This window comes from Ascaphus truei, chromosome 10, assembly GCF_040206685.1.
Source record: "Ascaphus truei isolate aAscTru1 chromosome 10, aAscTru1.hap1, whole genome shotgun sequence".
NCBI classification, from domain to species: Eukaryota; Metazoa; Chordata; class Amphibia; order Anura; family Ascaphidae; genus Ascaphus; species Ascaphus truei.
The window spans coordinates 42431085-42503173 of NC_134492.1; the positions used below are offsets into that span (position 1 = coordinate 42431085).

The 72089-nt window shown below is 41.3% G+C and overlaps 2 protein-coding genes across 2 annotated transcripts; both read left to right on the plus strand.

The window, feature by feature from the left end:
* The first annotated feature begins 16150 nt into the window (after nucleotides 1-16150).
* LOC142503332 (uncharacterized) lies at nucleotides 16151-33041 on the plus strand. Its single transcript, XM_075615484.1, has 6 exons — nucleotides 16151-16299; nucleotides 17270-17315; nucleotides 18016-18113; nucleotides 29978-30078; nucleotides 31475-31552; nucleotides 31918-33041. Exons 1-6 carry the CDS (start codon nucleotides 16151-16153, stop codon nucleotides 32997-32999), a joined length of 1554 nt encoding a protein of 517 aa, XP_075471599.1. The 3' UTR covers nucleotides 33000-33041.
* Nucleotides 33042-47386: 14345 nt separating this feature from the next.
* On the plus strand, nucleotides 47387-54895 carry LOC142503908 (14 kDa phosphohistidine phosphatase-like). The gene is made up of 3 exons (XM_075616825.1): nucleotides 47387-47608; nucleotides 51803-51927; nucleotides 54030-54895. The coding sequence occupies exons 1-3, from the start codon at nucleotides 47464-47466 to the stop codon at nucleotides 54120-54122; spliced, it is 363 nt and encodes a 120-aa protein (XP_075472940.1). The 5' UTR covers nucleotides 47387-47463; the 3' UTR covers nucleotides 54123-54895.
* The last annotated feature ends 17194 nt before the right edge of the window (nucleotides 54896-72089 follow it).

The window sequence follows — 72089 nt, forward strand, 5'->3', positions numbered from 1 at the left end:
ACGGCCGCTGCATCTGTAACAGTGTAACAAAAAAATCCCTTTGTTTATTTATTTATTTGTTTATAAAATATTTTACCAGGAAGTAATACATTGAGAGTTACCTCTCGTTTTCAAGTATGTCCTGGGCATGGTTAATGACAAATGATACTGCTGCGGCCAGCTTAATTCTTACATTTACCCGTGGCTTTTTTCGGCTGGCGCCGAACTTGGCCGCGTGCCAGCCGCATCTTCCCTTCCTCCGGTCCATGACGCGCGACGCCCTGGCTGCTCCGCCTCTGCTTCTCCTGATGCACAACGCAGGGACAGTACCCAACGCGTCACTGGGCCTTACCCCGCCTTCAACCTCCATCTTCGGGCCATCTTAGGGATGCCGGCGGAACCCTGGTACGCACCCTGGCACGCGTGACCGGCGCACCAGTGACGCGCGGCACGCATCAGAAAAAAAAAACAAATCAGCCGCGTCTGCCCGCACATTGCGGTGGCGGCCGCAGGAGAATAAAGGCGGCCGCCACTGTACATGGTTACAAATACAGCTACATCAATGAACAGGGTATACATTATATACAAGACATTGCGTGCACAGCTAGAGAAGATGTATATTATAGGCGTATGTAACAGTTACAGACCAGATTAAAATGTGAGACAGCCTTAGTTTTGAAAGAAAGTAAACTGGTGGTGGATGTGAGAGTCTCCGGTAGATTGTTCCAGTTTTGGGGTGCACGGTAAGAGAAGGAGGAACGTCCGGATACTTTGATTACTTTGGTAAATGTTTCTTTGATAAATCTGGTGCAGTTTTTTCCATTTCCCCATTGTTATATTTACAACATTAAAATAGGCTTTATGCCTTCTTAGGATTCTTTTATATTTGAGAAGATATAAACATAGTATGTAATGATGCTCAAAAGATAAAATAGTGGAAAAAAGAAAGAGGAGAGCCACAAATATATGAATATCTGTTCCTGCCACAAATATATACTGTAGGTGGCTAAGGCTGCGGCCCTGCTGGCGCTGACCGCACTCATGCTTGAGTGGTGACGTCACCAACTCTCCAAGCAGGAGCGCGGGTGTCCTGCGAATTTTGCGGGCACGCGTGGGGGGGTGCATGGTGGGCCTATTTAGCTCGCTTCGAACACTCTTTTTTTGACTTCCCAAGTGCCAAGCTTCCCGAGTGTGCTGCGTGAGCGGGGACGTGAGAATTCACTTTGCACAAAGTGAACTCGGCAAGCGCCGCCCTCTCAGCGCTAGCGGGGACGCAGCCTTAGTTTCTCAAATTATTAATATAAACTGTCATACATATAGGGAAGGAGAAAATTCTATGCGCTCTAAAGTGGCACTATAATAAACAACAAAATAAGTGACATTGGTGATACGGGGCTGTAATAATAAATGATACTGATAAGTTCTTGGGTAGGCTGCAGCTCTCAAATCACGGATTTCTTCTTCCGTTTGTGAGGATTGGATGTTGAGGCGCCCAGTGACTCCCAGGTTCATAAACTAGAGGGAATAAACCACAGCACAGTACAAGTCTGTGATAGAGAGTAGGTCAGAGAGAATGTGACTAATACTATTCACAGTACAGTAGGTGAGTGCATAACAGAAGCACCAATCAGTGTTTCTAATGAAAACACTGGAAGATTGTTCCAAATAGCTTCAGAAAGATGGAACAGACCAACACAGTAGTGTAAACCTATGTTTACTAGATACACACAGGTGGTATATAGCACTCACGAGAGGTCTTTAGAAAATAAGCTCTTGAGTTATTTGTATTTGGCAGCCCCAGATGCCTCACCTCCCGTTCAGTAGAGTGGAATGCGGACGCTGTTGGAGATCCGCTTGTATAATACAGGTTCTTATCCTCACTAGTCCAGCCATTCTGAGGAAACAAAATGGCCGCCGACATTGGATATGGTGTCCTCTGTAATTTACAAATCCTATGCGTTTCACCAGGTGAATGGCTTCCTCCGGGATTTCTGAATTGTGTCCCATGTTCATTCTTTTACACCCCCCTTGGCAGAGTTACTAGCGAATCAGAAGGCTAATTATCATAATCAGCAATATACATGGTGCATTAGATGGGGTTACTAATAACTACTAATACATAGCACAGTAAAATAGATTTATATAGGGAACCCCTTAGTTTGGACAGAATAAGTATAATGTACCTCAATTCCTGTTCTCCGTGGAACCTCATCAAAAGACGCTTACAAGGATATTTAGCAGCGGGAATGTAGCCTCCGAGACTTCAGCTCACGCAATGCGCATCTCTGGTAATCAGACTCTCATCTTCAGAAAACTGAAAACGCACAATGTATTTTATGAGCTCTCCGCCCAGGGAATTAGGAGAAAGAAGTACTAACAACTTATCAGAAAGGCCCACTGCCAGTTTTGTTGTGAAACGCGTTGGGGGACAATTACCTCCTTTTTACATAGTTAAATAAAATGTATATTCTAATTTGTGCAATCTAGATCCTTTTTGCAGCAAATTCTACCAAAGCTATAAGATTCATCCACTTATCCTGAGTATGGTTTAAATAACTGCAGAGATACTGTTCGAGGATTTGAGTCACTTGTTCGGTTTGACCATGAGTCTATGGGTGAAACACTAAGGAAAAACGTACATGGATTCCAACACTGGAAGCAAGTTCTTTCCAAAAGCAAGCCGTGAACTGCAGCCCTCGATAAGTGACAATACTAACCGGTAATCCATGTACATGACACATGTGATGCATAAACAGAGGGGCCAAAATCGGCGAAGAGGGTAGGGCTACAAAGTGTCTAATTTTCGAAAACATATCTATGATCACCCAGATTACTGAATTATTTTGGAAGACCGGTGCTGAAATCCATAAGATGCCTTTGCCATGGCTTAGCTGGCACCAGCAAAGGGCGAAGGGGTCCGTAAGGTGCCTGGCAAGAGGTTTTCATTTGAGCACATATTACACCACATTGAACAAATTCCTCTACCTCCTTTTTCAGTCGATACCACCAAAACCAACACTGAATCTGTTTCAAAGTCTTCTGTACACCCTTTATGGCCGGCTAATGGAGTGTCGTGACACCACTCCAGCAATTCTACACGTGTCTTTTAAAGGCACATAAATCTTGATCCCCTTCTAGATAAAGCCTCCGAGTCTTGCGGTGCATTCGTAATGTTTGGAAAAAAAACCTGTAATCATTTTAACTCAGCGGGTGTAAATTTTAATTGAGTTTAACAGGTGGTTGGATCAATAGCTGCAATCACCTTCAGATGCGTTACGATCGGCAGTAGTTCCGGGCGATACCCGTCGGCAGTGTGTAGTTGGGACAAGGCATTGGCCTTCTCAGGTTTAGTTCTTGAGCGATACAAGATAATATACTTAAAACATGTAAAAGAACAACCTCCATCTGCGTGTCTAGGACTAAGATACGTAGCACTGAGGATTGAGCGCAGGCTCCGCTCAAGAGTTTGATTCAGACTTGCTGCAACTATACCTCATCAGCACCTGCTGTGTGCACACTGCACAGCAAAGAATCAGGGCTCTGGTTTCACTTTCTGCTTCTGACATGCAGCTGTTTTTCTATTGGCTGTTCACCCTTTATAAGCTCAGCCTTTGCCTCTGCAAATTGGCTAAGCATAACAGTTTGTTACTTGTGACATTGTGCTGGTAGCAAGCACTTTGTTGTTCCTTGTCCTGCCTTGCTTTGCTGTGCCTGTCTTTCCTTGCAGTTTCACCTGAACCTGGACCATGGATATTTACCTACTATTCTACAGTCTCCTATCCTCGACCTTGGCTTGGACATATACTACCCTATCTTCTGCTCCCCTTGACCTCGGCTACGTGACCACTACTACCCTCCAGTCTCCTACCTTCGACCACGGCAAGTATACCTACTACCCGACATCTCCTACCCTGACCCGGCTATACGACTACAAACCTGCACACTGGACGTGGCCTCTCGGCTCCAGGTCGGTGTTTACTAATCCCCACCTCGGCCTAGTGGTCCCGTCCTGTTTGTGGTGATCACTTGTTACAGTAGCGGACTTTAAAAATGTCCAGTTTTTATGGACGTTTATCGTTGATAACTTTGATGGGATAGGAAGCACTTCCAGGTAACGTCACCAATGTTGAAATCCCTCGGAGTAGTTTAGGTCCAGACCAGTTAATTTTTGTGAATGATATGCTATGGGAAGAAGAACATTATCTTTGTCTTGACAGAATGGACCCTAGGGCTGTGTTGGAAGCGTCGGTTTCAAGAACAAACGTTTTACAGGTTTCTAGTTGTGCCAACACAGGAGATTCAACCAAAAATAGTTTTTGTTGTTTAAACACTTAATCAATTTAAAGGGTACCCCCTTACAAGTGAGGTTACTTAGTGCTTTTACCAGCTAAGAGTATTTCGGTATAAAACAACAATAGAAATTCACCAAACGTTAGCCAGTACAGAATGGCGTGAATTTTCCATTTGTCCATGGACACACCGTGTTAGGAGTTAACATACAAAAGGAATTCTACCTCCGTAATGTGAAAAGAACATTTGTCTTGTCTGGCATTCTATCTGTGTATGCGCAGTCTTTTCAATACTTCAAGTACATTTTTCACATGCCCCATTTTCTGACGAGAGTAAATTAGAATGTCATCCATGTATACTGCCAGAAAAACGACTAGTATCACTCGAAAAATGTAATTCACAAATAACTGAAGGGTCGCCGGGATGTTACAGAGTCCAAATGGCATTGCACCATATTCAAAGTGTCCATACCTAGTCATAAATGCGGTTTTCCACTCATCCCCGAGCGAATCCTCACCAGATTCTACGTCCCTCTTAATTCTAATTTGGAAAACCAAGATGCATTTTGAACTTGATCAATAAGATCCGGGCTCAGGAGCGAAACGCAGCGAAATGCGTAAAGCTGGTGACCGGTATTGCAACAGAGAGGAGGGGACAGCCACCAGACTAACTACTGTACCATGAGGCCTTACTACCGTGATCCCAGGAACGATGCTGAGTGAGAGATGGCTTTGGGACTGAGCAGAGTAGTGGTGATACAAATCTCAGAGGCCCTGCATTGCTTGTGGAGGGGGCTCCTTCTTCGCTACACTGATTTGAACATTTAAGATGTGAGTGTTCACTGTTTATATTTTGGCGATTCTACATAAGCCTTACTCTATACACTTTTGTGTGTTATCTTGTGTCTCGAAAGGGTCAAGGTTCATTCTACCAGCACGCAAATCGCAAGGGGTTGATATTAAGGAGCCACTCGAAGGGATTCCTGGAATTAACCCATTGTATCTACAGTATCACTGCCTATTATTTCTTGAGCCATGTGAGTTTCGGCATCATAAGAATACAAGACACATTTATCTCTTTTTTCTGGTAATATTGTATTATGTTCTGCTCGTCTCCTTTGCATCTGGTTTGATCCTGCAGTCCCCATTACACGAAGAAATTACATTCAAGAACTAGGAGTATGATTCATTTGGGGTTTGAGCAGTGTATCTTCATTTTTGACATTTATATAACTTTTCACATTTAGTCACTTATTATTATTATTTGTTGTCACCTTGGTTTGTTATTTTAAGAGCGCCTGGTGTTTTTGGTTTTTCTGTGCACCCCCTGCAGCATTGTCCTTGGGTGGTGTGGGTAGATGTATCTTGTCTCCAATAGAGGGTTAGACCAGGGATGAATCCAATTGGAGCTGTAGGGAACTGACAGGGGCTATAAGCGCAGTCTTCTCTTGATGGATAGCCAAAACCTCCACTTTTAACTAACTCAAGGCTTGGGAAAATAGTCCTAGTATTTTCCCAAGATCCATTGGTTCAGGTGTGAAAAAATTGGCTGCTGCAAACTATGACAACATGGACAGCTGGACAGCGCCATCAACCCGGCCCTTATGGTGTGTGTGTATATATCATGCATGTATGGGGGGGATGTGTATACTGTACTGTACATGATGCATGTTTGGGATGTGTGTTTTGTGTATACTGTACAGCCTACATCTGCGTCGCCCCAAAGGCGGACGTCTGAAAGGATTCCCCAAGAGCTGCTTCCCTCTGCACAGAAACAGCATGCAAAGGGTTCACATCTGAGATTGCCTGCAATGTATTTCATCTGCCCCCTGGCTTATAATAATAATACTGTGTGTGATGCATGTATGGGGTGTGTGTATACTGGATATGATGCATGTACGGTATGGGGGGGGGGGTGTATACTGTACATGATGCATGCATGGAGTGTGTGTGTGCATATATATATATATATATATATATATATATATATATATATATATATATATACAGTATATGATGTATGTATTAGGTGTGTGTATATATGGTACATGTACTGTATGGGGTATGTATATATGACACATGTATTGCTATTGAGTGCAATAAAGTGTTACTTCTGTATGTATACGGTGCATATGCTGTTTGTGTGTATGTGCATATATGTATAGCATGTACTGTGTGTGTATGTGGTGTGCATGTGTTTATATTGTGTGTTTAATAATACATGCTGCATCCATCTGGTGTGTGCTTTTGGTCTGTTATCATGTGTGGTATGTGTTTATGAAGTGTGTACATATGCATATGTTGTGTTAATTTATTGTGCATTTTCAGGTGTACGGCGTTTGCCTATTGTATGTGGTGTACATGTGTGTAACTGTAGGGTGCATGTAGTGTGCGTATAGGTATGGTGTGTGGGGCACTTGGTTCCTGGGTCAGTTGGTCGGGCTTGCACCTCTGGCTAAAATTTACCAGTCAGACCCTGCTTAAAGACGTTTATATATACAGTACAGTACAGCTGGAAACAGGAGTAAATGTGATAAAACCCTGTCTAGCTATACAGCTTTAGATACACATTTAGATTTCAAGCTGTGAGGCAGATTCATTGTGTCAGTACAACAGTTTAATAGCATCACAGTAGTCATGCTTTGACCTGCCTCTCCCTCTGCTGGCCAAGAATGGTGCCGTTCTTACAGTACATTACATTTTTCGTACTAAACAGTAAACGCTCATAGAACGCTCATAGTCATCATTAAAATGAAACGTGGTACTTCATCAAAACACAAGTTCTCTCACTAAACTAGTAGGGGGGAGAGAAATAGAAATAATCGAATTGCGTGTAAGAGCACGTTGTATAGCAGGGGGGAAGAATAGAGCCTGGTAGAAATACTTTAGAGAGTGAAAGGAGCGAGGTTAATTGTACTAGGCTTCTGCAGACCCATATTTACGCAAATGCCTACTAGGCACAGGTCTAGGGGAGCAAAACCTGGCTGGCAGCAAATTTAGGGGGGGGGGGGTGCTGTGGTTATAGAGGCCCCACTCTCTTCTCCTGGGCTCATGAAATGGTAATATAATGTAACAATAAATGTTCAATCCAGAAAAACATTTTCTTTTAGCAATTTAGTAGATTGCTTGCCCCATGCATTGGACCCCAAGCATTTGATATAAATATTTTCTTGTAAAGGGTACAGCATTATAAGCACAGCATGAGGACATGGGACAGCTTTTGATGGAATATTCTTTGCTGGCTGCAATATATTTTAATGGACTAACTCATTAGTTGTTTATATATGTATTTCTACATGTGTCTGGACATTTGAATAGCTGCTCTTACAGATCCACCTGCCCTAAAGGCGCATTATTGATCAGTGATCTTGAAGCTTGCAGCTCTTTCGCAGTTAAATGGGTTACAATCACAGGCGCCAAGAGCAACTTTCCTTGGGAGTCAAGAGTGTTATGAGTGTTACACGTTTCCTTCCCAGATTTAAATCTGCTCCACACCTCCTTCTAACACGCAAGAAAACGCTTTGTGGAAAGCGTTCCATAAAACAGCCGTGAACACTTACAAGAAGGAAGGAAATCGAGAGCCCTGATGAGGAGCCCATTTCCTGCTCTCCTAGTAGACCTGATGTCTGCAGCCAACCACATATAAAAAAAAAAGCATGGGCAATGCAAATTCATAACTACCCAGAAGAATAAAATTAGCCTGTTTGTTTTGGCCGAGTTCATTGCTTCTGTCATTAACACGATGGAGTCTTCACTAGGCATATGCCACATCCAAAGACTAAAAATAACTTCTCAATCAGTACGCCCTTAATTTCCCAGCAAACTAAATACAACAATCTTTTTTCTGACCTTGTTTGTTTGATCTTTGTAAAGAAAACTAACAGACTAACATGTTGTTGGCATAACGAATGGGCCCAACTTGCAGATCCCTCTGAACAATCCTTTTGTGGCTGTATACAGAGATTATTTTGTATCCAGCAGCTCTGTATCTGCAAGTGTTGTGTTACATTTAATGAGATGGTAATATAGCTACCATTTGCTTTCTAAGAAAATTGTGATTTTGCTGCCCAGTAAATAATTTCATATTAAATGCTATGTATAGAGAAAGTAAACAAAGTGCGGGACACAATCTCTACAAACCGGCTTTTGCTCTAAAACCATATGCACCATTTAGTGTGACTGCATTTATTTGTTGCTGTAGTTTTTATTGAACATCAGTGTGCCATATTGGATGAGTAATATAAAGCAATAGGGATACAGTAGTTATGAGAGAGTTACAGTACTACAGTCCTATTATAGTGGAATGGATCCATTTCTTACTTTTCATCATTTTCCCCCTGCTAAATTGGAGCTGGCAAAGCTGTATGTAACTAAGAAACTTGCAACAAATGTATGCCTATTTTTTAGCCAATTGTAGAAAATAGAGTGTGTCATAAATGTAAGGATACAGTACATGGAGATATGACGCTATTGAACATGGTTTGTTACATACGTCTATATTCACATTTTGCTTGTTAGTGGATCAACGGCCATCACACTTTAGTGAGTACACCCTACAGAAATGCTACATTTTAGGGGTTGTTTGTTTCACCTTTATTGCACTCACTTATATTTTTAAGACCGAACAAAAGTAAGGTGGAAGTGACACCTTTTAATAGCTAACTAGTGGTTACAAAAGTGCAAGCATTTAGAGCTACTAACTACTAAGGTGCCTTCATCAGAAAGAGTTTATTTATTTTTTTGTAAAAATGTAGGGTAGCAATAAAGAGATTATTAGATTTTATTGCCATTACCTTCATCCATTATTTTGATTCAAAGCTCACGAATGAGTTAGCGATGAGCTGTAAAAACACATTTGAAAATAAGTAACACCTGAATGCAAAAATGAAGAGGAATAACAATTCTGGGGACGAATCTATATATCAACTTATTTAATGTGCTTGATTGTACAAAGGTCCAACATTTCGGTCCTTATCCTAGGACTTTTCTCAAGGTAACAAAGTAAATTTAAAAAAAGTATCATAAATGTCTTATAAACACTCTATAACGGCACTCCATTTGCCACAAACGTCACAACATCATATGTAATTATATTATTGTGTGATCTTATATTACCATACTTAGGAAACATATGATTAGAGACGTGCACATTTTTTTAGCTTAAGCCGAGAATCGGGAGAAATCTGTCTTTGTTTTTCCACAAACAAATTTGGGAAAATGGCAAACAAATATTCACTAAGTATTAAAGGTCAAGGAGCACGGTCACCTAGCTCTTTATATATCGCCCTTCCTGTGAAATTCTGTCAGCAGTTGTGAAATGTAGCTGTAATCTGGTGCAAATGTTGTGTCTATTTTTGGGCATTCTTGAATTTTGACAAACACATGTACATTTAAGAGAGAACCATGGAAAATGTTGCAAAGTAAATTGAAAGCCTTACGCAAATCTCTAATATTGTCATTGAATTTATACTAACAATTATATGTACAACCAAATAAAATAAATCAACTACACAGTGCACTCATCCTATAATCAATAAAGCTCAATCCTAAATTGTTTGTGTTCACTCTGTCATGTAAGTTATTTGTTGTTAACACTGTGTTGATAAATGATGTATATACTTACGTTATAATATAATAATAAAGTTAAATGATGCAAACAAAAATAATATATATATATATCATTACTACTGTTACAAATAATCTATGCCTCGAGTTTCCTGGCTAGCTGCGCTCATCTACAAAAATGGAGAAGAGGACGGGGAGGGTTTAGTTGTACCAGCATTGCTTGGTTACCTCAATAACATCTCTGAAAACTAATTAAAAGCAATGGCGGTAGACAGGGCCGGTTCAAGTTTATTTGGTACCAAACCAAACCCCCTCTGCCAAACAAATGTTCTGAAAAAAATTTGGAATGTCATGTATGTTGGATGGACTTGTCCCGTCCCGAAACAATCCTCTCTCGGCCCCCCTCCCGATTCTTTCCCTTACCCCCTTTTCATCCTCTCTCCTCCTCTTCATCCTCGCTCACCCCACCTCATCCTCACAACCTCTTAATCCTATATCCCCCCCCCGTCATCCTCTCTCAACCGCTCTTCATCCTCTTGCACCACCCCCTAAGTTAAAATTCCTTACATGGCTGTGGAGTTTCTCCCTGGCACTGGAAGTTCTCACTTTCTTTCAGATCGCTGAGGTTATAGCGTTGGAGTGTCCTATGTCCTCATCTGCAGTGCACGCTTCCACCACTCTGCAACTGATCCTGGCCTTCTAGAGTCGAGCTGCCGCCGTCACCAACCTCACCCGCTGCCGCCTCCAAATTGTGCCACCATAGGCCGCCTAGTGGTTGCACCGGCCCTGCCTCTTCACCAGCTTCTTCCCACATGCTCCCCTCCTCACCTGATTCTCCCCCCACATACTCCCCTCTTCACCAGCTTCTCTCCGCACATACTCCCCTCCTCACCAGCTTCTACCCCTACATGCTGCCTTCCTCAGCAACTTCTTCCCCCCACATGTTCCCCTCCTCTCCAGCTTCTCACCCACATATTCTCCCAGCTCTCCAGATTCTCCCCCACGTTCCCCCTTCACCTCTTGCCCCCCAGTATTTTTTTTAATTGGGTCAATATTACATTAGTTTTCAGACTATGGATGATGTCATTATGCTGTACAATCTTTCTCCATGTTCATTAAAATATATATATATATATTTCTACTATAGAAGCATCAGCAATAAATCTAAACACAAGGAATAGGGATACCAAAATATTAATATAGACTAGGCAAAAACAGATGCCGCACTCTCAGTCCTATCGGGCCTGATGGGAAGGCACTAACATGTGGCAGCCACCTCCTTGCTACCCCCTCTTTCTGAATCACAGTGTCAAATGACGCCGCTGACATCACATGGCAACGTGACATTGCGCCGTTAAATGACGTCATGACGTTGCGTTAGCACGGCAACGCGACACCGTCCAACATCACGTTGGTGCGGCGTCATTCGACACTGCGATTCGGATGGAGGAAGGCGGCAGCGGCATGTAAGTACGTAGGGGGCGTCGGATCTTGAAATCCGCTGCTGATGGTTCCTTTTAAACCGCTCTAACTTTTCCATTTGTGCTCCTATTTATGTAACTCTTTGAACCAGAATATTTTTTCAATCCTAGAGAATATTAAAAAAATACCCTCACAATACAATTTAACTATATAAAAAAGGAGATTACATTTAGAGCTCCGAGTACAGGATTGCGAGTATAAAAATAACGGCTGTATCTTATTTTTCCACTATTATTATATATATTATATATATACATTATTTTGATTCAAAGCTCACGAATGAGTTAGCGATGAGCTGTAAACACACATTTGAAAATAAGTAACACCTGAATGCAAAAATGAAGAGGAATAACAATTCTGGGGACGAATCTATATATCAACTTATTTAATGTGCTTGATTGTACAAAGGTCCAACATTTCGGTCCTTATCCTAGGACTTTTCTCAAGGTAACAAAAGTAAATTTAAAAAAAGTATCATAAATGTCTTATAACCACTCTATATCGGCACTCCAGATATAGATATATATATGTATGTATACTATTAGTATATGTAAAAACAAATTGTCAAATGCACTTCCAAAAGGACAAATTGAAACTAAAAAGCAGGGACAATGTAACGATTTTTAGTAGAGTAAGAGATAAAATATAAATGTGGTATTGCACTCAAAAATGTATCAGCTTCCAACTACCATTACCTTGGCTATGAGTATGGGCCCAGCGATCCGGCTATGCTATTATATGTACTGTACAATTGCAATGTATGGAATTACAAACTACTGAATGAACACTGTACTGTGTACATGTTTGGGTAACAATACAAAAATCCAAAAAAGGGTAAGAATTTTTTATATATATAAAGTGTGCATTTATATTTTTTAATAAGTACCTAACATCAGCAAATCTTCAGATCTTATTAAAATATATTAATGTTGCCAACAGCAAATGGGTATGCTAAAACAGAGCAGGTTTGCTGTAACTTAGATGCAGTAGGTTTATTACCATTGGTGTAGCTCTCATAACACGCTAATTATTGATTAAAGGAAAGTATAACGCAAATTACAGAACCAGGTGGTGTGCCACAGTTTAATCTGGTCTATAGACAACATGAAATTTGCACATTAATAATATTTGCTAGGAACCGCTTCATTAGGATGTAATTATTGGCATTAGACCATCTTGTGTGTTGACTTCGAGGTTCTACCATACATATGGCACATAGGGTTGTCACCTGTCTCTAAACGATTTGAACAGGCTGAGCACATCCAATTTGTTACACTGGGATGTGAAATATGGGGTGAGACAGGAGCTGCCTTTTGGAAGTATCAGCCAGTTTATGGCTTTTAACCATTATTATTATCGTTTATTTGTAAAGCGTTAACATATTCTGCTGCGCGGTACAATGGCTTACAGAGTTATTCAAATTATATCAACATAATGACATACCAAAAAATGATAAACAAATGCAAACAGATACGGGTAAGGAGGGCCCTGCTCGTGAGAATTTACAATCCAACCCCATTTAATTAAAAAAAAACAGTCTGTCTGGAACTGGTTTAAATTGCAGGAATAACCCTGGATAAGGTGATAACACTTGTGAGTTCTCCAAGGGCTATTCTCTACCCCACTCTTTATTTATTTATTTATAAAATATTTTACCAGGAAGTATTACATTGAGAGTTACCTCTCGTTTTCAAGTATGTCCTGGGCACAGAGTTAAGACAAATAATATATGTTTACAAATACAGTTACATAATGAGCAGGGTATACATTATATACAAGACATTGCGTGCACAGTTAAAGATAATTTGTATTATGGGCGTATGAAACAGTTACAGACCACATTAAAATGTGTGACAGCCTTAGATTTGAAAGTACTTAGACTGGTGGTGGATGTAAGAGTCTCTGGTAGGTTGTTCCAGTTTTGGGGTGCACGGTAAGAGAAGGAGGAGCGGCTGGATACTTTGTTAAGCCTTGGGACCATGAACAGTCTTTTGGAGTCTGATCTCAGGTGATAGGTGCTGTATGTGGTAGGGGTGAGGAGCTTGTTCAGGTAGCTGGGTAGCTTGCCCATAAAGAATTTGAAGGCAAGACAGGAAAGGTGAACTTTGCACCTAGACTCGAGTGATGACCAATCTAGTTCTTTGAGCATTTCGCAGTGATGTGTGTTAAAGTTGCATTGGAGAACAAAACGACAAATTGAGTTGTAGAGGGTGTTAAGTTTGCTAAGGTGATTTGAGGTGCCGAGCCATATACTATGTCACCATAGTCAATAATTGGCATTAGCATCTGCTGTGCAATACGCTTTCTGACCAGGAGACTTAGGGAGGATTTGTTCCTGTAAAGTATCCCTAGTTTGGCATAGGTCTTGGTTGTCAGGGTATTAATGTGCATCCCGAATGTTAAGTGGGAGTCAAACCATATGCCCAGGTATTTAAAACTAGTAACAGGAGTTAGGGTGGTGTTAGTGTTGGTTGTAATCTGGAGCTCAGTCGCTGGAAGCTTTAAAAATTTAGTCTTGGTCCCAAACACCATTGTTACAGTCTTGTCAGTGTTTAAAAACAGTTTGTTTTGGGAAATCCAGTTTTCGAGTCTCAAAAGTCAGACTGAAGTATGTGTTGAAGGTCAGAGAGGCTATGGCTGTGTGCATATAGGATTGTGTCATCTGCATACATGTGTATTGAGGCTTCCTGACAAGCTGTGGGAAGATCATTGATGAACAGTCTTTAGCAAATACATAGACAGTTATGAAGTCTGCCAGTTGGTGCTGAGATTGACACCCCAGAGAGATAATAGTTACTACTTCCTGTTTGTTTCCATCAAAAGAAAGGTTACGGAAATTATATATCCAGGTTGGGAGTGCTGGAAAACATGCTTTGTTCTGTGAGTTTGTTCCCGTATGCAGCAGAAAATGCAGGCTTTTCCCGTCTACAAATAATACGATGGAAATTATTCTCTCATGAGAATTCTAGACTTTTGTTTGTCGGATCTCCTTTATTAGCTTGGACACCAAGGGGGTATCCAATGTTCTTCAAAGGAATCTGCAGGAGACGGATATGGGATGACTACTTTCTCAGCATAATTAAAAAATAGCTATATATTTGTAATTAAACTACAATGTAATGTACATAAAATACAAAGGAACAAAAATACTTGCCTTAAATACATTGATAATAGATTAGACTCAAGGCAAAGGGAGATACATTGACTTGCCCAGACAACAATGAACTAACACTGGTTCTAGAGCCAGAATGCTTCTTGGTCGCTTTTCCATTTGCTTACTCTGAATTTAACACATTTAATTCCAATGGGCCCTTCTTGCATTTCAAAAGGAGATTAGAGATATTCAGAATACAGAAGCACTGTACAGTTGCACTAACTGAGAAACACTCTATACTATAGTCTTCCAATAGCAGTGCCCCCTGCTAGTCCATAATCAAAGAAGTACTTTAAGTATTGTAGCTCTGTAGAAGGACAAGTGAACTTCCCTGCTTAGAACCAGGTGCCAATTTTGGATCAGAGAGCAACATACAACTTGCTGAAAAGAGATTATTTATTCACAAAATGTGTGCAATATTACTACATTTTCAGAAACTTTATGTCTGATTTGGTGTGTGTATAGGGGTCATTATTAAAGAAGCAAAGGAGGGAGAACGAGTAGGTATTAAACCTTTTATTGGGCCGACAGATAGTAGATGCTACAAGCTTTTGGACCACATGCAGTTCTTCATCAGGTCTGGCAGAAATACAGAAATCTAAGTATATATAGTAATATAGGGAGATGGTATCAGTGGAAATTTGGAGGATGTTAAATATTATGATAGGGTGAAGGCTGGCAGGCTAGACTAAAAACTAAGAGGAGGCTTAAAAGGCTATTCTATTGTTGTCTAATTGGCACTTACAGTAAGAGAAACAGGAGACACATGAGTGAGAACCTGATGGCAAGCATATATATACATATATATTAAAATTATTACTTTATGACGCCATGGAGCGTGCGCTCTCTTCTTTCTCTTTTTAAATTTGTTTCTGGATGTGGTTTCGTCCCCTTGAGAGCTGCCAGAGTCTCCTGTAGCGTAAGATCTATTGGGACTGGGTTATCGAAAATCTATATTTCATCTGAATTAACACTTTGAACCTTGGGACAGTATCTTGGATTTATCATTTTTCTACAATATTTTGGGTTATTATGTGTTTTTGTTCACTAATATTGATATTAATTATATATATTGTTCTGTTATCATTATTAATATACTATTGCACTTCTGCACTACTTCTTTGGGCACATATTTTCTCACTATCTCACATCTACGTTGGTTTATCAAACTTTGATGCTATCAGCACTTTATTCCATATAGAATTATGTCTACTGCTACTACCCCAGCTTCTTTCAAGGTTTCCATTGTAATTCCATCTCCACAGGGCTCCTTCCCAATCTTCGTGGATTTTTTTTGCCTTTGCCACTTCCTTGTGGAGGATGGTACATAATTGGTGGTTTCTCCTCGCTCTTCATCTGCTGGAATGTGCCCTGTGATATGAGCTACTGTATAATTGAAGGTAGAAATCCTCAACTCTCTTTATGATACATGTACATTTCTTTTTGTTGCTCCACCGTCTTGTTAAAGTGCAGTGTTTTGCTTCTTTCGAATCAAAAATTGCTGCTGCATCTTTCTTTAATCTTTTATCTTCAATTGTCTTCTTCACCATATCACTGTTACATTTTCTTACATCTTTAGTAATACTAGAAGGACACAGAGGGGCTGCACTACCCCCAACAGAGTGTAAAATGGCCCCAACCAGAGTAAATAAGGTGGGGCGCACCTATGGGAGCAGGGACAATGAAGCAAACAAGAAAGAAGGCTAACAGGCTAGGCAAGGAAACTCCCACTAAAGACAAGGGCACTCAGGGGCAAAGTGAAAATATCAATGTATATTTATTGGACACAACTATGGACACAAAGAATATGAAAACAATTCAAAGCAGCAGGTAAAGCACACAAAATAATGTGCATAGAGACATAACCTCATATGAATGAATGAGGAAAACGTGGAGATCATTCAATACAAGGGGCAATAACAGTGATCCCCTCATGATAAATCTGAATGTGTACCCGGGAACAAAAGTTGACATTTTGTGGAAAGCAGAGGGTACCTACACTGGGGAAGAGCGAAAAGGCAGCAGACTAACAAAGTTAGTGGCACTTGAGGTGATACAAAAACCTACTATAACAGCAGCAACTATAACCAACTGCACCGTAAATACAGCAGAGTACAGACACATTAACATAAAGGAAGGGAAAACTGACAAGCATTAATGACACAGGTTAGCCTTTCTCAAGGTTAAATAGACATGAGAACATCATTGTCCTGGAACAGGATTGTTTATTTCTGTGTATTTTTTCTGCTCTCAGGCTGCCAGTTCTCCCCAGCTAAGTAGCATCTTTTCCCTGTTCCAAGCAGCCAGTGCTCCTGTGTATATTGCAACGTAGTTGTTACAAATAATACCCTTTACACAAGCCACTAGTCAGTTGCCCTGGCAACTTCCCAAAACTCATAGTTTGAGATTGGTTTAGCCCTCTCCCTCTGCCCTTCTTTGGTATTGTTATGTCCCTTGGCTTGTTCCTGTCTGGAAAGGAAAGTGTGCTAAGACACATCTTCCGCTGCTCCCTCAGAAAGGGATTCCTTTGTACCTTCCCCTCAGAGAAGCACATACCCCGATAACATAGCACCTTCATCTCACAAGGCCAATTCTCCTCGCAAGAGACATTTCCTATCATAATCTACATACAAGTACATTTATATTTCTGTTAACTTCACTCAATAAAGTTGAAGAAAATAGGACTTTGTGTGCTTTAAAAGGGGACGGGTTTAAACTACATGGGCTTACTCTCATATGCCACAAATGAGCCAGGGTCCAAAAAAAGCATGGTGAATTTTTTTTCCCTGTTTGCTGAAAGATGGCAGCGAGCCGAAATCTGCAAAACCAGTCAAACTGTGATTAAGGTATGATAAGGCAAACGTTCTTTCCAAAGCGTTTGCTAAAGTAGAGATGTGCCTCTCTCAGTATTGTGGTGGCTGTCCGTGTGGTAGTCAAATTGCGATGGTCTCCACAGATGAGATGCCTTCTGATGACGTCACCCAATTCACATTTAGACAGAGGGCTTTGTCAGGGGCATGTCTGATGTTCCATCGTGCTTGTGTTAAGTAGTCTCATGCAGTGGTTTCAGGAACAGGTGGAAGGAGAAGAAATAAAGATGTAAAAAAAACATATACAGAGGTTACCCCCCGGATACAGACACTCTCACCCCTCCCCCTTAGATCACACACACCCCCCACCCCAATACCCGGATACAGACACCCCAATTTGCCCCCCTCCTTCTGGTTGCCGCCGCCAAGCCCTGGCTCTCTCCACCTGCTGCCACCACTTTCCATGCCGGGCCTGCCTCTCTCTCCCATCAGTTTGCGCCGGAAGCTGACCCTGACTTCAGGGTACACCCAGCTTCTGGCGTGCACCAACAGGAGAGAGAGGTCCTGTGTTGGAAGAGGCAGACAGCAGCTGGGGAGATCCGGGGCCCAGCGGTGGCTAGGGTTGCCAGGTGTCCGGTTTTGAACCGGACAGACCGGTAATTTGCCCCTCTGTCCGGTAAAAAATGAGAGGTAATACCGGACATATATGTGTCCAGTATTCTCGCTCTCTGAACAGGTAGCACGAGTGCTAACAGAGGCCGGGTGCAGGGTCTCCGCTTCTACCTCTGATTCAGAAGCAGGCACTGAAAGTCTCCTGAACGGCTGCAGCATCTGGTAACCTGGGCAACAGGCAGCATCATCTCCATCTTCTCCCCCCCCCCCCAAGCCAAGGAGAAAACTGACCAATTGGAGGGTTCCAGTCATTAAGGAGTGTGCACAGCTCTCCCCATATTCATGCTGGGAAATGTAGTTTCCTTCCAGCTTTACATGTGGGAGAGGAGAGAAGAGCTCCACTGTGTCCCTGTCTGCCAGGATAACCACCGGTAAGATACCAGGAGAGGGAGGGGAGAGGATGAGGGAGGAGGAGGAAGAAGAAGAGGGGTGATGGTGAGGAGGAAGGAGGGGGGTGGTGGTGAGGAAAGAGGAGGATGGGGATGGTGGTAAGGAAGGAGGGGGGTGGTGAGGAGGAAGGAGGGGGGTGAGGAGGAAGAAGGAGGGGGGTGAGGAGGAATAAGGATGGGGGTGGTGAGGAGGAGGAAGAAGGAGGAGGAGGGGGGTGGTGAGGAAGAAGGAAGGTGGTGGTGGTGGTGGTGGTGAGGAAGGAGGAGTAGGAGGAAGTGATGGTCGTGAGGAAGGAGGAGAGGAGGGGGTGAGGAAGGAGGAGGAGGGTGGTGGTGAGGAAGGAGGTGGGTGGTGGTGGTGTGAGAGGAGGATGAGGGGGGTGAGAGGATGAGGGGGGTTGCAACAATGTTGGAAATAGTATAGCTCGCCCTGTATGACTGCAGGTATCTTATTTATAAATTATCTGGCCGTTATGTCATTTTTTTCTAAATTTCAGGCCACATATGCACCAGAAGAACAAAGAAAAGACAAGGCGCACAACGCACATAGTGAAATACAGTTTAAAATGTCAGTTTTACTAAAAGTGAATAAGTTCTGCGTACATCAATAAATGTAAAAACAAGCGTTTGTTAGGTGGGGTTACCACACACGGGAACAGCAGGACTCATCAGTCTTGTGCGTTGTGCGCCTTGTCTTTTCTTTGTTCTTCTAGTTCTTGGGGTGCTGAGCCACCTCTCAAGAAGGGCTGCAGACACACTGAAAGTGAAGTTACACCTATAAGGTCACCTTTATTGTTTATACACTCATTATATATTTATATATTAATAATTCACCACTATTATCACGTTATTAGCTGCGCATTATCACTGTTTTCTATTTGTCACACGTATGCAGCAGTTTGCACTATTTCATATTCTATTTTGTAAAAAAATGCTGGATGGGCGCTCAATCCCCAAACCCACCCCAGATTTATTTTACGAAATAGAATATGAAATAGTGCTAATTGGTGCATACGTGGAGTGAAATTTAGAAAAATTACGTAATGGTCTGAGAATCTATAAATAACATACCAGAGGCCCGAAAGCTGGGCCCGGCCTCTGGTTGCCACCCTCGAGCCTTGGCTCCCCCCATCTTCAGTCTCCTTTTCCCACGCCATCCTCTCCCTCCTGTCGGTGCGTGCTGGAAGCTGGGTGCACCCAGAAGGCAGGCCTAAAGTCCATCAGGAGATGCCATTCTTTTTTTAATCAGGATGTAACCAACACTTTTACACTTTGCTTTTACTGTAATTAGGGTGGCACATTTCTAACACACACTGTAGGTATGTAGAATATTGACTGTAATAAATCCTTTTGAGACAAAGATTTACACTCAGCCTTCCTTCAGTCTGTATTGTTTGGTTGTAAGTTCTGATAAGGGTCATATTGTTTATGTTTCAGGTCCAGGAGAATGAAACTGTGCAGGAAGCACTATAATATTCAAGTATAATGCTTCCTAGATTTCCTGTAATATTATTTCATCTATTATGTTTGGAATTCGGCTTCCACTGGTCATCATTTTATGTTACTAAGCCAGGTTTAACAATAGATTAGAAGAATAGAGATGTTTGGGGCACTGGATTCAGGTATTAAAACTCTTAGTTATTCCCTCATATTCTAGGCTTAATAGATAGAGCCATTCCCTTACATAGTTACATAGTAGATGAGGTTGAAAAAAGACATGCGTCCATCAAGTTCAACCAATGCTAAATTTAGATGGCAGATACCTTATTCTATATTTGTACTTACAGCATATTGATCCAGAGGAAGGCAAACAAAAAAAAAAACAGTGAAATATCTTCTAATGATATGTCATAAGGGGAAAAATAAATTCCTTCCTGACTCCAAATGGCAATCAGATTACTCATTGGATCAACATAATTCTCATGTTACTTATTTGCTATATCCCTGTATACCTTTTCTTTCAAAAAAGATGCCCAATCATTTTTTGAACATATCTATTGTATCTGCCATCACAATCTCCATAGGTAATGAATTCCACATTTTAACTCCCCTTACTGTAAAGCAGGGGAGTTCAAACTTTTCTCCCTGCGCCCCCCTGCCGGCAGTTCCCCTCTCTCTGCCCCCCTCCCCTCCACCTCTTACCTCGGCTCCGGCGACATGACGTTGCGACGTCATTTGCCACCTCGTTGCCATGGCGACACATCTAAGAAGCTGCCGGAGCCAAGGTAAGTGAGGTTTACAGAAGCCTTCGCCGCTTCCCTGGCACTTAATTTAAGTGCTTTGGGAAGCGCATGGAGCCTCTGTAAACCCTGCACACCACGCAGTCAGTCTCTGTATTAAACCTCATCTGCCATTTACCTGCCCAAGTTTCCAGTCTATGCAAGTCCTTCTGGAGAGAAATTACATCCTGCTCTGATTCTACATTACACAATTTAGTGTCATCAGCAAAGATGGAGACTTTGCTCTCTATGCCAACCTCAAGGTCATTAATAAACAAGTTACAAAGCAGGGGTCCCAGTACCGATCCTTGAGGTACTCCACTCACAACTTTAGCCCAACCTGAAAAGTTCAATTTCTTCCAACTCTCTGTTGTCTATCCTTCAACCAGTTTTCAAACCAGGTGCAAATATTTTTACTGAGTCCTATTTGCTTTATTTTGTACATTAACCTCTTGTGTGGAACCGTAGCAAAAGCATTTGAAAAATCTAAGTAGGCCACATCAAGTGCATTACCCTGGTCTAAATTCCTATTTAAATCCTCAAAGAAACTAATAAGGTTACTAAGGCAAGACTTATCCTTCATAAATTCATGCTGACTATTACTAATAATTTTATTAATAATAATAATATATTATAATAATAATAATAATAATAATTTATTATCCCGTACTAAACCTTCAAGTAGCTTCCTCACTATTGATGTCAGGCTTACAGGTCTATAATTCCCCAGTTGTGATCTAGCTCACATTTTAAATATAGGCACCACATCTGCTTTACACCAATCTTGTGGAACTGAGCCTGTGGATATTGAGTCCTTGAATATTAAATGTAATGGTTTGGCTATTACTGAACTTAACTCCTTAAGAACTCTTGGATGTTTGTCATCGAAGCCATGTGCCTTATTTACTTTAATTTAAACATCGACCTGATTGGCTGGAACGGTTCTTAAGGTGTGGGTCTGGAGTGATAGGGAAAGTATAGTTACTATAGCTTTCAGTCTGGTGTGTACAGTAGGTGCACATGTAAGAGGGATGGTTTGTGCGCACAGACTGCATCATAAATTCTGTATTTTGTATCCAGTTATTTCAATGTGTTTTCCCATTAACATCACCTTGTTTATTCTATGTATCAGTGTTTTTTTAGGGAGTCCAATGGTTCTTTTATGCCGCTGAGATCTGGTGGCCGTCAGAATGTCAATTTGTGAAGGGTGGGATTAATGTTCTCAATGGGTTTGGCCAAGATAAAAGAAACCGGATCAAGAGGAATCTTGATCCCCAAGGTTTACCCAATTAAAGTTTTCATCATGACCCAGAATTGCTGTACTTTTGGGCAGAACCACCATGCATGTGAAAGATCGCCTGTCTGAATGCACTGTAGCCAGCATTGCTGTTTGGAAACATCAGGCTTAATCGTTTGTACATATTACAATATTTTATAGATATTCTCCTTTGTTACTGTACAGATAGATGTCTTTGATACGTGATCCCAGATATCCACCCAATCATCATTTGAAATGAAATGGGAGGTCACCTATAGAAACACACTCTTGATATAGAATAGATATTAGGCTCTTTTGATATTTCTCATTCCTACATAAATTCTCAAACGTGGTTGTATTTGGAAATTCTAGGATCAGGACAGAGAAAGAATAAAGTGTATAATTTTTAGATATTTCAATAATTCCGACTTTGGAAGGGAATATTTGGTGCATAAGGAATTTCCCTTTGGAGATTGTTACCTTTGTCCGTAATATTTGTATGTTTCCAGGCATCATAAACACTTCTATTCCAACCAGGTGGGCATGGCAGATTATCAAAAATCCGGACTAGTTTAGATGGAGTATTGATAAAAGGATATTTTGATTTGGCTGTGTTACAGATGTTTACGGTGAAGTTAATTTGTAGGAGATTCAAATTGTTCCTTCTCTAGTCAAAGAAGGGAAGGCAGAGAGATAGGTTTGACGAAAGTGGCTTGTATGTTAACACAGCAGTATAGATGAGGATCTGCGCACCAAGATATCATTTATTTGAGATGGGAGGCTAAATAATATCGTTTGATATCTGGAACTGCTAGGCATCCACCTGACTTTGGGGCCAAGAGAACTGATCTTGCCAGTCTAAGGCCTTTATCCTGCCAGATATATTGAAAGAATCTGTTTGGTACAGTAGGTCCTTTGTGTACGAATCATTCCTTTTAAATAGTACACAATGGCTTCTCATAGTGGTTATCCATCTTTAAAAACAGACGAGGATTGAGGCACCCGTGGATTTTTCTTTATATCAGGAAGGTGGTCAATGTACATTGTACAAGCTCCTTTAAATTTCATTTTCAACATTTTTTTTTCCGTATTAGCCACTGAATAACTAGTCTGCAGCTGCCTGACCTTTTATCATCAGGAAGTCATTGTGCAAAAAAGATAACCTACAGTAGGATTTCCAGGGACCAGATTAGGACCAATTGTATTCCTCTCTGGCAGAATAAAACTAACAATGCTTCTACTCCAGCTGTGTTTGTGCCAACTAATGCAGTCACTAAAGAAATCAATATTTCTACCTCCTGACATGAAATCCACATTGTTCCATGAGTGTATGTTTACATGTTTTACTCTGAGGCTTAATTTAAATTGATGTGCTATGCCTATAAATTTGCAGCTACACTCAACCATAGTAAAAAATTAAAAAAAAACTCTCATTTTTTTCCAGAGACTTAACACTTTTACATACATGTCTGTAATACAACATGAAAAACTCAAAGACACTTGACAGAGAAGGTAAAATAGAAACTTGTTAAGGAATTTCTGGCTGCTCGTGGATTTCCATTATTTGTATTTCTCCACCAGTGGGATCTACATTATGTATCAATGTTGAGAAGTGTATTTTGACACACTGCTCTGTTTTTTGGATCAGAGTTGGGGGCATACAGTATGTAAGACCAGTTTCTCACATCTGAATTTTAGACTTACGCCACTTTAAATGTGGCAGATTTGTTTGGACCAACAACAAAAAAGGGACAAGTACTGGCGCACAGAGAAGCAGAATGTGATACATCTCATTAGAATATGAGCACCATGTAACTCCTCACTGATTTTTCCTTCTGGCACTCCCAGAGTCTCAAGCAAGGGCAGATGGGGCAAAATACTAGCAAAATACTATGATATATAGGTGCAGGGTGAAAATGCCCTAGTGTTGCACCAACATTGCCTGTTTTCCCAGCAGAAAATTCAGCTGCTTTGCAAAGAATATGGGATAAAAGGGAAGCTTGTGGCGTTGTCCTTCTTTGCTGATATGCTGGCAGCCATCCTACAGTGGCCTGTTTTAAATGAGCACCAGAACTATGTTCAACATTTATATTAAATACATTATCATGGCATAATGATGTTAGTTAATGTTATGAAGAGCCACTGTTTTTAAAAAAAAAATTTTTAAGTAGTATTGAACCAGTGGAATTCTTGTCATCCTCACTTTTAACATTTTATTTTTTAAAGCCGCAACCCTCCCTCCCCCCTACTTATTTCCCTTTATTTATTTATTTTTCTCCGGGATGGGACCCAGAAGGTACCGTGGAGCTAAACCACATTATTTCCAGTTGTTCAGCTCCACGTCCCATCCCAAAAAAAAAAAAGGAGATCGGTAAGGGGGTTTGCTGCCTTACTGTAGGTAGTCATGCTTCTTTATGTTTTTGATGACATTACTGCAGAAGCTTGTTTTTGTAATCTTCTCATGGAAAATATACATTGTACTATACATGGAAGATAGTTTTGGAGGGTTGCGGGGGGGGGGGGAAGGTTGCCTTGAAATTCAATACATTTGTTCCAAATAAGTCATCTTTCTAAAAAAATAATAAAAAAGGCTCTTCCCTCATTTCTTTTTTTTTTCTACCATGACCCAGGCACCTACAAAATCCCTGAACATGAGTCAAATGTGCAGACATACATGTAATGTGTATTACCAGAAAGGAGAACATTACTCATGCTGTACTTGGATATTGGACAACATCATTTTTTTCTTTTCTGAATGTTTGCTGTCCTGTTAACTTAAACTTGGATTAGGTGACAAGTACCTTCCGATAGAATTTTGACTAGATTTGCACTTGAATCAGTTTGTTGTTTACAGTGAAAGAACTTGTGAGACCTTGAACAAATTGTGTAAGTTTTATGTATTCCAAAAAGGTGTCTCAACTTATACATTTACTGTACTTTAAATGTGTCTCTTAGCATAAATTTATCAAAGTACTTTGCTAATATCCCTGTATACATATATTTGCAAATTGGGTAGCGTCTATAAAATGACCTTGGAAGGTGCAGAGGAAACAGTTATTACAATATGATATATGCAATTGAGGGTCTCTCTACAGGTCTTTTACAGCTGATTTGAGGAGGCAAGAACCAGCCTAACAGAACTGTATCATATTTAAGATAAAGTTCACTGCACAAGTGCAACAGACATTATAGCTCTTTGACCACATGTACTGTAGCAATCACATTATTGCAAATAAACCCGACATAAGCAATGGAATCCATTCTCTTTCATGTTCTGACCAAGCTTACTACTCCCTAAACTAGCATGCTGGCTCTTGTAAAGGCTTACTAAAGTTCAAATTTAACATAGATCCCACTGGGTGGGTTAGGAAATTTTTGAGGCTCTGCAAGGTGTCCACATCCTAAACTTCCACCATTCTTTATTCCTCATTATTTGGTTGCAGTTAAACCCTTTTGTCCTTTAAAGCAGCAGTCCAAGCTGCCGTTTTTATTTTATTTGTTGCCCTTTAATATGTGCATCAATACAATCCACACAATGATAAGTAATTAGCTATATTGCCGATCGATCCGTTCTCCTGATTCAGCTCGGGGTTCACTAAATAGCGGCAGAAGATTATTCTGCACTCAGTGTTACTTTGTAAATGGTTGCTATATAAACAAAAATGTTTGTTACATTATAATACATTAAAAATGTAATTCAGAGTTGTTTTAAAAAAAATGCTAAAACCAGAGACAGAACATAAAACACAGACAAAGCTCAGTTTTAGCACATCCAGTGAGACTCATACACGGTACAGTGCCTAAATATATATGTATAAATATCTAATAAGTAAAATGGTCTTTTAGTTTGACATTTTTGGCCAAAATTGTTGTAAGCCCCTGAGCCAACGGCACGGCAGACCACATATCAGGGGTCCCTAACGCTAATGTAAATTCTTAATAACCTGTGTAATAACAGGAAGAAGGATTTATAGTAAATCTGTCAATATTAGTTGCAAAGTTCTAAGTCTGACTGAAGCTTTTATTAACCTGTACATTACCAGGAAAAGCACTCTGTATTAGAGATGTCACAGCCAAACTGCAAGCAGGCAAGTTCCCCTGAGTGGAAGATGCTATGGAGTGAGCCCATAACCATTTAAATGTGGGAGGGGGTGAGCTTCAATTAGGAAGGAGGTTGCCACCCTCCAATCAGCCATGACTAGCTGGACAAGAATTGTAAAACATACTGGATACCTAACAAGCTCCTATTAAACCCCCAAAATAACCACAACATATATATAAGCATATGAGTGTCACAGAGGAGTGCTACTGAGCATGGCAATATATATTAAAACCAGAGACAGAACATAAAACACAGACAAAGCTCAGTTTTAGCACATCCAGTGAGACTCATACACGGTACAGTGCCTAAATATATATGTATAAATATCTAATAAGTAAAATGGTCAGATTTACTATAAATCATTCTTCCTGTTATTACACAGGTTATTAAGAATTTACATTAGCGTTAGGGACCCCTGATATGTGGTCTGCCGTGCCGTTGGCTCAGGGGCTTACAACAATTTTGGCCAAAAATGTCAAACTAAAAGACCATTTTACTTATTAGATATTTATACATATATATTTAGGCACTGTACCGTGTATGAGTCTCACTGGATGTGCTAAAACTGAGCTTTGTCTGTGTTTTATGTTCTGTCTCTGGTTTTAATATATATTGCCATGCTCAGTAGCACTCCTCTGTGACACTCATATGCTTATATATATGTTGTGGTTATTTTGGGGGTTTAATAGGAGCTTGTTAGGTATCCAGTATGTTTTAAAAAAAATGCTACAAGTATTTTCTCATAGTACAGAACATATATATTATAAAAACACACACATGTAGGATATGGCTTGGTCTGCAGATTTAAAGCATGCTAAATATTATGGCCTGTAAACAAAATGGAGACAGACAATAGGAAACTTGGACCAGATCCAGGAAATCAATTTGTTTGCTAGCTGCGGAATCTTTTTGGTGTCTTTTTTGTGCTTTGTTTCATTGTTAATGTCCGCTCTGGGGTGATTCAGCTCTTATCTGTAATATCTTTAGTGGAATTTCCTTCATTTGCAAAGAAAGTTACTTAGTTGAGAAATTAATACAGGCTTAGTCACATAGCTTTGGAGCACTACTAACACTGAAACGGTCCTTTCAGGAAATGTAGACAAGAGGCCTGGCGCTGTCCAACACTCCTGTTTTATATTCTGCTAACAAGTAGGAGAAAGTATTTGGGAATTTCCCATATGTAAACTTCATGAGGCAGCATCTGTCTCAGATTTAATCAACACATTTGTAGTTGCGACTTTTTTTTTGCCTTATTTGTATCTTTTATTGAAATGGTGCCAACATATTCCAGAGAGCAGTACAATGCTGGGGTAAGGGCAAGAATAAAACATAAAATACATCATGAAACAGCACCTGATTAGTTTCCTGCTCTGAGAAGCTTACAATCTAAAAGTAATGGGGAGTAATGACACAAGAATAGGTGGAAGAATGACACTCGGCATGGTATTAACCGTAGGCTTGTCAAAAAGTGGCTGGGTTAAGCTATTTAAAGAGTTGGATTTTAAGGGAGCTTTGGAAACTGTGAACTGGAGCAAGAAATGGACCAAGTCCCCCCTGTTGTATCGGCACTTCTATTCATGATTTGACATACAATATGGTGGATTGAGGGAAGCTCTTTGACTTTTGCACTACAGCTTGTAGACAAAGGTTTGAGTAGTTGTACCTGAGGTGGCTGCTGATTTCTCTGCCAACCTGTATTTTATTTTTTGGTTCAACTTATTTACTGTTAGTACAAGTTTAATGCTTGTAAGCAACCCAGCTCACAATGCATGTATAGCTTCTTCAGGTACAGGACCACTGTCTTCCTTATTTTACATTGTACACTGCTCAAGCTTCCCTGCATTAGAAGTTTTTTCCAAGCCGTAAACATTGTTGCTTAGGTTGGACATATTTTGCACAGTATAAATGAGCATAACCTATTTTTAAATCAGAGCTACAGACTCCAAGTGCTATCTACATTTGGCACTCTGATTTTTCCTTAATATTCTGAGTAGTGAACCTAAAGAAGAGTCAGAAAAACAAATGAAGTGGCCCTGAATTATTACAAGGTCTCCAGAGCAGTGGAGAAATGTTAAGGTATGGGGAGCTTTCTAATAAAAAAAGGAAACAAGGCTTATTCTGGTCCTGTTACATTTTAATGGACCAACATACTGCATGAGTTATTTGTAGTACACCGTTTTTGAGACTACAAAAAGTATTTATTCACTACATCTGAAGACTACTTATACATTAATCAATTTGTATTTATATTATTACTCTCTTTAGCAGGGGATATTGAACTCAACCAAGGTCCTTCCATTTCAACTCTGTCCCATACCCCTGAGAATGTCCCTTTCAAATTTGAAAAATGGCTATATGTTGCCCATACAAATATCCGTAGTCTGTTATCCAAACTGGATAAACTAAAGGCATAGGGCCTCATGCAGTAAGCGTCGATTAAGTGAAATCGGCAAGTTTACCGATTAGTCATGTTAATGGCGATTTTTCCTCTCCGTATGCAGTAAGTGCCGAATACATTCAAAATGAACCCGAAAACAAATCCGCCCACTCTCACGATGATTATCCGATCACACACAGGTGTATCGGCGTGCGTGGCGGGGTGCTGATAGGTTGCCCAATCACAAATCTTGCTGAATCAGGCGAAACAAGCATGTATTGGATTGCGCGCCATATTTAAAGGCAACGTGTACTGCTAATCATTCTCTGTGTTGTTGGGAGTGAGAGAGAGAGAGACGCACAGAGCTGGCTGATTGAACATTTGCATATTGACGGAGAGACTTGTTGTGTATTGGGTGAGCTTTGTCCATTGTTGTTTTGTTTACATCTTTGTCTTGTTTTATATGTGGAAGTGTTTTGTGTGATTGGCTGTACATTAGTTGTCTGTTTTTTGTGAGTGCTGGAAGTATGCCCGCAAAGCGTGGGAAGAGTGATGCTGGTGGGAGTGGGAGTGCTACTCGTGCGAGTACGCGTCGGAGTGAACGTACTGTTCAGGGGAGTGATGTTGCTGGTGCACCGAGTGGTGTTGCTGGGAGTGGGAGTGCTGTTGCTGGGAGTGTTGTTGCTGGGAGTGGGAGTGCTGTTGCTGGGAGTGGGAGTGCTGTTGCTGTGAGTGGGAGTGCTGTTGCTGTGAGTGGGAGTGTTGTTGCTGGGAGTGGGAGTGCTGTTGCTGGGAGTGGGAGTGCTGTTGCTAGGAGTGGGAGTGCTGGTGCTAGGAGTGGGAGTGCTGGTGCTAGGAGTGGGAGTGCTGGTGCTGTGAGTGCTGCTGGTGGCGCAGTTGCTGATGGGGTGGATGGTGGTGGCGTGCTTGCTGGTGGGCAGCTTTTGGAGGCTCTTCCATTGGAAGAAGGAGAGTCCAGTCAGCACCAGCCAAGCTCTGACCCTAAACCTGCTCGGAAGAAACGTGTGGAGAAGCCACGTAATCCTCGCTTCAATGACCAGGAAAATACAGCTCTTGTCACTGGCATTCTGGAGCACTATGACAGTATATATGGACATTTACTAGGTAAGTGTACCTTTACATTTATTATTCAAATACATGTGATCCTAGGTCATCTGAGTTTTGTTCATATGCAAGTATGGGTTCAGAATATCTTTCTATGTTAATTAGTCTGGAAACACAGCTTTTTATCATGCCTTACAAGGACAACTAAACACAGGCGGTCAATTTGCCATAACTGCATACAATATGAATGCAACCTTGCTTACATGTATAGGTTTAGTAGTGAATGCTCATGTGATTCACATATTACACATAAAACAGCATGTTTGCTATCTCTTGGAACAGCTAGCAGTGTAGGAAACTGGTGCTTCTATTATTAATCATTTACCTCATATATTTTATATGTTTTTCAAGGGCGGACAAGTTCAGCAAGCAGAAAAGAAATGTGGGACACAATAGTCATTGGTGTCAATGCGTGTGGGAATCATGTGAGGGACAAGCGGAATTGTCACAAGAGATTTGATGATATTAGGTCCAAATTGAAAAAGAAAATACAACACCAACGCGTGCATGCTACTGGCACTGGAGGTGGGCCGACACCACAACGTCTCATATTAAGTCCATTGGAGGAGCTGCTTCGGGCAAAATTACTTCCCGTCGTCGTGGAAGGCTTACCTGGTGACCGTGATATAGGAATTTACCCCTCACAATTTCCACCAGGTGAGAAATATTACTGTACTAGGCGTGTCGTTGCTTACAGTTATTTTGCATAGTTACACTGCTTTTTATACTGTCTTCACAATATAAGCATACCTGCATCTATATATGTATATGTCTGATTCTGTATATATATATATCTCAAAATAGACATATATGTTGTAGTCCTACTAAAAGCAGTAACTAATATAGCACGTGCCATTGCGTGCTCATTTACATGTGAATTCCCAAAATGCATTGCTGCAGTGGAAGCAATTGATGGTGGGCGAAGATGGGGAACAACAGGGTAGTACACATGTGTAACACATGTTAATCAGAAATTATTACTAGCTACAGGTACAGAACATAAATATGTAGAATATTATTGTGTATTTTATTTAATTTACTCCGACAAACATGACATTACTGCCTATTTTAAGCATGCATCAAATATATTGCATGCAACGGCCTACAAACATCACTTGCACTAACACATCTATAGTTGTTTATGAAAAGGTCCATTTTTGCTTTAAGTCATATACAGACAGCATAATGAGGCACACGTATCATATTTTATGTCATTGTTTTCATAACTTAAAAACTGCACACGACTATTTAGCTCATCTACCATTGTGTTAAAGCAGCTGCAATTAATATCTCATCACAGCATACACTTCAACAGAGGGGGTGGGGTTCAGCACACACACTAATTACAGCCTCATTTTAGGGTCAACTTAGTTCACACCATTTGCACCTGTTTCAAGTAATTTAAAGGTGTGGCTGATTAGGCTTTTTGGGGAAGGGAATACCGTTCTTACAACCTGACTAGCACAACTGAAGTTAATCACACTCATTTGAAAGCTTCACTTTAGCTACTAAATGCCCCAACAACTCATTACTTATCAAAGCGTACGTCACACATTAGTTCACTCATATCTATAGTTGAACTACTACTATCAACGACACATTATCACACACTGCATGTGTTGTCTTGTTGAGTCACAGCCACATTCAGGTGTGCCACATCTTATATTAATGTACCACACATATCCTCTACCAAAAACAACACTTTTTGCAATATGACCACCTTCATGATAAACATTGTGAATGGTCATCTCATGATAGTTATGTACATTATGATACTGATATCACTACACAACATATGATTTTTATGTTCAAATTTTATCTATTTATCCTCACGCATTACTGCAGAAACATAGTATGTTTTATGTTAGGGAACTCAAAAGTTCTAAGTACACAGGCATGTACATTGTTATTACAACTATTTATGTTCACTTTCACACACATTTTGGGTTAAGGAAATGATGCTGTTAGGTACTCATAAATACAGAACATACAATAACTGTTTGTTCAATATTTACACATGTAAATGTAAAACTTATGTTATTGTTATATATAGTTGCCCCTGAAGGACATGTGTCACCTGAGACTGAACAAGTGTCTTCACCTGGGTCAGCCAGCTCAACACACCTAGAAGGTGAGTGTATCAGTTGGTGGCCATATAATATGTGCTCTTCTATATGTTATGTTGTCATGTTCATTATTTGTTTTGCACATCTTCTTTAAATAGGATTACTTAGTGTCAGTGAAAATGAAGTGTAAGGCAACTTGTATTATGTTAGTGATGTTAACTATCATGTAGGAGTTGTGAGTTTACAGCAAGTTTTCATTCACTCATATTTCATACTGAGTCCAAACATTATTCTTAAGTCAAGGTAGTTTTTAATGTGAGGTTATAAAACGTTTGGAAACATGTTAGTTGTTACTTATGACACAGTACAATTACATAGTAACACAGCAGAGATTAACATGCCATTTAATAATGTGTACATTTTTTTGTAGAACATGATGAAGAGGATTTTGATGATGATGATGATGATGATGATGATGATGATGATGATGATGCCGCCGCCGCCGCCATAGACACACAAATACAAGCAAGTGACCATGAAGAGGTTCCAATTGAAACTGTTTTACCGCCAAAACGTCCAGCAAATACCACATATGATGCAATTGTAGCTTCTGAGGGAAAAATTGTGGAAGCAGAAAATCGTCGCCATTCTGACCTGATGACAGTGCTGGAAAGGATGATTGCACTGCAGGAAGAAACAGTTTCACAATTGGCACATCTCCACAGAGTCTTCATTGAAGTGCCTAAACAGTTGCAAAAAATCAACACCTCATTCGAAGCATTAGTTGTTCAGCAAACACAAGCTAATTACTGGAGAATGACTAATGTACCACAATTCAACACCTCCCAGCCAGGATCTGTTCATGCAGGTCAGTTTTCACCACATTCATCTGATATTCATTCACCAGGCCCAAATGTTACCGGTCAAGTAGCAGACATTGCTGTGCAGGTTCCTGATGACATCCTACCGCTGCCATCTGTACAAATTCAGCAGCAGACACCTACAAAGGAGGCGACAAAAACAAAACAAGACACACATGAAACAGACCAACCATCACTTGTGCAGTGTCTACCAACTTGCTCACATGTGTCAGTGGGCACAAGCCCTGTCCGTGAACAGTCACTACCCAAAAGCCCTGTAGGTGAGTCACTGGCCAAAAGCCCTGTAGGTGAATCGCTGCCCAAAAGCCCTGTAGGTGAATCGCTGCCCAAAAGCCCTGTAGGTGAATCGCTGCCCAAAAGCCCTGTAGGTGAATCACTGCCCAAAAGCCCTGTAGGTGAGTCACTGGCCACAAGCCCTGTAGGTGAGTCACTGGCCACAAGCCCCGTAGGTGAACAGTCACTGCCCAAAAGCCCTGTAGGTGAGTCACTGGCCACAAGCCCTGCCCGTGAAGTGCCAGAGGCCACTCAAAGTGGCTCTGTTGTGCCTAAAGTTGGTGGCAAAAGAAAAAGGAAAATTCAAGAGACAACAAGCAGGCCTGTTACTCGCTCGCAAAAGGAACAAAAAAAATAAATGTTATAATTCAGAAAATGTGTCTTTGGCCTTGTTTTGTTGACTTCAGATTATCTAATTACTATTGTATGTATGCTGAAGACTGTGTTGTTTCCAAACTTTCAATTATGTTCTTGTACACGTGAAGTTTTGGAAATGTTAACACTCCTAATTAATGAATAGTGTTATAAATATTTATGTTTTAATCGTCTGTTCAGTAATGGTCCACCAGGAGCCAGTTGCTAAGTTTAGAGAAGCTGCCATTGACTTTGCAGCAAAACATTGCATTTGGGTGTGTTAATTGATGTAATCATTGCATGTGCATATTATTTTCATGCAATTATAAAAGCACCTATTTAACTGCAAACATCTTTCTTGTACGTGTACAGCAGGATTTTGTGTTAAATATTACTTACCTTTGGTGGCCATTGTAATGTTGTCCTTTAATCATTTATGTGTTCTTGTTTCAAGAACATCTCTGAATTGATACTAATATATATGTAGTATGTATTGATATATGCACACACACACACACAGACACACACTGTGTGTGTGTGTTTGTGTGTATATATAGTACTATCTAAACTGGTATAGATGTATTTACAAAAAACATACACTTCATGCTTCCGTGTGAAAACACACTATTTTAATAATACAGGCCTAATGTTTGACAACTATACTAAGTGTGAGCCTCTAACATTATTGGGTGCAAACAAATGTTTATTACTTAATTCACTCATGTTTATCACCATTTAAATAGGTTTCATACAAGGCCTACTTACTGCCATCAATATGTTGTGTGTACTCCTGCAATATAAAAAAAAAAAAAAAAAATACATTATATATATATATATATACACATATACATATATACACACACACACACACACACACACACACACTATACATATAGTACAATATACACTTTATATATATATATATATATATTTTTATGAGAGAGATATATTTATATATATATAGATACACACGTATTTAAACTCATGCAGACAGGTAGTTAACCAGAATTTCAAATACACACAGAAATGTATGTGGGAAAAAAACATTTCATTTTGCAGGTGTGTGTATTTACTGATATGGCTGTCTAAGCACTATTTTCACACAGTGCTCTTTGTTATTTTTCTAGAAAACTCAATGTTACTGAAATAAGTGTAGGAATGTTTTCACAAACGAGATAAAAAAATGATACATGTTTTTCCCACATTCGCCTATCACTAACCACAAAACTTAAACCAATTAAAAGGACACATCCAATTGGCGTTTGAAATAAGGAGTAAAAGTAGTTACTTTTGTTGACCTTGAAAACGAAACACAGGAATTTGTTAGCCATTGAGCAGAATCATTTTGATGAGCAAAGAAGACAGAACTGCATACATCTTTTGTGCTACTCTGACATGGCTGATGAATTCGTTAACAATATGAATCCCCTCTTAGGTTATAAGTACATGGTTTCAGAAGCAATTTTAAACAGTCGCGGACACAAAGCAAGCACACGCCAAATCTATGATTTGATTCGAGCTAAATATCCTTATTACCAAGACCGTAGGCATGCGCGGAATTTTAATTCCTCAATAAGATTCACTTTATCAACTAATGACTTTTTTGAACGTGTGCAGGATAAGCTAGAACACACCTATGGTTTCTGGAAGATTGCAAAGGAAAAGCATTTTACCCTGAAAGAGGGCACATATATTGTTGTGAAAGGCATATTTATTCCTAATGCCAATAGCAATGGATCCGCTACTACTGTTCCGTGTGAATCGATACCTGCTGCAATATCTGCACCCTCCATTCCTGAAACCCACATTGTACAACAACAAAAGTACTATGATTATGTACCAAGCCTTTCAGCTGAAAATGCATTGGAATGGGAACCAGAAGAAATGAACCTACCTCCCGACCAATTGTTTGAAGAAAGCAGTGGCGATTCCTATGAGCGCTTCATGGAGGAGATGTGTGTCATACTGGATTCAGCGGGTGGGTCAAGCGTGGATGAAAATGCCTTGCATTTCTGGAGCGACCAGTTGCAGCCAGACGAACAGTTAATTCTAGAAGAATGGTAAATATAACAACCGTTATGCGTTGACTGTGCGTTTAAATGTTTTTTTTTTAACCACCATTTTCCCTTTCAATGCGTGGATACAGCGTAACATTGCAGACTGCATAACATGTAGCGATCACAAAGAAATTGTTGCCGAATACAATATAGTATAACCTGAAAGAGTAGTACACATTGCTGACGGAATAAATATACGTACTTTCCTATCCCTTTAACCATATTAGCAGCATTTTAACATAACTCTAACACATACCTGTTTTGTTATCATGCAACATTTAAAAGCGGGTCCACCACGTATGACGTGGGACCCTTGTCATGGGCCAAGGCGTCCTTAAAAAGGATTACGGCTGTAAGTCCCGCCCCCAAGCGACGTGCGCGCCTCAAAGCCTATTGGCTGTCATGTTTTGTTATAGTAACGGTAACTGCAGTGTGTCATGTGTGCGGCTCAGTGTTTGTAGGCGCCAACTGGGCGTTAGCTGAATGTTAATTGAGTGGGAGGAGTGTTAGCGTGCGTTTCACGCTGGTTTAACATGACGTCACACGTATTGCATTTGCGCATTGTGTTATCGGCCGTCCTTTCTGTCCAAACACGTCTGTTTCAAAAGAATACAGATGTACTCGTTTAGAACGAATGTAGTTTCGTATTCATTGTATTTGAAATAAAGATTTTATGTTTAATGGTATTTTCAAGATGTATTGAACGCACAACGTACGCTTTGTTTTGCGCATGCGCTAACAGTTAGTGCAGCCAAGCGTGAAGTGCGTGCGCACACTAAGATGTGCGCGCACATTTTTCAGTATACAGGCAACGTTCACATCATATACATAGTTATGCCTGCTACAAATTTAAAGAAACATTACATACTGATGTACACTTGTACTTCTAACATATAAGTGAGTGACGTGTGTATGTACACAATCATATAGAGCTGTGTAATGCGTTGTCACGGATACATATATAGTAAGGTGCCATATTTGACCATCATGTGTTTGCTGTATTTCAGAGATGTCAGGGAAGATACAATCGGATCAATGTATGATTTCAGAAGAGTCTACCTTTATATGAGATGATTGTGAGGAGGAGTCACCGACTACTATACTACATATGGAACTAATTTTATATTGCTTGCAGCGCTTATTAACAAACAATTAAAAATGTGATACCCTTATGCCTATATTGCATAAGCACTTAATTAACATAATGATGTTGCAAAATAGTGCCTCATGAATTTTTATTGAGTGTTCTTTAATGACTACTATCATTTTATGGCATGGTGTGTTTTATATATAACAACCATTCCCACTCTGCTAACACATTTGTGTATTCTATTGTGTAATGGAACGTATGACTGTCGAAACTATGTAACAATAATAATAAGAATAAGAATAATTATAATATGAGCATGTTCATGTATAGCGCTGCTAGTTGTACACAGCGCTTTACAGACACATTTTTCAGGCTGAGGTCCCTGGCCCGTGGAACTTACAATTTATTTTTTGGCGCCTGAGGCACAGGGAGATAAAGTGACTTGCCCAAGGTCACAAGGAGCCGACACCGGGAATTGAACCAGACTCCCCTGCTTCAAACTCTCAGTGCCAGTGTGTGTCTTTACTCACTGAGCCACTCCTTCTCCCAATGTAAAGGACACTTACAACCAACTAGCCATTTATTGTTAAAAATCTCTTGTTACATGGGTATGTTGATAAAATGGTTTGGGACTGTAGCAAATAATGTTATTGGCCAGATGTTGTGGTCCCCTACAATGCATGAAGTTCTGAATATGACATCAACATCATGTAATGAAGTACGTTTCTGTGTATATTTCATTAACCTAACTAACTATAGTTTACTGTGTTTATTAAACGTTATAAAAATACATAGTATAGTCAATATGATGATATAAGCTACCATAATAAAGCTGGTGTTATCATTTGTCGGTGTTATACATGGATCCTACACAAATTGATACAGACACAAACAGTTGTCTTACAAAGTGTGTCTATGCTAATGTGCACGTGATTGACGTTACAATTGTGAAAATACTTGATAATTATCATCATGATAATGATGAAGTGACGTGATTTATATTCCAAAAATATTACCAACATTGTCATATTGGTAAATTATAAATGCTAAATGACAGTAACATTAGCGACAAATTTGTCTTCTCTGTTAACAGTTTAACACTTGGTACATGTAGGACACATCCACACACGTGTGACTTATACATACACATGTCACAAATTTAAATTAATGTTGACTATTAATTCCTAGCATTACAAAACACCAACATTGCTAAATATAAGATGTAGTACGCATTGTTGTGATTGCAGGCATTCATGCATGGAGTTTTATGATCAGTCAATTTCATCCGTGATGAATGATCTCCCGTAAGTAAAGAAATAACTACAGTTATCCCCTTGTCTCCAAACACCTCTATATTACATTAATGGAATTTATAAGGAAACATACATAAAATGTGATGAAATGGGAGTAATCATTTTCTAATACAATGCACATGAAAGCTCAAGAGTAGCTAAATGCATATACATGATACAGAAAGTACATATATGTAACATTTGTGTTTAAACCAATATGTTGGGTTTTTACTACAAATAATTATAGGAAGATTGATGTAGGCACATCTTATGAGAGATGTCAGCAAATATACATACCATGATCAGTCATACTGGAGATATACCTATAATGCAAAGGAACAATATATAAATTGCAAACATTGACATGCCATCTTCAGTACCGTAAACAACACAGCAAAGTGTGTATTTGGTGTTAAATGTGCAACACCATGTATATTTCATGACATTCAAAATGTAAATCAGGCTGGTGTACACATCATATGGATGTACATGTTACACTGCACCAATAACATTGTATGTAAGCATACTAGAAGCATGAATGAGTATGGGCATAATATGTGTATTGTGTTAGCATAAGGAACAACACAATGCTAAAATATTAGTGCTTTATTACCCCAGTTGTATTCACATACACACAACTAAAGTAAAATTGAAGAGGGATTATATAACCTGTGCAACAATAACATACCGGTGCCACATCCCTTTGTGCACACAGCAGAGAGAAGAAAGGTGTGCAACCCATATTCATCTGTGTCCTACCAGAAGGGTATATAAAAAAACATTATTGTTAAGATAACATAATGTAAGTATAAAAGTATAACTTGGAACATATATGTTTTTACTTACAAGAAAAAAATGAATTGATGAGATTCTGGCGTGTCTGGCCACCACTGGCTGTTTGTTCATTTTCAGCAGCTACATGGGTGGGATGCTCGTCTACCACAGGCTCAGCTAGGTCTGACTGTACATTGTGCCTGAGTGCAACATTGTGCAAAATGCAACAGGCAAGGATAATATCAGACACTTTTTGAGGCTTGTATAGAAGAGCCCCACCAGTTCTGTCCAGACACCTAAATCTGGTCTTGAGTAGGCCAAATGTCCTCTCTATAACAGATCTTGTAGATATATGGGCTGCATTGTACCTCTCCTCTGCTTCAGTTTGAGGGTTTAGCACCGGAGTCAAGAGCCACGGCCTAATTCCGTATCCTGAGTCACCTATAATGAATGGAGCACACATAAGCTGACATTAGTGATCAAATTGTACAATGCCAACATTCCTAAATAAAAATGTGTTTTGTGTTATAACATGTAAATGTGTACTCACCCAGCAGCCAACCATGTTCAAAATGTCCCTCTTCGAACGCATGGAAGACTGAAGAGTTCCTCAGGATGGAGGAATCGTGACTGGAACCAGGGAATTTGGGTACCACATGCATTATCCTCATCGTCGCATCACATACCACCTGTACATTGAGTGAATGGTAGTGCTTCCGATTGCGGTACACATGCTCACTCTGACTAGGTGCAATCAAAGCAACATGTGTGCAATCGATTGCACCCAGCACACATGGTATCCCTGCTATATTATAAAAGCCAGTCCTGACTTCCAGCCACTCTGTCGCCTCTGTAGGAAAATGAATATAATTCCTAGCGCGTCTATTGAGTGCATAGAGAAACTGGGTCAAGGCCCGCGAGAATGTAGATTGCGAGACCCCGCCCACTATGCCCACAGTTGTCTGGTATGACGCGGAAGCAAGATAATGTAATGAGCACAGCATTTTAACAAGCCCAGGGACTGCACGACCTCTGGCTGTGAAAAAATCTAAATCTCCCCTTATCTCCTGATAAAGAGCTAAGATTGCTGCTGAACTCAAACGATAGCGACTTACAATCTCCTCCTCACTCATCCCATCTAACAGGGTTCTCTCCCTGTACAGACGCGGACGAGGCACAACTTGTCTCCTCTGTCTTCTCCTCTGATCTCCTGTCCCTCTCCCTGTCTCTGTCGTATCCGCGTGACTGTCCCTGTCACTGTCACTGTCCCTCGGTGTGTCCCTCCCTTGCCCTATATGATTGTCTTCATCATCAAGCATGTCATAGAAAAGAATGTTCCTCCGTCTCCTAAACAATCTCAACATTTTGAAATGAGTAGCTGTGAATGATCAGGTAATGGGCGTCCTTTAAATAGGTATGTGATGATGTCAGGTGACATAGTAAAATGCAAGGTGTTACATTAACATAATAAAGTACTTCTGTGGCAAGCTGTGTGCAGTTCTTGTTATAAGTATTTGTTGTGTGTATTCTGCAGGGAATGATGATATTTGGCAATGATGTGACGTGAACCTTTGTAGAAACATTGCTTGCAAATAAATAGTTGCATGTGCAATGCATGTAACACTTGTGAACGCAACAGTCAGTCAAGTAATTAGGCAAAAAGGCTGAGATTGACGTGGGAAAAGTTTTGTGTAACATGTGTAATTAGGCATGTTATTGTGACATGTTGACAACAATGAATAGTCGTGTGCATATGCATGCATTTCTGTAAGGAGGATAGTTGGTATAGAATGAGTTAACAAGGTGTCCCAATGCTGAATTACTGTACATGTGTGTATAAGTTAGGTTGAAGTGCTTGTAATGCTACGGTTACAATGTAAACATGCAATGTGATTGAGCGTCCAATAAGTGACGTCATGAAAATAGGGAGGACCCAAAAGTATATGTAAACATGAGAATACAGATGTACATGAACGTTTAAAGATGCGTGACACATTACTAGCATTGTGTAATGTAAAGGAAGATGAATATACTGTGTATGTGTGACATGTGTGACATGTGTAACATCATGTAAATAATTGTCGCTCAGTTCATTAAAATGTGTGATATGATGTGAGGTTCTCCTTTAAGAGTTGAGTATAGTATTTTCCCTTGGCACATCATCACATGATGAGTAATGTGACCCGCAAATGCTGCAAACATGTAAAAGTATAATGTTATGCAAATAATACACGTCAGCTGTGACACAATGCAGGGAATGCCCCCACACTGTAATGCAAATGACGTTTGTATTGTGAGCAATGAAACGTAAACAGTACTATACTGTTATACGTCCCCGCTCCATTGACTCCATTGATGTACAGAAGTTTTTTTTTTCTAACTGCCGTTGCGGCAGCCTTAGCGATCGTTCTCCCCTCCAAACTGCCAACTTTAGTTGGCGGGAGAAATTGGCCATAACATCTCAATTTCGTAGTGCCGATCAGGCCCGATAAGCTGTTTTTTTTTGTTGAATCCAGCCGATTTAAAAAAGTGGCGATAAGTGGCGAAAACAGGATTATCGGCAGCCGACTGGCCATAACAAAATAATCGGCTCCGAAACCTGGCGAAATCAAGCACTTATCGGCGCTTACTGAATCTCAAACCCAATTTTGCCTATAAAATGGCGATAATTCCCTTATCAACGCTTACTGCATGAGGCCCATAGTGCCTTATGCATAAACCCAAACCCATCATTCTCACAGAAACATGACTAACACCTAAAACCTTCAATGCAACTATCGCCATTCAGGGATACTACATTTCTAGGAAAGATAGGTCAAAGAGAGAAAGGGTGTTACTTTATATGGAAGACATCTTAAAATTTACTCTGCTAAATTGCCCACCAAGCCCACCCTCTTTTGAAATCCTAGTTGGCAAAATTTGCCTCCCTTTCTCTAAGGCCATTCTTGTTGCTGGCATCTACCGCCCCTTAAAGCCCCACTACAATCCTTGACTGATATCACTCAAGTTACTTGGCTCAATTTCCTCTTTGAATGGGAAGTGTGAGCTGTTAGTTCTTGGGGATTTCAACTTCAATTGGCTTGACACTAAAAACAATAAAATCCAGACACAACTCAAGTCGCTAAACCTAACCCAACTAATTTCCAAACCCACACGGGCAAACCTAAAATCTCACAACCATTCTGGATTGCATCATCTAGTCCCAACAGAATCCAATCCTCTGGTATCCTACCTGAAATTTTCAGTGACCATGCAATAGTGTACTGCGTAAGGAAAATCAGACCCTCCAAATCAAGCCCTAAAGTCTACTCACTAGAACATTTAGAAACTTTAACCCACAACAGTTTCTGGCTGATCTTGCCAACTTGGTACAGAATCGACTCGATACCTGACCCTGATTCTTCACTTGATTATTTCCAAACAGAGTTCTTAAAACTCTGTGATACCCATGCTCCGCTACGCAGAATAAGAGTAGGGGAGGCTCATCTTCCTTGAGTTACAACCGGCCTTATTGCGCTTTATCATTTTAGGGATGCCTTGTGAAAAACTACATAGTAACTGTCACTACCAAGGATCTTAATAACTACAGATGCCTGCAGAATATGTGCACAAGGCAAACAAGACACGCAAAAGCCCAATATTACTATAACAATCTTCACCAGAATACATAAAATCCAGCAAACTTCTGGAAGGTCATCAACAATGTATACAAGCCTTCTAACCATCAACAACCATCTAATATCAAAAAGGATGACATTACTCCGACAAATCCCACTGACATTTCAAAAGCATTCAATGAATACGTTGTGGATTGTGCTACTTCCCTACTAGCAAAGCACCACTACACACATGAAGCTCATTTTGGAAAAACACCTATAGCCCCCCTTCTTCCAACACTGCCCACAATTTTCAATTTGTCCCAGTATCTGAAGAGATTACACAAGCGCTTCTGAAATTAAAACTAAGCAGCCAATGTGGACCTAACCTACTGCAATCAAAATTCCTCCGACTCGATGCCCCAGCCATTGCCATACCACTTGCTTCCCTAATCAACTCTATTTTGTCTGCAGGCCATATCCCTAAATCCTGGAAAACTGCCAGAGTTGTCCCAATTATTCAAAAGTGGAGACAAAAACACTGTCTCAAACTTCAGGCCAATCTCTCTTCTCCCAATACTATCCAAAGACATGGAAAAATGTGTCCACTCTCAATTAAGCGATTACTATACCAAGACAAATTTCCCTAGCCAACTCCAATCTGGCTTTCGCCTCAAACACTCTACAGTAACTATCCTCTTAAAAGTTTGCAATGAGATTCAGTGTGGAATGGAACTGGGACTACTTACTGGTGCAATAATCCTAGATTTTGCAAAGGCTTTTGATACAGTTGATCATATTATCTTGCTAAACAAACGGCAGTGCTCTGGAATAGGTAAGCATGCTTTTAACTGGTTCACTCCAACCTATCAGGTAGATCCTAACATGTGTCTATCTCAGGCTCTAACTCCAACCCCCTGGCTATCACCTGCGGTGTCCTGCAAGGTTCTATTCGGGGGCCGCTACTCTTCAGTCTTCATCAATGATCTACCTACAGCTTCAATACACATGTATGCGGATGATACAATCTTATATGCATACAGCCATAGCCTCTCCGACCCTGGACACATACTTTAATCTGATTTTTCGAGACTTGAAAATTGGATTTCCCAAAACAGACTGTTTTTAAATACTGACAAGACTGTAACAATGGTATTTGGCACCAAGGCTACATTTCTAAAACTACCAATAACGGAGCTACAGATCAGAACCAACTCTAATACCATCCTACCCCCTGTCACTTGTTTTAAATATCTGGACATATGGTTTGACTCCCATTTAACATTTGGGTTTCACATTGATACCCTGACATCCAAAACCTATGCCAAAATATGTGTACTTTATAGGAACAAATTGTCCCTAAAGCAGCTGGTCAGAAAGCACAGCACACAGCAGATGCTAATGCCAATTATAGACTATGAGGACATTGTATATGGTACCGCACCCCAAACTCACCTTAGCAAACTAGACACCCTCTACAACTCAATATGCTGCTTTATCTCCCAATGTAACTACAACACATATCACTGCAAAATTCTCAAAGAACTAGATTGGCCATCACTTGAGTCTAGGCGCAAAGCTAATTTGTCCTGTCTTGCCAGGCCACCCACCTATCTAGACAAGCTCCTCACCCCTACCACATGCAGCAATTATCACCTGAGATGACTCCAAAAGACTGTTCACTGTCCCAAGTTTCAACAAAGAATCTGGCCGCTCCTCCTTCTCTTACCGTGCACCCCACAACTGAAACAATCTACCTGAGACTCTCAAGGCTGTCACCAATCTAAATTCTTTCCAAACTAAAGCTGTCTCACATTTTAATCTGGTCTCTAATGGTTACATATAATACGCCTGTAACATATATTATCTTTAACTTTTCATGCAACGTCTTTAAATATAATGTATAAATAGCCCTGTAATTTAATGTAACCATTTATTATCATCATAACAATGCCTTACAGCTAACTTACATTATACAGATAACTTATTGTATCATTTTCATATAAATTACTATTCAAGGTTTGACTCCCATTTAACATTTGGGTTTCACATTGATACCCTGACATCCAAAACCTATGCCAAAATATGTGTACTTTATAGGAACAAATTGTCCCTAAAGCAGCTGGTCAGAAAGCACAGCACACAGCAGATGCTAATGCCAATTATAGACTATGAGGACATTGTATATGGTACCGCACCCCAAACTCACCTTAGCAAACTAGACACCCTCTACAACTCAATATGCTGCTTTATCTCCCAATGTAACTACAACACATATCACTGCAAAATTCTCAAAGAACTAGATTGGCCATCACTTGAGTCTAGGCGCAAAGCTAATTTGTCCTGTCTTGCCAGGCCACCCACCTATCTAGACAAGCTCCTCACCCCTACCACATGCAGCAATTATCACCTGAGATGACTCCAAAAGACTGTTCACTGTCCCAAGTTTCAACAAAGAATCTGGCCGCTCCTCCTTCTCTTACCGTGCACCACACAACTGAAACAATCTACCTGAGACTCTCAAGGCTGTCACCAATCTAAATTCTTTCCAAACTAAAGCTGTCTCACATTTTAATCTGGTCTCTAATGGTTACATATACAGTAATACGCCTGTAACATATATTATCTTTAACTGTTCATGCAACGTCTTTAAATATAATGTATAAATAGCCCTGTAATTTAATGTAACCATTTATTATCATCATAACAATGCCTTACAGCTAACTTACATTATACAGATAACTTATTGTATCATTTTCATATAAATTACTATTCAAGAATTTAACTCCTGCAGAAAACAGTCAGAAATAGCCTTGGCTACAAAATGCATAATCTTGAATCATTTTATGGATCAAAATCTCTTATTTTTCTCATTGCAGAACAGATCACATCTGTCTGTCTACAAACTTTCTTTTTCTTTTGTTGTAAGTAAAACATTGTTCTGTCGGGAAGACACAGAGAAATGCAAAACTGCCAAGTGCTTTTTTTCTGAATGAATAGCACTGGAAGACATTTTATAGAAAGATCAGAGTCTTGAGTAGTAGACTTGATGGAACTTATTATTCTTAATATTCTCTAGATCAGGGGTAGTCAACTCCAGTCCTCAAGCCCCTCAACAGGTCAGGTTTTCAGGATATCTCCGCTCCAGCACAGGTGGCTCAAATCAAAGGTTCAGTCAAAGACTGGGCCTCTGATTGAGTCACCTGTGCTGAAGCAGGGACTGATTGAGCCATCTGTGCTGAAGCAGGGATATCCTGAAAACCTAACATGGGGGAGTGTGTGAGGGGTAGGGCTTGAGGACTGGAGTTGAGCACCCCTGCCCTAGATCTTATTTTCCATCTTGAAAAATGTCCATCAACATATTTCTGAGTCCTGTACCTAATCCCATTTATTATTATGTTGCCATTACCTCTGCTTTGGCTGTTGAGGGCATAATTTCACGTTGGGGAAAAAATTTTTTAACACTGAAAATGTCCTATTGATTGGAAACGGTCACACACTATCCGCATGTTCAATAAAAACTGTCCAGAGCGCACAACATGTGTGCAATGTGTGTAATAATAATATAATAATAATCATGTTCTTGTATAGCGCTGCTAGTGCAATGACTTGGTCCACTAGGACCTAAATGTGATTAAAAAAAAAGTATTATGACAAATAAAATAACCCGAAAAAGGGGCAATATATACAACACAGTGTATAAAAGTAAGTGTAACCAACCAATCAAATATGAGGTACAAGCTTCCCTTTGGGAATCAGAGGGTCTGCTGCTGGTTCAAAGGAGAGAGGATGTTATGTCATCACCTAACAGATAGGCAGAGAAAGAAAAGAAAGCGCAGGAACCCTCATTAGCTGCGGCAAGCAGCTGAGCAGGAGAGGACGCCGACAGTAAAGGGATTCTTTCAGCAGGTGGGCTGGTGGCTGAGGAGCTTTCCCTGGAGCAGTTTCCTCCGGTGTTGGGAGGATCTGACATGCGGAGGTTAAGACTACTACCACCCAGAGTGAAAGATTGATGCCACTCCGAGAGGACGTTCATCGCGCTCCTTGGGTATCCAGCAACAGACGTGAGAGATTCTCTGTCGCTTGAACTGTGGTTATTATACCTACATGCTCACTTTTAACATGTACGTGCATATGTCACCATTTTTACCTATACAATACAATTCAAAATACTACGCTATGAGGGTTCCTGTGCTTTCTATTCTTTCTCAAGCTATCCGCATATCTGATTATTACAGACGTACTGTAGTTTTACACGTACAGGCAGTCCTCGGTTATCTGCCGGAATCCCCTTCAGAAGAGGAAGTTGATGTGACTTTGTAAATGATTGCTATAGAAACAAAAAATGCTTATTACATTATAATACATTAAGAATTTCATTGTTTTTTTTAAATGCTACAAGTATTTTCACATAGTACAGAACTGATTTATTTAAAAAAAAAAAAGAAAAAAACACGTAGAATATTGCTTGGTCTGCAGCTTTATGAGACACTTTCCCAATGCGAATGACTTTCTCTTCCAGGGAGTGTTATTGCCCTCTAATGGCTGAAATTCACAATTCAGGAGTGAGACTTTTCCAATGAGCGAAATTGGGTCCACATGATGAGATTCATTCTTAATGATTGAAATTTTCTTCCACTTAAACATGTAAAAAAACATTTATCATGGACATGTTAAAAGTAAAATACCATATTGGCCTGAGTGCTATGTTTTTTCCTAAAAATGTCCTTCCGAAAACAGTCCTCGTATTATATGCGCTGCCTAACACCTTTTATTTTTCATGTAGAACAGCGCTGCACAAACTTTTTGAGCCGCAGCGTTCGCGCCCCCCTTCTCCCGATGGCTCGGCGTCAAATGACGTTGCAGGTTATGTGATCCCACGGCGTCATTTGACGCCGCGTCGCCAAACTCCTGGCTGGCAGCAGGTGAGTTAGAGGCCTCACGTCTCCACGGCATTTAAATTAACCGCCCGTGGCCCCCCTACAAATTCTCCCACCCCCCAGTTTGTGCACCCAGTTTCTGGGTCGTATTATGTGCGAGCTCGTACTATATTCGGGCCAATACGGTACTCAAACGTGTTTGATTTTATTGCGTGAATCAGTTTCTATCCTATTAAACAGGCCACTATCCTTAGTTAGCTTTTCTCCAGGGAGGGGCTGCCTCATACATGAGTAAGGAGTCTTTTAAGGAGTGTACCTGCCAACATTTGTCAGGTTTTGTATTACAATAACTAGCTCTCCGACTTCCATTGCCCTGGCTTTCCCTCTGTGGAGGGATATTCCAGGTAGGACAATGTGTAATGGAGCCTCCTATATAACTGGGCCGCACTGTCCACTGTGCTGCTTTCAAATGCCTGCTATTCACTAAGTGACGCGCTCTTCCCAGGATACTGCTCTCCAATGAAAGTCATATGCAATGAGTGACACGTGACAAAGCCGCTACCCGCAACGTGACCCTTCGGTTAACCACCTTCTGGATGCGCGCGAGCCGCGGCGTGCGTTTGAGTGACGTCTATCATTTTAGTGCGCGCGAGACACAGATTTTTTTTTTTCAGTCCCGCCTTTTTTGCGCGCGAGCGGCAGTTACTTTTTAATTTTTTGGCTCGCGCGCGCCCCCTGCTTTCTTGAGTGTTCCCGTGTACTCGCCGCACTGACCAGCCATGTCCGCACTGGAGTCCGTGCCCGAGGTCGAGATAGACCCAGTGGGGCTGTTCAAATATATCCTGGTGAGGGTGACCCCGGGGGCTGCCGAGCCGGAGCGGTACCGGGATATCGTGAGGGGCACCAAGAGCGCCGAGTTCCACAGTAAGTGGCCTCGGTGCTGACGGAACCACATATCCCCGGGACGGAATAACTAGCACAGTTACCCTGGCTGCTGCAGGGGCATTAGGTGTCAGTCCCGCAGGCTCACTCATGCTGCGGGTATTACACAGGTTGGGGGTATTACACTGGTTGGGGTATTCTCAGATATGTGAAGTAAATTTAAATAATTCTTTAGTGGTAGATGGGGGGGGGGGGCTTTGTGGCCTCCAATAAGTGACACACACAATAAAATATACATTTTTTATTTAAAGCTGTATTTTCTTCCTTTTTTTTTTAGTAGTAGTTGACACTTTTTCAACTACTTTAATAGCTGGTGATCCAGAGGCACAACAGGTGGAAAATACATTGCTACACTAGGGAAAGATGTAAAAAGCATCTAAATTACACTTGAAAATAGATGTATACAGATCTTAATTAAATGCATGTATGGGTTTATATGCTTCAATGATTGTGGTAAGGAGTGACTTAGATTGGGGCTCCGATTTTAACTATACAACTGATGTGTTGGCAGCCCCCTAATATTGTAATGTATTGTGCCAAAATGTCTTTCTAAAGTGCCCATGAAATAATGCCAAATCATGCAGCATAAAAGAATTGTGAAAATATTGCATATGTATGTAAGGATGTGTATACATATATATGAGGGTTCCGCGCTGTCACTAATAAAGGAAGCGCCATACTGTTCTTTTGCCAGTACGGTCACTGTGTGAATAGTCAGGCTGCGCATGCGTGAGGGAAGCGCGTGAAAGGCAACCAATCTGGAGGGACTTTGGGGGTTGCACTCTGAACTCTGAACTGTGGGAGAGTCAGCTGAGGCTGAGGGTGCGGGACCAATAGGGTGCGAGACTCTGGATAGAGAGACAGGATGCGTGTGGGCGGTGGGAGACACGAGTGAGAGGTGAAGGAGGAAGGTGGCGGAACCTCGTGTGCGTGAGCGGAGGGTCAGTGACCCTTCCGCTTAGGTCAGAGACATTCCCCAGCCCCCAGGAGCATTACCCCTGTCATCGTAGGGTGCCGCTTTTGTAGGGACGGCCGTAGCAGTTAGGGACGTATTCCCTTAGTGCGGGTTCAGCTGCGGAGTCGCGGACGCCATCTTGGTCTGGAGAACAGACCACACAGCATAGCGGAGTGTCGGCGCAAGGCTGGAGCAATACTACGGACCCTTTGTGAAGTGGTGTGGTCACCGTAGTGACCGGAAGGTATCGTTAGTCAACAAGTGCACCTACACCGGTCACCAGGCGCTGATCCCGCCTCCCACTAACTAATTGGGGGCACTAGTGTGCCATCAAACTATTCCATACAGCTAATAGTTGCAGGACATACTCCTTGGGAGAGTGGCAGAGCCACCTGTGTACAGAACATTATCCCTATCAAGGTGTGGCCGAGCCACAGTGTGTTATGTTGTAATTGTAGAGTATAAGGGTCTTACGCATGTTATGTATACTCTGCAAGATTCCATTGGTTAATATCAATAGTAAAAGGTTGCCTGTTGCACAATACGATTGTTATGTTTTCTCGCTCAGGGTAGATCCTCTACTATGGGGATCCTGGGTAAGTGGAGGCGCTGCACCATGATAAGTGAGGGTATGACCCCAGGCTCCCCAACAGCGGAGGCTTAGAGCTCCTGAAGCCGCAGGTAACACACAACACCAGTAGTTCCTTAGTGCAGGGGTTCACAAAAAGGGCTACATGTACATATATCAAAATATCACCCTTTGGCTCCTTTGACATGACGTTACATTATTCTGTGGTTAAATGGTTCCAAAAGCTCTGACCCATTTGCAGGTATCCTAGTTAGCTGCTAATTATAACATTGACCGTTATCCGAGTGCCAAGACTGTCATTTATACGCAAGGCTTTGACAGGTTTTCCAGATGCGTTTAAGTGGCTGAGCAGTAATAATTTTCCAAGCTGCTAATACCTGTAAAATACAATACAGTAGGGCCCCACTCATACGGCGGGCTCCGTTCCCGGCCGCCACCGGAAATCGCAGAAAGGCGGAACATAGAATTTGCTATGTCCACTGGCGATTTCCTGTATTCCTACCCCTTCTGCGCATGCGCAGACTCGGCAGCCCCCCTTCTGCGCATGCGCAGACTCGGCGGCCCCCCTTCTGCGCATGCGCAGACTCGGCGGCCCCCCTTCTATGAATGCGCGGAATCGGACGTCTCCCTTCTGCGCATTCGCGGACATGGCGACCCCCCCCCTTCTCGGTACCGTCGTATTAGCGGATTGCCGGGAAGTAAAACGCAGAGAACCGGGGCCCTAATGTACATATACACCAAATACATCTACCTTAGCCCCTTGCAGACGCACTTACCAGAATATCTTCCTAGTGTCGCTGTACGTTCTTCCTACTTTCCAATTTGATTGTAAACTCTTCGAGCCTGGGACTCCCTTTCCTAAATGTTACTTTTATGTCTGAAGCGCTTATTCCCATTGTGTTATTTACATTATTAAGTTGTGTATTACTGCTGTGAAGCGCTATGTAAATTAATGACACTAAATAAAGATATACATACTACATTTGGAGCATATCCATTAATAACATCATGTGGCAGAAATTAAACTGGAATGCAGAGGTCTCAAAACATTGGGGCCTATGTGCTAAGGCAGGGTAGCTCATCTTTTTTTTCCCAGCGCCCCCCTGCCAGCTGTTCCCCTCTCTGCACACCTCCCCCCACCCCTCTTACCTCCGCTCCGACGTCATGTTGCCATGCCATGAATTTTCAAAGCCTGTAATTAAAATGTGATCTTATATATTGTAATTCAATTTGTTGTAATTTTAAGAGTTCAACTTTTGGGCCTTAAAATAGCAAAAGCATTTCCTTTTATCTTAAGCAAAAATCCTGCTGTCTTTCCCTCCTCCCCCCCCCCCCCCCCTTATTTTATTTTTAGGATGGGAACCAGGAGCTGAACAGCACTGTTTTCAGCTCCAGGAAATACCCAATTCCCGATTCTTACCGCTAAACAAACCAGGGTTACTGTCTAGTATTTAAATCCCCAGCATCACCCACATCAATTGAAAGTTGCAACCAATTAAGTTGCAATTTTGCATAGCCACGTGTCAGGCTGCGTCCGGGGTTGCAGCAGCCGTACGGAGGCGCGCTGAGGATGAGGGAAAGCGGGTGCTTTCCCTGGCCTTGGTTAGCGCGCCGTCGGGGGGGCGGGCCAGTGACGTCACGGAGCTGGTTCGCCCTCATTGGGCGAACCGCTCACGTGACTGGCCCTGCGCTCCCAGGAGCGCGAAATCTAACATTTAGATAAAACCTACGCTTCCGCACGCTTGCGTAGGCGAGCCCCTACTAAAGCCGCTCACATTGCGGCTGCAGGGGCTCACTGGTAAGCACCAGCGCGCCTCAGCACGGGCGCTGACCATGCCCGAGGCCTCATATGGGAGACTTAATTTGCCTCTTTTCCCTTGAGGGAACTAAACACTGCTACATTTACAGGTACTGTAAGTATTTTGTGAACAGGGAGTCGGGGGAGGGGGCGTAGATCTTTGGAGCTGTTTCGCTCCTGTACCCCGACTGATCCCAATCTTTAAAAAAAAATTTGAGCAGCTGCTTTAAACTATCGAAATAAAATACATCAGATTACACTCAACTAAATATTGTCATTCTATTTGAAATGCAATATGTGTTCCTTATACTGGGGCTTTACAATTTGTCAGCTTTGAAGAGCTTTTTTGTGTACATGCAAACTACCAACAATAACCAGTACTGCATGTCCAGCGTTTAAAAAAAATATATGTTGTTTTCGTAAATGGGGAAACAGTTTCTGCAGAATGGGGGTAAACCTAAAAAAAAAGTTTTGTGCAGAACATTAGGCTATTGATTTGATATGTATTTCCAGCACTTCCAAAAATGTTTCTCATACAGTAGTTATGGTTCTTTTATTATTTTTGAGCAGCATTAATTTATGGGCCACTTACTATATGAAAATGTTGGTTCTCCCAAATTTCATTATATACTTCGATTTGCGATATTGGTTTTGTTTGGGATTGCAATTATCATTTGAGTGGGCATTTCAGATTTGCCATGAAAAATAACTAAAATAAGTGTACACTTTTCTTTGTTTCCCTATGCTGTGCTCATGCTGAATATACTGTGTATATGCTGCATATTGTTCTTATCTTTTTTTGACATACTCTGCCTCTTACTGTTTTAAACATAGATAACATATTTGAGGAAGTAAGCCCTGAAATGCAAGCATTAGGTTTCGAATGTAAGTGCCTTGGAGGAGGAAAGATCGAACATAACTGCAAAGACAAGAAGATCAGAGTATTTGGTGAATCCACTGTAAGCATTTTATTTATTTTTTATTTTTAAGTACTGTAGCAGAATAATTTCTTATGTCAGCATCTTGAATTGTGGTTGTGTTAGATCAGCGTTTCCCAAACGGTGGGTCGCGACCCGGCACCAAAATTGCCGGGTCGCAGCGAGGCTGGCCACGCGGTGTCTCCCGTCCCCCCTGCTCAATTTTAAAAAAATGCCGGCGATTTCCCCCTGCGGTCCCGCGCGCTTGCGCAGGGCAAGCAGGGCCTGCTCCCTTCCTCCCCCCCCGCTCCCAACGTGGGACAGAGGAGGAAGTACCAGCTCCTCTGCGGCCCGCACGTTACGTGTGACGGAGGGGGAAGTTCAAGCTCCTACTGCGGCGTGCTTCCCCCCGCAGCCAGCTTCCCGAGCTCACCTCCCGTGGCACCACCTCCCGTCCCCCCAAGCCCACCTCCCGTCCCGGGCAGCAGGAGATATCGGGGGCAGCAGGGGAAAGCGTCCGGCGGCAAGGTAAGTCACCCCACCCAGTCACTGCCTCCCACCCAAGTGCCCCTGGTCCCCCTCCCACCCACCCAAGTGCCCCTGGTCCCCCTCCCACCCACCCAAGTGCCCCTGGTCCCCCTCCCACCCACCCAAGTGCCCCTGGTCCCCTTCCCACCCACCCAAGTGCCCCTGGTCCCCCTCCCACCCACCCAAGTGCCCCTGGTCCCCCACCCACCCAAGTGCCCCTGGTCCCCCTCCCACCCACCCAAGTGCCCCTGGTCCAACCCAAGTGCCCCTGGCCCCCTTCCTCCCTCCCACCCAAGTGCCCCTGGCCCCCTCTCCAGTCACTCACATCCGTCGTTGCCTGTAATTCACTGTTTGTGTCTGTGTGGGTATAGGGGAGAGCGAGTGTGTGTGGGTATAGGGGAGAGCGAGTGTGTGTGTGTGTATCTGTATCAGTGTGTGTGTGTATCTGTGTGGCTGCGTGTGTGTCAGTGGCTGCGTGTGTGTGTCAGTGGCTGCGTGTGTGTGTGTCAGTGGCTGCGTGTGTGTGTGTCAGTGGCTGCGTGTGTGTGTATCAGAGGCTGTGTGTATGTATCAGTGTGTGTGTCAGTGGCTGCGTGGCTGTCAGTGGCTGTGTGTGTGTGTGTCAGTGGCTGTGTGTGTGTGTGTGTCTGCAGGCCCTATAGGCGATAAAATTTTTAGTGGGTCACGAAGGAAAAGTTCAAAAATAACCGGGTCACGGGAAAAAAAGTTTGGGAAACCCTGTGTTAGATGATCAGCAGAAATTATAGTACCTAGTTGGCGTTAACAGAAATTGAATTAATTTGATATATATTTTTAAAAGTCCATATTGGGAAGTATTTACTACAGGAGTACTAGTACCCCGAATGATACTAGCAGTTAAATTAATAACCCCATAAGTACACTGCTAGTGTCGTTCGGGGTACTATCGCACAGAAACTCCTGTTGACTTAATTGAGATCGACACTATTGCAATTTAATGAATAACGCGCTTCGTTTTAAAAACATAAAGGACAAAATAAATGTATTGAGGACATTTTAGATGAGGAACTCTTATGGACAGCAATGAGCCAAATTTAGACACGTACTGTAGCTTTACTTGAGAAAATTAAAGTTGCTTCACAGCCTAAAGTTGTTTTTATTTTAATATTATTGTGGGGCATCTTGTGCCCCAGGTCTATTTGATCCAGTTACAAGTAGTCCTGTCATCTAATTTTCTAGTTGGGTTGGACATGGCAGAATGTGGGAACAATGTAACTTGCAATATGTCAACTTTTGATGTTTGATTCTAGGTTCCCATCAATAACAATTGGTTATACGACTTGTGCAATTATATTTTCATTTAATAGTTACCTACTGGGCTACTAATTGTACTTGTGTAAGTACTACACAAGTAATAGCTATATTCATGTGTCTGAGGCTTGACCGAGGTCATGAGGAGCTAGCATTGGTGCCTTTATCTCCAACTTCGAAACCATTGTGTTGAGCACTTTGTCCCTCTTTCTCAAACCACAGTATTTATTTCTCTCAACCATAGTAAACCATCTTCAGTGTATACGTATTCACAACTACAGCTGTTTTTTTTAATAGAATATAATACCTTCTTCCTTTTCTCTTAGGGCTATGGCAAAGCAGATCATTCAGTAACTGCTGAAATATTGAAGAAAAACTATAGTGGCTACGAGGTGACTTGGTCAGATGATAAGAAATGAACACCTGGCTCCCTGTAGCTGTTTTGGGAGAGTATCTTTATTTACCGAGCGTATAAATCGATAAACAAATTGGATGGAAATGCTTTGCATATGAGTGCTATACATTTCCTGGCATAAACAAAGTTGGCAGCACAAAATGGATAACACTAGTAACTTAAGTGAAAATGTAATTTATAAAAAAAAAAAAATATTTGATATACAGTATGTGGTTTTTTCATGGTTGAATATTTTTTTGTGTGTTTTTTCCTAATTGATCTTTCTGATTTTCTGAGAAGGGTCCCGCAGTTTAGATTTAGTCTGATTAATATGCACTTTTTTGTTGGGGTCTTTTTTTTTCATCTTTAACAACAAACAATACATTATGAAGATGAACCCTGGTTTCAAACTTCTGTAGCAGAACATCAGTATTCACTCAGAGTTTGTAGTGGTATGATGTATTTCTGCAAAATACCTTGTGAAACAAAAATGAGGAGTACTAGAATTTTTTTTTATATATATTACCATGGAGGAGAAAAGATATAAAAAAAAATAATAACCCTATTCATCATTGTAAAAACATCTCCAAGCCGTTTCCGTGTACTCTGACGCCATCATCACTGTATGTGATGTGTGTTCCCAGTTGATATCTCTTTGAGAATTGTCCCTCAATGAAGATTTTTTTTTAAATTAATGTGTACTTTTTTTTGTTATGCCCCTTTGTTCTGTCATAATTGTTCATTCTAACAAGCTTGCTTCACTCTGTTTTTCGGAATAAAGATTGGTGGAAAAAACAAGTAGAGCGTTGTGTTTTTTTTTTTATATATATATATATATATATATATATATAAAGATGTGTAGGTTTGTCAAGTGCTGTGTGTCATGGAAGACCAGAACTTTACACCGGGATCTGGCCCGAAACAGCAAGCACAGCATAAAATCGCAAACAGAGCTTACACTTACCAAAACAGGGAATACAGGGGGAATCCTAGCTACCTAGAGGCAGGCGCCACTTCCAGAGCTTATCCGGAGTTTGCTTCCACTCCTGGGGGTAGAGACCGTCCAGACCTCTGGTGCAATTCACAGCTGAGCACTTTCGAATATCCCACTTACAGTAAAAGGTCTGCTCTCTGCTTCTCCGGGATCTGTCCTGCAGCACAGAAGCACTTTTGAATCTCCCGCTCAGTTAGGCTCTCTGCCTCGTTTTCAAGTGTCTCTGGCAAACCCTTGTAGCACACTGCTTAGTTCACTTCCACACTAGGACCAAACAGACCTGAAACGCTGATTGGGTCCCCCTTGCATAGATTCCCCGCTGCCAGAAAATTATGGTAGAGGGGACGGCGACCAATCAGGAAGCGAGGGCTATCCTGCATTGGTCAACTAGGGCTGGAGGTGGGGCGAAGGCGAGTTAAAGGGCTTGGAGGGAAATATGAACGGGCCAATGGGAGCAGCACCTATTAGCGGGAGCTTGGCAATGGCATCCCTGGCCCGCAAGAAATCACCCACTGGACTTGGCACTGTAATGTCTGGGTGAAAAGCCAAATGCTCTGCATTTTGGATGAATGGCCCTGGGTCCAATCTTCGCCCCCGGCCCCTTTCCTTTTGTCTCCGGCATCCTCTCCTCCCCCTCCAGTCCGATCAATAAACAGTTCTCCGGATATGCGGGCTTCATAAAGGCTTTCCCAGCTCTATATGTCCAGAGACCATGTTTATGCTTTATGTATGCACAAACACATTTTTATACTTATGTACAGTTTACACACAGGACTATAGGAATTACATTTACAGGGTATACAAGGGGCTACCGGCCATATTAAAAGTGTCTGACCTCTTTTTCCTACATCCTTTTTGTAACATGGTCATACTTTAAAGTACTTTATAGGAAAATCGTCGTATTTTTTTCATTTCCAAAACTTGCACACTGACATTTAGCAGAAATATTTCAGTCTCCACTCTTCTGTCACCAAGCTCTGTTTATTCCACAGACCTCATCCAAAATCTTACAAATCACTTCAAAGCCTACCATTTTAAATATAACCACTATCAAATTCTGTAAACTGCAGGCTGTATATTTGGAATTCATGTCACTTGCTGTTCACTTGTTACAACAAACGCATGTGTGTGGGTATTGTTCGGTGCGGGTTGTGTTAGGTGCAGGTGGTGCTAGTTGTAACATAACTTTAAAGACGATGGCAGTAAAAAAATACATTTTTGATTGACCTAAAATAACAAACCAACAGAAATTAAAATTTGGTACTGGAACAATAATTTGAAACCATCTAGTCTAGATTTTAGGGTTAGTACAATTATTAACAAATACATGCACTTGCAGTTTACACATTCATTGAATATTGGCTCCAAATCATTCAGATGTTCTTTTTTCTAAGAATTGGGTTTGGTTCTTTAGTATCTGAAATGGTTAGGATTTTGCTTAGGAAACCTCAAAACCTTTTCTCTTACTCATGTCTTCAGGTAATTACAAGAGAACTATATAGTTTGCTATAGTTAAGGATATCATGAAGCAATGTATTTTCCAGAAGATGACAATAGAACTATCCAAAAATGCTTGAACCAGCACAACAGAATCATTAAGGTAAAGTTCACGTGATCCATATAGTCTTCTTGTTTCATACATGGTTGCAAACCTCAGACCTTCCATACTTGGAAACATGCTTAAACGTTTTTACATAAATAAATAATGCGAAGAATAGGTGTGCCGTAAAGCGCTGAAAACTTCTGTGCTTCTATTAAAAAAAAAAATCTTAGTACGTTAATTGGTAGTACATAAAATAATCCACATAATCAGTTCTTTTCAATAGAACCATGGTATGAGATCTCAGAGATAAGTTCTTTTTCTAGCGAAACAGCTCTTTTTGTTTTCCAGAGCAGTGCTAACTAAAATAACAATTAGGAATCTATATTCATAGAAAATAAGTTTTAAGATGGTTCATTTTCCACGACAACGCAGTGGAATAAGGAAGTTGAGGCAGAGGTTAGACTCCTTCTGCACTTGGAACAAAGAGAGGAAGCTTGATACAGTGCATCACAATGGGTGTGAACTATAAGCAAGAAATTAAGCTTTGATAACGTTTTGATTAATGTCATCTAAATGATTGCTTCCTGTAGGTATGCAGCTGTGTAACTTGGCGCTACCTGGCCAATAATGACCCATGTAACACTTTTAATGGGTTTTTTTACGAGGTATTATTGCTCGGTTAATGCCCTATTCTGAGGGAATTATTGGTACTGTTTTAAAACTATAGCACAACGAAAAAGCATCCATAAAGTAAGCACACGGGTATACCAAAGTAGAATATAAGTAATTAATTTTATTGATAATGGATAAAAACGGGATGAAATATTAAAAAGGGAGGGGGTCTCCACAAGGACAATTCTAATTACCATGGGAACAAGATATGGTACAAAGACAGGTAAATGGTTGTAAGGGTGTACCGGCGTGATGGGCTAAATTTGTGGCATAAGGTGCAATAATACTGCTATGGGTGGAATAAGCAGATAGCAACCGAAATAGATGTCTCAACCAACAATAGTGGTACTAGGGGAATACTAGTCTCGTAACCCAGGGGGAGGATAAAGGGAGACAATAGTGTTGAGTGTAAATAACTCAATGGTAATCTTGGCTCCTATGTGGAGCCTACTCACAGGATTTCAGTGTTAATCGGGCAAAATCAAAAATTAACTTCAGGTGGTGTAGATCACAGATGGTCTTCTGAGTTAGAAGTGGCATTAAACTCCAATGTCAGCGAGATCATAGGATGTAAAAGTAAAGGAGATACCCATAGTGCAGATCAGTAGTATAATATATAAATTTATGACAAATTAAAAAAATGCACACTTACAATAAAAACGTATAAAATACGCATGAATCACATAAGTGATATGAAGGATCGACTTGTGCCGTGGCTCACCCCTCGCTTCCGCTGAGAGTCTGATACACTCTGGGGACTCCTCTGCGTTCGGCTAGCTGTCTCCCAATGGCTCTCCAGAGCTCCGCTCCGTCGCGTAAGGGATGACGAAGCGTGCCTTCGCCACGGCAACCACAGCGGCGCCGACAGTATCTCCAGGAGCCAGGAAGGAGCCTCATCTACATAACATATCTTGAGAGCTGTGATTGGCAAATGTAAGGTCTCAATTGAACACACTGGTAGATCCTTTCTTCGGTATAGCAGCGGTAGTAGCGCTGATGAAATTTACCAGGGGGTGGAGCTAATTTTCCTTGAGTCCACAGCCAAGTCTGTCATTCTTGGAAGTATGTGATGAGTATAAAGATCCATGCCTAATATTTCGAAATTGATTCCATGTTTGTAGGAGATCAGAGATGTAATAAGAAACTTCCACAGTAATGTCTATGAGTTCTCTAATATCTTTGGTGATGGCTTGGTACATCACAGTCCTAGTAGGAACAGCATAAAGTCCCATCTTTAATCTGAAAGCATGCCGATGTTCTTTGATCTTTAACTTGAGACAGATGTATCCCAATGTACTGTGATGCGGCAATAACGAAGATGTTATCTCTGATGCCAGATTCCCAGTCAGTGTAGACTGGCAGAAGGCAGGAAACAGCAAACCAGGGAGGGGAGAAAAAGAGCGAACAATATTAAGACATGGGAGAACATTAAATTGCAAAATCAGAGAAACATTGCGAAGCCCAAATAATCATTCAGACCTCGCGGCATCATAGTGCCCAGCAGCACGATCCACCTACACTCGCGCTTCAACCAGGCCTTCTCTATGACTCCACCACGGACACCCAGAGAGACCCGGTCGAACGCGAATGCGGTAAGGAGCGAACAGTCGGACTGGTGATTATGTAAGAAATGACGGGCTACCGATGTGATTTTTAAAACTATATTTACATTTTTGTGTGTGTGTTTTACAATGTTATTTTAACGCATTCTTCCAAATATAATGGTGAGATTTTACATACTGAAATTCAGCAACCAGTGCCACACCTAGAATAGGGAGACCAATGAGGAAGAAGTGCAAATACTGATATCCTTTCCACAGAAACAGAAATAGGCAGAATGCCTACTTCAACGGAAGGCAGCACACCACCAACCCACCCCTTAGGAGACAGCCTTTGGCAACGTAACTGTCTCCTCCAGTAGCAAACCTTTCTCTCAGAAGCAGAGAAGATGTGGTGCAACAAGGGTCCTCTTGTCCATTCCCCAGACAGAGCAAGGGAGAAGATAGGTTTTTTTTTTCCTATTTTAGTGGTGCCATTTTTTGGTCATTTTATTCTTTACCCCATTCTTTTTGAACGGAGGTATAAAAAAATAGAAACGTACTGTACATTGTTTATAAGAACATTTTAGTAAAATGAAATGTACTATATTCTCTTGTCATCAGCATTTTACAGATATTATCCTAAATCCTATTACAGCTCAACCCCCTTATAACACTGTGCTTGGGGTCCAAAGAATCACATCGCGCTATAAGCGGATCGCGTTAGAATTAATGTACAATTGTATGCATTGTACAATACAGTATTTAAGGTACCAATAACCATGTTGTAAAGTATTCATAAACACAAAAATTGGGAGCCACGCTTGCATCGCGCTATAAGCGGATTTGCGTTGTAACGGATCGCGCTATAACGGGGTTGAGCTGTACTACTAATACTAAATTATCAGTTGATTAATGCACACTCAGTTATGCAGACATTTCCTGCATGTAAATGGAAGTGACTACATGCTTAACTGTCACATATATTTTACCGTGCTCCACTAGACTAATATGAGGGATAGTGTGATGATAATGGCGTGCTCAGTCTGTATAGACTAGGGTAATGTGGTCCAAATGTCCAGCAACCCCCAACAGGGGGAACCTTAGAAAGTGAAAAAAAATGGAACAGACAAGCACAGCCTGTATCAATAAATGTAACGTATACACATAGTAAAACAATAACTGCTCACTTACATGTGAGTACAACTCGACAGGTGTAGTGGGGAGCGCGGGTACTGACACTACCGCGGTGGGCTCGATCACCAGGTGGGTAAGGATTTCCTCCCCTCTCTCACTTGAGCGACGGACGCTAAGGAGAGGAGATCAGAGCTGCGGTGTACATTGCGTGCGCATACCCGGAAGTGACGTAGGAGGAATCCCACGAGACCTCGGAACTCCCAAGATCCGGTGCAGGACGCCGGCTAGGGAAAACCTGAGCAGGGAGGAAATTCTTACAGAGCTCTGGCAGCTTACAGAGTATTTTCAGGAGCATACTCCTCTGCACCAGTGCCCCTGTCATGTGGAGTGCCACAGGGATTTCTATCTTATCTCCATTGTTGTTTGCAGTGTACATGCTACCACTGGGTAACATTATTAGACGACATGGTCTGGACTATCACTTTTATGCATATGACACTCAACTCTATTTGTTCTAAGGACTCATTATCAGTCCTCAATGGATGTCTAGTTGACTCCCTAATTAAATTAATGCCAGTTGGTTGAGGTTCAATCCTAAATAAGACAGAGGTGCTTGTTGTTTGTCGTTACTGTCTGACAACAAGACTGTAGCTAGGTCAACCAACTAGAGTCAGACTTGTCCGTCGGCAATTAACCAGGATTTGCAATGTTAAGAAAACCTGCCCTCATGGGAGTTTGTTCTGGCTGCATTATTGCAGTTGTCCACCAAGTTTAAGACAAAGGAGAAAATGACAATTCCCAGAAGCATTGCCACGCAGGACCCTCACATTTCCTTGTTAAGCCATATTTAAAGGTCAGGAAGTCCTATGCTCCTTGCGTTGCAACTTTGGTTCTCACTTCAGTTCACATCTCTGTTCCTGTTCCCTGCAGAGCTAAGTATTCTGCCTGATTCCCTGGTGTATGACCACGGATTTGCCATGGACTTAGCCTTGCTTAACCCCTCAAGCACTTTGTGCTGTACGAATCTGTACTGGACTTTACTTTGCCTAACCCCTCATGTTACCCTGTCTGATAACCTGTGAATGACCCTGGATTGCCTTTGACTCTGCTTTGTCTAATACTTGTCCCCTGATTGTTCTTCCTGTATATCTGTCATCCCCAGTGTTCTCAGAACTGGCTTTAAGCTTGGGGGTTCCCAGCTGCTAAACTCTGACCATGTGGGGAATCTTGGTGTTGTCCTTGATCTTGGCTTGACACTTAAACATCAGGTGTCCTGTGATCAAATCCTAATTCTTTCTCCTGAGGAACATAGCCAGGATTAAGCACTTGATTCCCGCAGAGGATCTCCCTACGCTGGTTCATTCCTTTGTGTCCTCACGCCTGGACTACTGCAATAAAATGTACTTAGGACTTTTGAAACCAGAGCTGCGTCACCTGCAGCTGGTACAGAATGCTGCGGTCAAGTGGTTAACTAGCCAGACCCATTCTTGACACATGACATCTATTCTCCACACCGGCTGCAAGAGCTCTTGGTTCCCTACACTCCCACTCGCTCACTTCGATCCACAGGTGAAGGACTCCTAACAGTTCCCAGAATCACCCTGACTTCTTTTGGAGCCTGAGCTTTTATCCATGCTACTCCTGCTCTTTAGAACTTTCTGCCTTGTACAGTGCAAGAGGCCATCCCTTTGGAAATCTTTAAAAACAGACTAAAGACTTACCTCTTTACTCAGGAATTTGATGAGTGAACCACAACCTATCCAACATTCAAAACTTACTGTATCATCCCATTCTATATTCTGTTCGTCCTATATTTTTAACTTGTGTTTGTCTTTTCTAGCTTTAAGTGAGTTCCTTTTATTTGTAGTAACTGTTAGCTTTAAATGTGTGAAGCGCTTTGAGTCTCATTGCTGGAAAAGCGCTATATAAAGTTATTATTATTAATAAAGTTATTATAAATAGTGTAATATGTTTTATAATTATTTATTCTGTCAGGCGCTAGTCTCAACGTCTTTCTTTTTTTGGTCTGTGGGAGCCTGGAGGTCTCAAGGACCCTCCGGCACCATTGTTGACATCATCGGTAGACGCAACAACTGCAGACTGGCAGGGATGGCCGAGGAGAAATACGCCCAGACTGACGCATGGGAGAGAGTGGTTATCCTAGAAGGTAGCTACATCCCATCTGCTAGCTTAGACGCGATACGGATTTTTAGTGTTGAAAGTGGCACTTCTCCATTTAAGTAATATTAAAGCACATTACACTGTTACAGTGTAACATTACAGTGTTTATTTATGCATGTCTACCTGATATGAAGTCCTAGATGATTAATACGATATTAAATGAGTGCATAGATATTTTTACTTTTTAATTAATTTTCACTAAATACAGTACTACACAATTAGGATTTTCGCTCCCTTTTTTATTTTTAAGCACTTACGCCCTGGGAGTTTGACACTTCCATCATTACAAAAACAGTGCTTTTCCATAAAACACCTTACAACCCATTGTAGTGTATGGGCCAATGATTTCTTCTGGTTATGGAAGGGGGAATAGAATAGCATTGCTTAGTAAATATGGGCCACAGTGGCCAGCATTTCAGTTTTCTGACTCAGATGTGTGATGTATCATATAAATCTCATGTGCATTGGGGGAGTTGTTCACTAAACTGAAATAGTGCCGACAGGGGCACTATCGCACAGAAACTCTCAGTGACTTAAATGGGAGTTTGTGTTCGATATTGCCCCGGATGCCATTATATCTCATTTTAAGGAATAACCCCCATTTTGTTTTATCCCCACAAATTAAAAAAACAAATATTTCTGCAGTGCAACACTTTAGACAAGAAAAGTCAGAGTAACTCCAAATAGCATAATATGCTTTATTGAAAGATGCTGTTAAGAAAAAGGGAGCTTTAAAAAATAAAAAATAAAAAATAAAACAGTATCAGGGATTGCTGCTCTGCGATTCTACAACGTGATCCCCCTCACTTCATCTTCACACCTGTTTGCATGCTCAACAGAGCCAAGAAATATAATTAGTTCATGATCGCACTTATGCTTTTGGGCACTCACAGATTTGTCTTGTTCATTTTCCATTGCCTTTGAAGAGCTACTTTAATTCAGTATTGCTGCAGGAAGACCTTGCAGTTCTCCTACCCACATATGATGTCCATTAATAAGCTGTTTATGCATGTTCAGGATGTGGACTTTTTTTCCGGAATTGTGACATTTGGAAAGTTATTTAAAAAAAAAAATAATAATAATGTGAGTACAGTAATACAACATGTAAGATTTAAGTTCATACAAGGGGCCAGTCATCAATCTGCGATAGGATAAAGTTGATATTACCACAAAAACATTTTCTTAGCGAATCACCAACTTGTTACTGCATAAAATCCCTTATACAGGCAGTCCTCAGTTATCCGACACAATGCGTTACTCAAAATGGCGTTGGATAGCGTAACGTCTTAAAGCGAAACACGTTTTCCCATAGGAACACTGTTTAAATGAAAGGTTCCGTTCCTGAAGGCATTTTTAACACTAAAATACACCAAATATTTTACGCAGGCAATAAGATATGCAACACACACATAAATTATATAGTGTATATACTGTATTATTATCAGCAGCCGCTGAGTCCCTAACTATCTAGGTGGCATTCGCTACACTACAGGCCGTCCCTATAGCACAGCAACCTGTGGTGGCTTTGGGGAAACTCCTAGGGCCTACAGGGGTTAATGACCTGTCCCACTCCCCTAACTAACTAAGTCCCAATCCTAACTGTAACTAGCCTCGCAGCAACAACATGCAGCACTAACACACCGCACACGCAGTCAACCTGCAGACAGCAACACACGCAGTCAACCTGCAGACAGCAACACACTGTGCTTACTTGTCAGCGCTCACAGCAACACCAGCCGGATCAACTGACAAGCCAGCACCCTCTCACACCTAAGGGCAAGCTCCCTATCTCGGGCCGTCCCTTATCAATTATCCCCTACCCTAACAGGGATTTGGGGCCTGCCTGGGACTTGGAGATCCTTACCTGGTGCGGGAGCCACTCGCTCCCTGCACCCTTCCTTCCCCTTCCTGCTCCTCAGCCCCAACTGCGTTCCTAAGCCCACGAAATGTATCTTATTCTCCTGGGCTGAGAATCCTCCAGCCCTATTGGCTCCTATCAGGCACCTGGTGCCTGTCTCCCTATGCCTCCTGGGAGTTGTAGTTCCCAGGGGGCTGTCTGTGCATTGGGGCCGCGTGCGCACTTGCCCTGCGCATGCGCGAACGCCTAATGGCCGCCGCAACCTTCTCCTCACCGTCCCTGCCCTCGCGCGACTTCTCCCTAGCCGCCGAGTCCCTCCTGCGCATGCGCAATCCTGCGCACGCTCGTGCAAGGTGTCATGGCGGCCCCCGCTAGCCGGGTGCGCCGCCGGAGCTCCAGGGATGCCGAGCGCTCCCTGCACTGGCCCCCACCCTCGCGAAGTGCCGGCGGGTCCGTCGCTGCCTCCGGCGGCACCCGCGACCACACGGCACTCGCGGAGGGGGGTCAGTGAGTGAAAAATAACCCCGGGGCTACATATTATATACACAAACAACTTTGCAAAGCGTCGTAAGAGCGTTGGATAAGCCGTTTTGGCGTTGTAAAAATGAATATAGGTATGCATTGCATAGCGTTGGATAAGCCATTCGTTGTAAAACGAGGACTGCCTGTATTGTATTTTAAAGCATGTTCAAGATATTGGAATCAAGCACTTTCGTGCTTGTCATTAAGCTCTGATACCTCTTGGTAAAAGTCAGTCACCTATCCCAGGCTGGCTTTAGCCCATGTATACAGTGGCCAACTAGAATAGGTGATCAAAATGTATTACCTAAACATTTAACAAGTTATTAACTCTTAGTAGCCCTATCGGCCATCTAGTCATGGGCAACCCATAAGTGGCTGACCACTAAGGGGTTAATATCTTCCTCACTCTACATTACCAACCTCCCTTTCCTATCAAAGTGGCTAATAAGGCTGGCAGCCAAAGAAGCAAGGGATGAAGAGGAGCACAGCAGCGTTTCCCAGCAGCTTCCAGCTAGTAGATCACCAAAAAATGAGGGTAACTCCAAACAGGGATAAGTATTAAAATAGAAGTTTAATGGTCAGTTACAAAAAAAAAGAGACAATGGTAGGAACGCACCTACGCGTTTCGTCCGTAAAGGACTTTCTCAAGGTGTAGTGAGAAGTTCAGAGATGCATCCTTTTATCCACATACAATTCGCGCCAAAATCGCGGCATTTATGACGTCATCTCCATGCGACTGTTAACCTCGTCGCTGCTATGACGCGCGGTACACTCCTTACTCGCGCTCATAATGGAGAGAGTACATAAAGCGCCGTGATTGGCTGTAGAATACAAAATATTGAATACGAAAACTTTAATAGAAAAAATTGTTAAAAATACACATTTAAACAAGAAGAACTCTTGCAGACAAAACTAATGGATATAAGATTAGGCTCATCCCCTTAGGAGAAGGAAAAAAGGCAAAAGTAATCAATAACCAGAGATAGAAAAATTATTAAAACTTATACTTAATATGTAAACTATTAAAACTACAGTATTATTATTGATCCATCAACCGAGGACACCATAAAGGAAGGTAAAGGGCTATAGCCCATCATACTTTTACCATCCATTGCTGGACTGACTTGAGTTATTCCCCAGGGTTGAGTATACTACTATCAGGAGACCTATTTTGGGGTACCCGCGTGGGGACCACCAGGCCTCTAGTTTCTCACCCTGGGATGTTATGCATTATACTCTATGTCCTTGAATTTGGATCTACTATGGAAAATGGAATCATTTTATAATTAATGAGCCACTCATGGTGATGCACCAATACATTGTCTATCTATGGCAGCCAAAGAAGTCTACCTATACTGGTCGGAAGTGTCTGTGAGGACTCAAGGGCCACCTATCTTCTAATGGAGGGGCTCGCATGCCAGGTAATCCATTAGCTCGCTTGAGCCACTCTACAATAAGACAACCCAAACAGTTTGCACTGCCGACTGTCACTAACTCTCTCCAACTCTGGGACAAACTCAAATTTAAATTTAAAGTAATAAATAAAAACTCGTTAATGACCCCCTTCCTGGAGAACCTGCATTGTCCTCCGGGCCGTTCTAGGCAGGCTTTTTCAAATTGGGCAAATGTCGCAAGGCTATTGGATATAAGCAGTGATTTCAAAATTAAACAGTTTGATCAGTCGTTAAAGGAAACAGAGCTTCTCTCTGGGGAGATATTTTTCTTTCTCCAGGCGAGGGCCTTCTATGCTAAAATTAACCCTTCCACCCCAGAGACGGAGTTTGAGAGGCTGTGTTTGGAGGCAGAAGCACAAACTCTCCCCAACAATTGATGAATAATAATGATGAATAATAATTTTCCCCAGAATACAGTACAAACTGTTTTTTTTTAATGTAACTTACTTAAATTAATTGTGCACTAATTCCTTTTTATGCTACATGTATCAAGGAATATTATAGGGTATTTCTTTTAATATTCTCGGGACTGTATTAAACATCTGTTTTATATTGAGTAATGGTTACTCTACCATGATCTGTAGTAAGAAACGTAAATAGAGTACTGTTTATTTTTTACGGGTTTTTTATTTCTCAATAAAAGTGGACATATGTTTGCCAATATAGGTGGCAACCTCCATTGTTAGCAAAAAGGAGATATAAACGCTAGAATACTCCGAATCACACTGTGAGGTTCAGGCACAGACTCTGCCCCCGTCAAGCTCCAGTCGTGTGATTGGCTTCAGCTTGTCTCCTGCCTGTGGAGCAATCCTGGGTCTGATTCGTCCACCCTGCTATTTAGGCTCAGCCTCTTCCACCAGTTATGTGGCTGAGCATAAACTTCTTGTGATGTCGTGCTGGTTGCAAGCACTATGCCTTGCCTTGTTCTGCTTATGACTCTGCTGACTTCTCCTACCCTCGACCCGGCTAGTGACCCCTACGATCCATACCTCTCTAATCCTCGACCTTGGCTAAAGACCCCTACACTCCATACCTCTCCATTCCTCGACCTCGGCTAGTGACCCCTACGATCCATACCTCTCTAATCCTCGACCTTGGCTAAAGACCCCTACACTCCATACCTCTCCATTCCTCGACCTCGGCTAGTGACCCCTACGATCCGCACCTCTCCAACCCTGACCCAGCTACCCACGACTACGATACTCACAATCCGGACGCGGCTTCGCGGCTCCAGGTCGGTGTGTCCTATCCCCACTTCGGCCTTGCGGTACCGTCCTGTTCGTGGCGAGCACTCGTTACACACACCCAATATTGCCGTTTCTTGAAGTACAAATGGTTTTCATATACCTAAGAAATCGTATTTTAAAATGTAAGAAGCTGGTCATTTAGAAGATGATAACCTTCCAGTTGTAATAATGGCACTTCCACAGTATTATTAGCAATAGTGGTTTAAGGCCATTGATGTAGATTTTAAGTTCCTCAAAATAGTAAAAAATAAATATGAATACTGCATATATTTCATTAAATTCTGTTGTAAGCAGTTCTCGTTAACATATCCATTCTTACTCAAACACATATTCTAAATATAGACCAAAATATGGGCAATTTATTTGTCATCTTTATTACTGCGCTCAGTCAACGGCAGACTATCCAATCCGGAAGTAATATATGAGTATAAGCATTCAATGTTTAAATAAAAATACTTTACTTGTATAAACAACTTATTTGTTGGGTTTATATCTTATTAGTCATACTCCCGTGTTTGAAACACTGATTTCATACGTGCTGAAATCAACTTCCCCTCAAAAGTTAATTATCCATAATAAATATCAAAACTATATTTTTAACTTGTGTTTGTCTTTTCTAGCTTTAAGTGAGTTCCTTTTATTTGTAGTAACTGTTAGCTTTAAATGTGTGAAGCGCTTTGAGTCTCATTGCTGGAAAAGCGCTATATAAAGTTATTATTATTAATAAAGTTATTATAAATAGTGTAATGTGTTTTATAATTATTTATTCTGTCAGGCGCTAGTCTCAACGTCTTTCTTTTTTTGATCTGTGGGAGCCTGGAGGTCTCAAGGACCCTCCGGCACCATTGTTGACATCATCGGTAGACGCAACAACTGCAGACTGGCAGGGATGGCCGAGGAGAAATACGCCCAGACTGACGCATGGGAGAGAGTGGTTATCCTAGAAGGTAGCTACATCCCATCTGCTAGCTTAGACGCGGTACGGATTTTTAGTGTTGAAAGTGGCACTTCTCCATTTAAGTAATATTAAAGCACATTACACTGTTACAGTGTAACATTACAGTGTTTATTTATGCATGTCTACCTGATATGAAGTCCTAGATGATTAACACGATATTAAATGAGTGCATAGATATTTTTACTTTTTTAATTAATTTTCACTAATTACTACACAATTAGGATTTTCGCTCCCTTTTTTATTTTTAGCACTTGCGCCCTGGGAGTTTGACACTTCCATCATTACAAAAACAGTGCTTTTCCATAAAACACCTTACAACCCATTGTAGTGTATGGGCCAATGATTTCTTCTGGTTATGGAAGGGGGAATAGAATAGCATTACTTAGTAAATATGGGCCACAGTGGCCAGCATTTCAGTTTTCTGACTCAGTTTTTTGATGTGTGATGTATCATATACAGGCATACCCCGGTTTAAGTACACTCACTTTAAGTACACTCGCGAGTAAGTACATCTCGCTCAATAGGCAAACGAAAGCTCACGCATGCGCCAGTCAGCATGTCCTAAACAGCAATACCGGCTCCCTACCTGTACCGAAGGTGTGCGCAAGCGGGGAGACTATAGTGCCTGTTACAAATGCCTTATTTACATCAGTTATGCACGTATATGACGATTGCAGTACAGTACATGCATCGATAAGTGGGAAAAAGGTAGTGCTGCACTTTAAGTACATTTTCGCTTTACATACATGCTCCGGTCCCATTGCGTACGTTAATGTGGGGTATGCCTGTAAATCTCTTGTGCATTGGGGGAGTTGTTCACTAAACTGAAATAGTGCCGACAGGGGCACTATCGCACAGAAACTCTCAGTGACTTAAATGGGAGTTTGTGTTCGATATTGCCCCGGATGCCATTATATCTCATTTTAAGGAATAACCTCCATTTTGTTTTATCCCCACAAATTAAAAAAACAAATATTTCTGCAGTGCAACACTTTAGACAAGAAAAGTCAGAGTAACTCCAAATAGCATAATATGCTTTATTGAAAGATGCTGTTAAGAAAAAGGGAGCTTTAAAAAATAAAAAATAAAACAGTATCAGGGATTGCTGCTCTGCGATTCTACAACGTGATTCCCCTCACTTCATCTTCACACCTGTTTGCATGCTCAACAGAGCCAAGAAATATAATTAGTTCATGATCGCACTTATGCTTTTGGGCACTCACAGATTTGTCTTGTTCATTTCCCATTGCCTTTGAAGAGCTACATTAAATGAGTATTGCTGCAGGAAGACCTTGCAGTTCTCCTACCCACATATGATGTCCATTAATAAGCTGTTTATGCATGTTCAGGATGTGGACTTTTTTTCCGGAATTGTGACATTTGGAAAGTTATTTAAAAAAAAAAAAAATAATAATAATAATGTGAGTACAGTAATACAACATGTAAGATTTAAGTTCATACAAGGGGCCAGTCATCAATCTGCGATAGGATAAAGTTGATATTACCACAAAAACATTTTCTTAGCGAATCTCCAACTTGTTACTGCATAAAATCCCTTATACAGGCAGTCCTCAGTTATCCGACACAATGCGTTACTCAAAATGGCGTTGGATAGCGTAACGTCTTAAAGCGAAACACGTTTTCCCATAGGAACACTGTTTAAATGAAAGGTTCCGTTCCTGAAGGCAGTTTTAACACTAAAATACACCAAATATTTTACGCAGGCAATAAGATATGCAACACACACATAAATTATATAGTGTATATACTGTATTATATATATTATATAATATTATAATATATTATATAATATAGTATAATATAATATTATATATATTATATACACAAACAACTTTGCAAAGCGTCGTAAGAGCGTTGGATAAGCCGTCTTGGCGTTGTAAAAATGAATATAGGTATGCATTGCATAGCATTGGATAAGCCATTCGTTGTAAAACGAGGACTGCCTGTATTGTATTTTAAAGCATGTTCAAGATATTGGAATCAAGCACTTTCGTGCTTGTCATTAAGTTCTGATACCTCTTAGTAAAAGTCAGTCACCTATCCCAGGCTGGCTTTAGATCTATCTTGCCCATGTATACAGTGGCCAACTAGAATAGGTGATCAAAATGTATTACCTAAACATTTAACAAGTTATTAACTCTTAGTAGCCCTATCGGCCATCTAGTCACGGGCAACCCATAAGTGGCTGACCACTAAGGGGTTAATATCTTCCTCACTCTACATTACCATCCTCCCTTTCCTACCAAAGTGGCTAATAAGGCTGGCAGCCAAAGAAGTCTACCTATACTGGTCGGAAGTGTCTGTGAGGACTCAGGGGCCACCTATCTTCTAATGGAGGGGCTCGCATGCCAGGTAATCCATTAGCTCGCTTGAGCCACTCTACAATAAGACAACCCAAACAGTTTGCACTGCCGACTGTCACTCACTCTCTCCAAACTCAAATTTAAAGTAATAAATAAAAACTCGCTAATGACCCCCTTCCTGGAGAACCCGCATTGTCCTCCGGGCCGTTCTAGGCAGGCTTTTTCAAATTGGTCAAAGGCAAATGTCGGAAGGCTATTGGATATAAGCAGTGATTTCAAAATTAAACAGTTTGATCAGTCGTTAAAGGAAACAGAGCTTCTCTCTGGGGAGATATTTTCCTTTCTCCAGGCGAGGGCCTTCTATGCTAAAATTAACCCTTCCACCCCAGAGACGGAGTTTGAGAGGCTGTGTTTGGAGGCAGAAGCACAAACTCTCCCCAACAATTGATGAATAATAATTTTCCCCAGAATACAGTACAAACTGTTTTTTTTTAATATAACTTACTTAAATTAATTCTGCACTAATTCCTTTTTATGCTACATATATCAAGGGATATTATAGGGTATTTCTTTTAATATTCTCAGGACTGTATTAAACATCTGTTTTATATTGAGTAATGGTTACTCTACCATGATCTGTAATAAGAAACGTAAATAGAGTACTGTTTATTTTTTACGGGTTTTTTATTTCTCAATAAAAGTGGAAATATGTTTGCCAATATAGGTGGCAACCTCCATTGTTAGCAAAAAGGAGATATAAACGCTAGAATACTCCGAATCACACTGTGAGGATCAGGCACAGACTCTGCCCCCGTCAAGCTCCAGTCGTGTGATTGGCTTCAGCTTGTCTCCTGCCTGTGGAGCAATCCTGGGTCTGATTCGTCCACAATGCTATTTTGGCTCAGCCTCTTCCACCAGTTAGGTGGCTTAGCATAAACTTCTTGTGATGTCGTGCTGGTTGCAAGCACTATGCCTTGCCTTGTTCTGCTTTTGACTCTGCTGACTCCTCCTACCCTCGACCCGGCTAGTGACCCCTACGATCCATACCTCTCTAATCCTCGACCTTGGCTAAAGGCCCCTACACTCCATACCTCTCCATTCCTCGACCTCGGCTAGTGACCCCTACGATCCATACCTCTCTAATCCTCGACCTTGGCTAAAGGCCCCTACACTCCATACCTCTCCATTCCTCGACCTCGGCTAGTGACCCCTACGATCCATACCTCTCTAATCCTCGACCTTGGCTAAAGACCCCTACACTCCATACCTCTCCATTCCTCGACCTCGGCTAGTGACCCCTACGATCCGCACCTCTCCAACCCTGACCCAGCTACCCACGACTACGATACTCACAATCCGGACGCGGCTTCGCGGCTCCAGGTCGGTGTGTCCTATCCCCACTTCGGCCTTGCGGTACCGTCCTGTTCGTGGCGAGCACTCGTTACACACACCCATTATTGACGTTTCTTGAAGTACAAATGGTTTTCATATACCTAAGAAATCGTATTTTAAAATGTAAGAAGCTGGTCATTTAGAAGATGATAACCTTCCAGTTGTAATAATG

Excerpts from the sequence above, each read along its gene's own strand:
- LOC142503332 (XM_075615484.1), top strand. The coding sequence starts at position 16,151 with ATGAAGCAAACAAGAAAGAAGGCTAACAGGCTAGGCAAGGAAACTCCC. Across the intron at positions 30,079-31,474 it reads CCCCTCACAATTTCCACCAG|TTGCCCCTGAAGGACATGTG; the intron begins GTGAGAAATATT and ends TGTTATATATAG. Across the intron at positions 31,553-31,917 it reads CAGCTCAACACACCTAGAAG|AACATGATGAAGAGGATTTT; the intron begins GTGAGTGTATCA and ends ATTTTTTTGTAG.
- LOC142503908 (XM_075616825.1), top strand. The coding sequence starts at position 47,464 with ATGTCCGCACTGGAGTCCGTGCCCGAGGTCGAGATAGACCCAGTGGGG. Across the intron at positions 47,609-51,802 it reads CAAGAGCGCCGAGTTCCACA|ATAACATATTTGAGGAAGTA; the intron begins GTAAGTGGCCTC and ends TTTTAAACATAG. Across the intron at positions 51,928-54,029 it reads GAGTATTTGGTGAATCCACT|GGCTATGGCAAAGCAGATCA; the intron begins GTAAGCATTTTA and ends CTTTTCTCTTAG.